At 32.8% G+C, this 63,689-nt stretch overlaps 1 protein-coding gene across 1 annotated transcript; it reads left to right on the top strand.

Annotated features, from left to right (window-relative positions):
- Positions 1 to 36,169: 36,169 nt before the first annotated feature.
- Positions 36,170 to 59,432, top strand: LOC132746618 (LDL receptor repeat-containing protein egg-1-like; the record flags this gene model as incomplete). Its single annotated transcript, XM_060735832.1, has 6 exons — positions 36,170 to 36,682; positions 42,850 to 42,954; positions 44,418 to 44,534; positions 45,558 to 45,731; positions 57,177 to 57,292; positions 59,323 to 59,432. Coding segments are annotated over exons 1-6 (767 nt in total), but the record flags the coding sequence as incomplete, so codon positions are not given.
- Positions 59,433 to 63,689: the final 4,257 nt, after the last annotated feature.

A 63,689-nucleotide genomic window follows, 5' to 3' on the forward strand; every position in this document is an offset into this window, starting at 1 on the left:
AACATTGTTACGGTTGAATGCACACAAACTTCATCACTGTAGTACAAACTAGCAAAGCTCTTTTTGGCTCAGTTGTCTTGAGTGTGTAAGCGAGAGGTTTGAAAAACTAGTATTTTTCTAATGCAGATGCAACTTTTTTCTGCGATTATAAAATTATCGTAAGAATATGTATACGTTTTGTTCAGATACCTTATTTGTCAATTTAAAACAATTCAGATATATGTCAACAAGTTTATTACACATAATATTTATCAATTTAGATTGATTTAATTGCTGCTACAACAATAGAAGGAGTTGGTGTTTACGTTTCCAAAAAACATCACATGTGGACCACTTTCAATTTATATTTCGGCAACAATAAGGATACCTTACAGTTGTACAAGGATATGGTATACTCGTTTGTTTAAACATATAAAAAACTCATAAACATTGATTTTAAAGAAACATCACTCACTTATTATGCTTACTCTCGTAAAAAGAAAAAAATAATGTTTTTAAAAGAAAACTTTTGTCATTTGTCCTAAGGAAGAAATTTACACATTGAAGACGGAATTTAAAATCTACGAAAAATACCAAAATTAGGTCAGAATATGCATAAATATCATGTACTGCGTCAGCCATGCAGTAACAATATGGTGATCAGTCATTAACTGTATATAACTTGAATTGTGAATAGTTTTACTTTTCTTAAAATCTTAATACATTTTTCTCAAGATTGATTTTCTTGAAATATTTTAGAGGCATGCATCTTTAATACATATAGTTTTAACTCATTGTTTATGTTTAAGTCTTCCAGATAGCAATAATGGAAGTGTTTATTTATATATTTATTAAATGTTTTTCGATAATTCAAATTTTGTTTCAAATGCTGTATGACGCCAAAAAGTGTATTTCACCTAAAAAATCAAAAGTATTTCTAAACTGTGAAATTATTTAATAAAGGAACATAGAAACACGATAGTTTTTTCCTTGTCAGAAATGTAACCGTTACTATACGAGTAATGTCTTGTTAACTAGTATATTAAAAATTAACAACATCACAAAGTATCGGCAGAATTATGGAGAATATAATGTTATGTCAAGTGTTTCACGTTTGCATTGTTAGAAAGTAACAGTAAGGTAATTTAAATTGCGATTGTGTACATTGTTCTTTTGTTTGTTTGGATATGTCCGCGCTTTAACGATAATTTTTTAACTATTTCCCGCGATAAACTGTTCCAGTAGAGTATCAAGGGTAAGTGATCAACACGGTTTAAACTCACCATACTACAGATAATAATTGTAATGTTATTGCATTTACAAATGTATTTTAAGAACGGTAAATGCGGTGTTAATTTGTTTGTGTTAAACAAGGGAACTCCTGTCTCTTAAAGTAATAAATGTCAAAACACTTCTCTATGAATTAAAGTGTACCAAAGCTCCTTACGTTATTTCAGTTTGTATATTAAAACACACATACACCCATTAAATTTAGATTTAGCCATACTTTTATAGCTTAAGAAATTCTTATTGCAGTTTAGATGATTTATCTTAATACTTGTATATTGCTTTTAAACTTAACGAATCAGACATTTTGCATTATTAAAACCAAACCAATTGTCAAAAAGGATGTTGATATATCAATCGAGCTCTGGGAATGAAACAAAAAAATGTGTTATCACGTGTAATTGTGATTCATTATTTCAGGAATTTAAAATATTTCCACATGCAAACTGGTGGAATAAAGACAAAGTGTTTATTCTTCCGAGACCAATCAACGGGAGATACGCAAAATTCAAACATTCACTTGAAAAGCCAAGACGCAAATTTAAATCTCTTCAGTTCAAACTGTTCGGCTGTAAACTGACACGTAAGTTCACAACAAAGGCAGTTGCATCTATGTTTGTTTCATAATAACAATTGATTGATTGTAATGAAATATCGAAAAAAGAAATAATGTGCGTGTACCAATCTGAAACATATTTATTTACCTTTTACATTTCCGAGTTTAATCGTGACGATATATAAAACGTTCACTTTCCTTAATTAAGTCATACATTATATCTCTCATTTAACAGGTATAACTGACATCCACAGCAACAAATTTTCTGATATGCTGCCTCTTACACGAGGATTTCGTTCTGGAGTTTCAACTTCCTTGAAAACAAATCTTACGAGATGTCTCGAACTTTGCAGTATTCATAACAATTGTAGTGTTGCCAGTTTTAGTTCGTATAACAAACTAAATGGACCGGACAACAAACAACACAGACCCCCCAGACAAATCGGAAATTGTTATCACTACATGTATAGTCCGATTGGATTATGGAAAAGAAAGAAAATAACCGATGATGTACATTGTTTTGCCAAACTACGAAACACTGGTATGTAAACATTTCTTAATATAGTCTTGTCCTGGTGAGCTATATAATTAAAAGGAACTACAGACTGATGTGACATACATAAATCAGCATGTAGTAAAAATGTTATAATAATCAGACCTATATTATAGCTGTAGTCGTATCAAAACCGTATATTGTATATACCATATGAAATTCTGGGTGAAAGAGTTCGCAAAGTATGTAGTCGCTGTCAAAATTTACTTTACCTTTGACTGCTTGATGAACAAGTTATATAAGAAAAATGCTAAAACTAATATCCTCCTTTAAATGTAATACATCGCGCCTGTACGCTGTTTTGCTAGAGTTGTCTTAAGCTTGTCTTTATTATGCAATGGAATTCTTGAGAAATCCTATCAATAAGGCATAATTTCATGAGGCCCCATATAAGCTTTAATTCGGGTATTTTCTTTTTTAATTTTAAACAGTACATATGATGTCGTTCCCGAGGGCTAAACACAAAGATGGATTGTTTTTTGGTCACGTTCAATACGTAGATACAGACTCCATTATTACGTCCTTAAGTTATCCCTTCAGGGCGGCAATTTTGGACAGTGATCTGCAATGGATTGTAAACTTCAAACCACATCAATTTGCTAAATTGGTTTTCACATTCGTCTTTTTATCAAAGGTATACATTTATTATATGAAATAAGGTGCTCTCTATGATGCAGAAAGCCCTTATCATTTAATTACAAGCATACAGTTTTTCATATATAAACAAGTTCTTTTTCGACTTTGTAAATAATGAGTAAATGCAGGTATTATTACCGTTAATTAGATACGAATGAATAAGTGTTGTTCAACCTAAGTGTTTGGAGTGGTCCGCCATTTTTGTTAATCCCATATTTGCGTTAATGTGTTGATTTTTATTTTAAACGTGATGGTTTATCAAAATGGATACTGAAAAGTAAGTTTTTTTTTGTTAATGATCGTTACTTCAGTTCTTTTCAAAGACAATAGTATTCATTTATTGACTTTCTGCATCATACTTCTACCGAAGGTGTAATTAGGACAGAATAATGTTCCGTCTTCCAGCAACAGGTCTGAACTGTGAGTCTCTCAGCAAAAATCTAAATTGTGTAAAGACACTTTTATTAAATGCTTTTCACAAGCGTGCTGAAATCAAATTATGGCTCAAATATAAAACTATTCCAAGATATACAAAATGTCGGCGCCAATTTATTTAAGAATTTTCTCAAACATGTAAGCCTAGGACATAGATTTGTTATTAATTTTAATGTGATTTCAATTCAACATATAAACACAAGAGCTATACAGCCCTTTCGAGCCGCATCTTTCCTCAAATAATCACTATAACTTAAACCTTAAACTTAATGTTAAAAGAAATACTTATACATGTACTATTCCGTTTAAAATGCAATGATTTCAATTTAAACATTCTTTTTTTGTAGTATGCAACTGAAAAGCTTTAAACAAATTAATTTTAGTCATTTTATTTTGTTTAACCTCTGGAAATAACTCCTTTTTAACGTTCAATGAATTGACGTATAAGGCAAAAACTAGAAATAAATTTAAAGTTATTAAGATTGGCTGAGATAAATTTCCCTAGTCTGATTCAGATTACTGTAGTAATTAATCTTAATAAATGTCTGATTATTCTAGTTCTTCAAACGATTCTAAGTATGATACTTTTCTGGTTCACTTACATTGGACAAATCAGAATGGAATTTATTTGTTGCTTGGAAAAAAGAAATTATTTTATTTCCCATTCATGCCTCTGATCGTTAGGCTATGCTTTAATCATTAACGAAATTAATGTTTATTGTTCTTCGTACGGCCTTTGTTTTAAAGGGTTTGTATGTAACTGCGTTATAGGAGATTGATGTAGGTCATCTCCATGTCAATATGGTGATACAGAAATTTTATCTAGTCATGTAAGTCATGTAAACCAAATAACAATAAATGTTAGGAAAGGAAAATTGCAGATCAGATACTGAAGATGAATTTGGTTAATATGTTATCAATTTCTAAGAAATAAATATCAGCAGAAATCCCCTCATATAAATGATGTTAAGGACATTGCAAGATTATCACTGCAAATCTTTGCATCAATCTTTGGATTCAAGACAAGGCTATTCATGTATAAGATTACCCAGATTATTCAAGCCCTTGTCGCATTACTCAATTGACTTAATGAAAGCTATGAGCAACTAAAAAGAAATGTGAAAATTAATGAAAGTATCGTGGATATATCTCTTTAAAGAAATAAAAATCATTGTGTTACTCCTTTTGATTATGTTGTGGTGGACATTCAGTTTAAGGTAACATTTGTAATGTCACAAAAATATAATGTCTATTGTATAAGTTCCATTTATGAGAAGGTGTGTCAATCTTGTCTTCTGTTCCACTGATGAAAGAAGGATTTTTCTAGAATTGAGTATGCCAAAAATGTCACGCTGTGCATGATTTCTATTGATAGAACTTGTTGATTTAGCTCTTCCTCAAATTGATTATTTTGTTAAGTTAGTAAAATCAAAATATCCAGGTTGTCTGGTCTGTTATTTAAAACGAATTTACATTATAGACAAATCAATATTTGTTCTAGCAAATATAGTGTGTATCATTTTGTTTGAAAATCACTTATTATTTGATACTGTTTGGGGCGTAGGTCAGCCTCATATTATGCCAAAGAGTTACAATGCAATAGCTTTTACTATGTTTAACATTGGTGTGGTGTTTGTATACTAATTGTCTCGATGCTTTAGCAGGGCCTGAAACAATCCTGATTGCTCATTTTGCATGTTATTAGGTAGAGTCTTAAAGGATTGTTGTTTTTTATTACGTTGATAACAATAATTGTCCGGCTTCAAAAGTAGTTTTGTTTCGTGTAATTTTCAACACGAAATCTAGGATAATGAGGTAACGTCCGGCAGTTTATAATTAAAAACAAATAATTGATATATAGTTATTTAAAACGGAGGCAGCACTAAGAAATGTATTTTTTCTTACTTTTTAATTCATTTTTATTCGACCTTTTGTGTGCGCCAAAGCAGGATTTTCATTATTTTATTAGCAGACTTATTAATTTGCTCAAACTTTTCTATAAATATCTTCCCTATTCCTATGATAAACTTCCATTAAATATATATCATTTGATGGCTTGAATTTAAGCAAGATTTTAATGGAGTTTCTATCTTGTTATATAGAAATTGGTCAAAACCTGATGCTTTTTTTAAACGTGTTTCTTACAAATTGTTGTGTTTTAAAGATGAACATTTTCATTTAAATTTCCCTAAACATAATTGAAATGTTTTTAATATCTATCCTTATGCATTATGTTTACTTTAAGACTTTGGTCTACTAATTCAAAGGTAAGGAAATAATTGTTAGTAGTGATTATTTTTTTGTTTTAGTTTTTGATTTCAGGCAAGACAGGATTTTAAATTTTGCGCGACAGTTGGGAGAAATATATTTTTTCCTGCTACTTCTCATTGTGAGCCATTCATGTTTCTAGTAAGGAAAATCGAATTTCTGGTTGGTTGTCTCGTAGGTATCAACGCAATAAATACACATGCATTCATTTGAGGTGTGACAAGAATATGTGGTTTAGTTTAATGTTTTTTTAGTCGTTTTCAGTTTTGCAATTCTGCAACTTAAGACTCTAAAGTTACATTTAAAACTGTAATATATTTCAACATGTCCTGGAAATCACCGTGGTCATAGTTTTCGCAGAAGCGGCGGGTCTATCGCAGCGGCGGTGGAGTACAAGTCGCAGAATTTGTGGATCAAATATGACCGTTGTTGACGGTAAGTTTATGACTGAATTTTACTTTGTGTTTTCACGTTTTACAGAAAAAACAAAACTAATGAGACTGGAACCCACATATGCACTCTTCCAGGTTTTCACACGCACACAGTACAATTCGTTGTTATTTATGCATGCCCTTCTATACAGTGTGACGATATGACGTGATTTTGCCTAGAAGTGGTGATTTCACGTACAAACGTGTATAAAAACGACCCACGAGCATTACATCGTTTGTATGACACTCGCACAGAACAATCATATTTTGGAACTTGAAACTTTGAAAATTGATATTGCCTTTTAATCTCATTTGACCATGAAGTGGTCAAGGTGAGATGTAGTGATTGTTCTATGTACGGTGTGCGTCGTCTTGCGTCGTGAGTTGTGCTTCGTGCGTTGTCAACAATTGGGGTTTTAACACTCTAGCAGTGACAGTTTTAATTGGATCATAATCAACCTTTGTCAGAATGTTATTTCAATGAAATACAAGAAAACTTCGAATATGGGTCATCTTTGGTAAAAAACTACTCCCAATTTTACACTTTTAATATCCAAACTTGATGTAGAAGTCATCAAAATAAACTTTCAGACCAATTTCCAGAATATTTTGATCAAAACAGTTTTAATTGGTCTGAAAATTTGTGTTGATGATTACTAGGTCACGTTTAAATATGGATCACCTTGGGTCAAAATCTAGGTCATACTGCCCAAACATGGAAAAAGCTTATCAATATTCTAATAGTTACATTTTTGACTCAATTCTCATTAGACTTGGTCAGGATACTTATCTTGTTATTTACTTGAATGAGGTCGAACATGGGTCATCTCTTATGTAAAACTAGGTCAAAGGAGCTAAAAATAGAAAAAAATATTGTGAACTCTCTAGTGGCTACTGTTGGTATCCAAATATCATGGAAATTGGTCTACAAGTTTCTTTAAATCATTTCTAGGTCAAGTTTGAATATGGGTCGCCTGAGATCAAAACTATGCCACACTGCCCAAATATAGATAAACCTTGTTAACACTGTAGAGGTTATATTTTTTTACTTCTAGGACCCACGGCGGTGGATTTGATTGCAACGTAATGCGGTGGCCCCAATAACATAAATGTCTTCTGTGAGGGTTTAACTTAACATAACGCTGTATTTAATTGAGTACAACCCTTTTCTTTCGTTGGCATCAAAGAAAGTGTTTATTTCGTGTTTGAAATAATATGATTATTAGATGTTCGAGTTCTGCTTCCATTTTCCTTCCTTTGGCCAGTATTTTAATAGAACACTAGAAATTCACGTTCAACCTTGGATTAAAAAGACCTTAAGTTCCAGCTTCAACAACAAATATATAAAAGAGATACTCATAAATATTCACAGAACATGCGTCTTGAATATGAAGAAATGAAGAAGAATCTCAATTTTGAAAGATATTGTATTATGGTATCATACTAAAACACCAATTTATAAATGTATCATAGTTCGTGGACCTTACTGTTGTTTACTTTTTCTGACGTTTTATATTGCAAAAAACAAGGAACGTGTTTTAATATAATGTTTTTATTTTTGCCTATGATATAGAAGAGTTTTTGTAGCTAGAATTGCAATGATAGTGTGATATATATATATACATGTATAAACAATCTAACATAAACATAATGTGAGAATTAAGTAAACAATAGTCTTATAAGTTTTCAGGTTTTACTGAAAGTGTGCCGTACATCGTCGTTGTGGGTTCAATACTGATTTAATGAACACGTGTGATAAATATTACTAGTATATACAACCGACGACTTCAGTTTATTAAGAAATAGAAAATATACGATCATAATATTCTATTTATCACATTTCCAAAATTAGTAAAGTTTACAGTCAAAATTAAAATTTTTATACTATAACGGTAAAATTTTAGGAAGTATTCAGGAGTCAAAGTTAAAAATGTTCAAATTATCTGAAAAAAGGTGATCCCTCTGAAGCATTAAAACAGCAAAATAACATGTCAATAGCAGACTCGATTTGATTGAGTCTGTACATGAGGGATAATAAAAAGGTTCCATAAGAACATTTCATAAGAGAAAATCATTAACCGATCTCGTTTTCAAGTTTATCTGCTCCTGAATATGACTGTTTTTGTTGTTGTTTGTTGTTTTATTTGCCAATTTCGAGGGAAGATACGAAAAGTAGATAAAATATGTTATTCTTATCTTCATTAGCTAACTTCCTCTTTAATAATTGTAGTTAGGAAAAGGCAGATCTTTTTCTTTAAATTGTTATATTCACCAGAGAAAGATCGTTTCAAAAATGGTATATTGTTTCAAAATAGTATATTTTTAAAGAATGTAAAGTAACTCTTATGAAATTGAAAAAAAAAGTAACAGAAAAGGGATTTTTCAGACGTTTGCTTACGATACCTGCCTCTGAGATAACCCCAATTTATAATAAGTAAAAAAATCAAATGCACGTGCAGAAAAATAGCACGGTGACCCCTAAGTTTTCCGCTTGAAATGTTTCTGTTATCATATTCTAACACCATGCTAAGTTTAAAGAATATATGTTAAACATCTTTTATTCAGCAAATATGTGTATATCATTTTTATATGCCCGAAAGGGAATATTATGTTATACCCCCTGGCGTCCGTCTGTCTGTCCGTCCGTCCGTACGTACGTCCGTCCGTTAGCAATTTGGTTTCCGGAGCATAACTTAAGTTCCATTTGGCCCACAATGTTCAAACTTCATAGGATGATTGTCCATATTGGGCACAAGACCCCTATTGATTTTGGGGTCACTAGGTCAAAGGTCAAGGTCACAATTACCTTTAAACCAAAAACAGTTTCCAGAGCATAATGTAAGTTCCATTTGGCCCACAATATTCAAACTTCATAGGATGATTGTCCATATTGGGTAGAAGATCCCTATTGATTTCTGGGTCACAAGGTCAAAGGTCAAAGTCACTTTTACCTTAATACTGAAAACAGTTTCTAGAGCATAATTAAAGTTCCAATTGGCCCACAATATTCAAACTGATTGTCCATATAAGGTAAACGATCTCTATTGATTTTGGGGTCAAAAGGTCAAAGGTTAAGGTCATTATTAATACATTAATTATTAATCAACCTACAGCTGTAAAATTTTATAGGATGAACAGCGAATTCCTATGTCTTACAAATACTTTATCCTTACTAAAAAAAACACTTTCGGGCATATAATGCTCCGCCTAGCGGTGCTCTTGTTCACGTTTGTTACGTCGATTTTCATTGCATATTTGTACAGTAATATGATATTAATTATAAAGGTTTTTGACAGGTTAATTAGTCGTTTGTTGCAGAGCCGCTAAGATAGTTTTATATTGCAAACTTTTATATTGCAAACAACCGTTTATATACGGCCACACTACCCGAAATTCATTATAACAAAAAAACGGTTAAACGGATGTTTGAAAATATAACCAGAGCCACTAGTCGAGGGTTATTTTGAAAACAACCGTTTATACGGTCATATGACCTGTCAGGAATATTTATAACGAATTTAAAATACAGCAAACCTCCTTTTTGAGAAAATGGTGAGATTTCTTAGAAAATTGACAGCAGTCGTGTATATAAAACTTTATAAACGTCACGATTATTAAATAAAAAGTGACGCTACAAACGTGCAGTGTTATACAAATCTATATAAATGTTACGATTATCTAATGAAAGGCGACGTTACAATAGCACTGCAGTATTATTATGTATATATATAATTATATCATTTAAAACATAAAAATAAACATGCTGCTCTGATGTTAAAGAAATAAAAGGATTGTACTCTGTTCAAAACTGCATAATATTTGAAGTTAAAGCATCACAATAGACATAAATGTTTTCGGACCCACCGCAATGCGTTGCAATCGAATCCACCGCTTTCTGACTTGTAATCAATGTTTGTCAATTCTTTTATGAAAAGGCAATACATATTTCAAAAAGTTCCAAAATATGGTTGTTTTGTGCAAGTTTGATACAAACGATGTGATACTGGTGTATTTAATAGTAGTTTTGTACACATATATATAACCAAAATTTAGCAAAAATATCAAACTGTAAAGAAGTGTTTGCATAAAAAAACAACGAATTGCACTGAGCTCGAGTAATAAGTTGGAAGAGCATATATGTCGGCTCCAGTCTCACTAGTTTTATTTTTCATTTTCAGTAAAACGAAAAAAACCGACAACAGCAAACGGCCATATTTTATCCACCAATTCTGCGACGAAAGCTCAACCGCTGAATTCTATTATTTTAGTTATTTACCCGCATGTCTATAGACTATTCAATTTTTCTTTTCCGTTCATGTAAACCTGTATCAAGTATTTGCAACTATTTAAGTCGCTTTAGAACTTAACATCAGTTACTGGAATTGATTTAAATGAATTAAATACTTTTTCATAGTCAATCATCGTTGAATTTTCAAAATGAAATGTTAGGGTTTAACACCTCATACCTTCCAGGATTTATTTGGCCTTAAAATCACAGGAAACGATTTTTGTGATGTTTGTGCTTATATGTTATTTCTACAAGTACTCAAATCCTACTACACTTTAAGATTAATGTGCACAATAGTAGCCTAACTGTTTCTGGATTTGAAATACCAAACTTATAGCATCCCCGAAGGAATAATAATTTTAGGCTTAGTGTAAGAATTTCTCAAGGTTAAGTGGATCTTATATCGGCATTTATCATGTACTAATGATGTTACTGATCCTAGTTTAGAGGATGACATTATTGCAGCTGATTATGATTTAATTTTTAATGATCGCCAGCAATCTTCTGCTAGCATAATTTTGTCTGCTATTGGTCCTTGTCTTTAAGATATTGGTACAACTGTCAACAGGTTTGGATGTTTCTAAATTCAAAATTTTACTATTTCATGTTTTAATGTTGAATTCTGCTTAAGCCGGTGCTAGGGGGCGTGGACGGTAACTTGCACTTTCCAGTACCGTCCATGAACAGGCTCAATCAAACCGAGCCTGCAACATTTTCAATTTTGCCGTGTTGGGCTTTCTTTAGGGATTCTGTATTTATCTATTTTAAAAGAAATTTAAACAATACCTTGGTATCATTATGAAATTCTAGAGTTATTTCTGTCAATAGAAAAAGTATTTTCTTAGATTTTGCCTTTCCCATCATGAGTATTAATCCATACAAGGTAGAGGTTTACATCTTAATCTTGAAGATATCAGGCGCTTTTAAAGTATTTTACCATGAATACTGTTGCACACCTAAAGTGATAAGTGTTTGATAAGAGATGCATTTTGCCTAGAAATTATAGTCTTTAAAGAAGTAAAATTCATTTAAATTGAAATCGTTTAACTACATGCAAGCTAAATATTTATTATAAGTATTGTCAATTTGAATTTCGATGATGTAAGTTTGTCTTTGGTTGGACCACTTGGTTTCTCTGGAAAGCTTGATCTTGAATACCGTTTTATTTTGTTTCGGAGTTTATAAGGAAGCCTCTAAGTGGGGTAATTGTGCTTTTGTAGTTTTTAAAACGTTGAATGAAGTTATTCATTATCCCACATGTACAGACTCAATCGAACCGAGTCTGCAATTCTTATATAATTTTGTTGTGATTAATGCTTCCAAAGGATAACTTTGTTTCCAGATTATTTTACCTTTATAACTCTCTTTCATTAGTCGGTTTTAGTTAATTGTTTACGTAGGCCCCCTACAACTTTCTATGTTTGCTTATATTTTTGGCGGTAAATAAGTTTGTCTTTTTCTTTCACTAAATATTTAAGTCCATTCTATAATTCATTCACACAATTAAATTCATTCATTGAAACTTAATTTTACGCATATATTGATGAAAAAAGTTTAGTTTATGTGTTCATCAGTAGTCATGATACTCAAGCCGAGGAGTTTTTGACAATTTATTTTAACGAAAAATCTAGGGTCTAAAAATGCCTGAAATATGAAAGCGGTTTTTCAATTCTTATGTTATTTTGTTGTGATTAATGCTTCCGAGGGATCACTTTGTTTCCAGAATTATGTACTTCACAACAGCAGGTGTCAAGTGCCGTGTGGCAGCCGTAAAACGTTGCCCCGTACTTCACTTCAGTGTTGTTATATTTTCTGGTCCTTCAGGATCATTGATGCCAACACTATAAAGTGTTGAGAATTGAGTACCGCTCAAGCCGGTGCTAGGGGGCGTGAGGGATGTTGCACACATTCATTATTCCTCATGTACAGACTCAATCAAACCGAGTCTGCAATTCTTATGTTATTTTGTTGTGATTAATGCTTCCGAGGGATCACTTTGTTTCCAGAATTATTTACTTCTTACTGTTAAATTAGGAATTAGGAAGAGCAAGAATCTGCTGTACGAACGGAAGAGCATGTGTTTAAATGAATCTGATACTTGCCTACTCTAATTTACCTTAATAATATTTCTGATTAGTTTTATCCAAAATTCGTTCGTGTGTTTTTTTTTTCAAATGAAAACTTAGAATTTATCTAATTCTTTTCTTTCTTTTTTCAAATTTGTTAAGCCTATTTCTAATAAAACTTTTATTCTTTATCATCGTTTACCATGATTACCTTTTAAATTAAAAATAAGTACTCGGCGTTGCTCCTCTTTCTCAGGAAACGTTTTCAATATCATCCTCAATTATTTTACGTAATTATAGTTTAATATACATGTACTAACTTTGTTTTAGAATTTATTTTTATAATATTGTATATTCGAGCAGTGTGAACTCGTTGTTAAAACATCGCAAGTGGACAACAACGAATTTATAATTGATGAGAATTTCAACGAGGAAGTATTTGTAATAGAAACAAACACAAGCTTGTTGTTTTTAACAACTACTCCAACAAGGGTATGGCCACCATCAATTAAATTCCGGGCAATCATAACTGCTGAAGGTATACATTATAATTATTGTATATAACATTAAATATTTCAATTCGATTGTGATTGAAATTCAACATAACACCCTTACAGTTTTTATCTTAAAACTTGAAAGGTTCATTCTTCAGGTTTTATTATTCAAAATACATTTACCAATGAGCAAGTTATTTGGAAATTTACTCAAACCAACCAGATTTTAAGCAAAATGCGATGAAAAATGGACTATAATGTAGTTTTTTTCTTACACATTACTAGTATATAGTCTCTAAGGCAAGGTTAATCATTAAAGTTTAATTTTGCACCTCAAAAATCGAATTAAAAGATAAAAAATACTAATTTTCTAGTGTGTTTTTCCAGCATAAGATAAAGTTTTCCAACATAATCCGTAACGTTTTCCTGGAACTCCGTGACAGTTTTTAGAACTCCATCCTTTGTGTTACAGTTCCTACCCCATGGTACAAGGCATGCCATATAGAAAGCATGCATAAGGAATAAGTTTCGCGTTATGTCTATGGGCACACACCTTGATTGACATTGATTATAAAATTAATATCAAATATAACAACTGACTAAATTGGCATAATTTGTGACAAAGTCAGTGAAAAGTATGGTAAATGACTTTAAAACAAAGTTTTAAATTGATTAAACAGCAAATGAATGGGTTACTTTTGAACACATTTTGAAAGTTATAGAGCAGTGAATAATGTTGAGGTAATATTACTGAAACACATGCAACAAGTGACATGTTTATTATCATTTTAGTAGTTTTTTCTGCAAATATATTATGAACTCCTTTGCATATAGTCAATAAAGCATATTTGAAGTTTACAATGAAATTCAAATCTAATGAAAATTAAGTTTTTCAACAAAAAAAATCACAAAGTACAAAAAGGTAAGAAAACCTTGAGAATATCAAATGCTAACACGTTTTTTTGTGTTTTGATCTTTATATTTAATTGTCATCTTTTTCCAAATTTAAGTATATATAACTTTTATATTTATTTGTCACCTTTTTCAAATTTAAGTATATATAACCTACTCTAAACTTATTGCGCTTAAGATACAATTCTTACTTATTTAAAGTTTGTTCTAATTCTATTATAAACAGTTCATTATGCGAGTGTAATAGTGTGTAATTGTTGTAATGTATTGTCATAAAGACTAAATGGCATAAATATGTCCTTCAAGAAACCGCAGCTTGTCTTTCAATCGATTCACTGAGTCATTCAAAAAGAACAAGAAGACGAAATGAAATTTGCACTGAGCCAACCATGATCCTTACATCTCTTTCGGCTTTAAATCTTTGTCAAGATTGCGTAGAAGAGTTCACAATTCAAGCCGGTGAACATCAAAGTATTGATATTACCTTCATATATTGGGACATAATTTGTCCATCTACTTCTTGTAAGTATATTCAAATCCTACCAACTTCAGATATAGTTTTATTCTATAAATAATATATGATGCTAATTTTATTGACTCCTTGTGTAATGTAATGTAATGGTACTGTTAACTAAAATGATGGCCACCTGGTAATCATACATGTCGGATATTTATTTAACATAGGAAATGAGCGAATAACTCTTGTTATACATTTTTGAAAGAAGATGTTAATGTCTTAGTTACGAGCCTTCTAGTTGATAGTGTAGATACAATGTAGCGGAGAGACTGTGATACCAACCTTTTATGTCCTGCTCGACCCATAGTGACTGTTTTATCAATATTTAGGAAATAATGTTGGACTACGCTTGTAACACGAATGAGACTTGTCAAGTTATTCAAAAGACACAAATGATACGAATAAATAATGCATGTTTAAGGTGTGGGTTCTATCGATTTATATTTCAACAAATATGTGTGTGTTGCTTCCTTTTTATACTTAAATCTTATTCATTTCCTTCTTTCAAGACGGTGAAAACGAGGTCACCCAATGAGTTTATGAAAAACTATTGCCTATTGCTATGTTCTAGTCTTATCTTCTTTCTCTTTTGTTAAAAGTTAGTTAAAGTAAATATTTTAACTTAGCCTATACAAGTGTCAAAGGTAAACCTTCTTCCCCTTGAAGCGTAGTGGCAAACTCGTCTGTCATATATTCAGGCACTACGACGCTCCATAGTTCGACTGGATGGTTTTGAAGGAGCACTTAGTGACAATTCGACAAATCGCTCAAGTCATTTGCATCCTGAAGTTTATAATATGAGAGTTATCTTTACTGGGCCAAACAGAATTAAGACACTGTACAAGTGAAGATATATCGATAGCTGAACATAATAGTTACGGTTTTACTGATTTTGTTATGATTAATATTTTTTGGAAGGCAAATTAAATCATTTCCTTGCTTTAACACCACTAGCGTAAGTTGCATACAAGAGTTCCACTATTTTAGTGTTTTCTCAAAAACCCGTGTAACAACAAACTGTATGAAGCTGTGTCTTTGTGAAAAGGGTATGGCTTTAACACGGAGTAAGATATCAGAAATACAGCATAACATTGAACCTTTACCAAATGTATCAGCGACTTCCATGCTGGCACAACATTGTGCAGGATATAAATTGACATTAAAACTTTGCCAAAACGCCTGCTGACAAGACATTAGGCTGGGCATAAATAGAACATTTAAGAAATAACCAAATGTTGTGCTGGCAGGGGTTTCGGTAAAATTTCAGTTTCCTCCTGTATGTCCAGCCGAAGTTCCTGTCTGCAGAATATTGCTAAAATTTTGATGTCCTCCTAATAGTTCTGCCGAATGTCATTTCTGCAGAATTTTCCGTCAAATTCCTATGTCCTGCTGAATTTCCTGCTAAATATTGTTCCAGCATTGAATTCGGTAGGATTTAATGTTCTACCTTCATATGTGTTTCAATCTCCATACCCCATTGAATTGTGTTTCCATCTTATGATCACCTTTTATTATATCTATGTATTCTGATCATTTTCAATTGTGTCTTCGTCTCTAGACTAATTTCAATTGAGTTTCCGCCAACAGACCACCTGGAATTAAGTTTCCGTTTCTAATCTACCTTCACTTGTATTTCCGTCTACTGACCACCTTTAATTGTATTGTTTCTCCGTCTCTAGGCCAACTTGTCCTTTAGCTCTCTGTCCCCTGACCACATTCTATTGTGTTTCCGTTTCCATACCTATTTGAATTGTGTCTTCGTGTCCAGACCACCTTCCGTTGTCTTCTCGTTTCCAGACCATTTTCATTTCTTTCCATCTTCAAACACCATGTTTAACGTTTCGACACCTGACCGCCCCGAATACTGTTTCCATTTCTATACCATCTGCAATTGTGTTTCCGTCTTTGGACCATCTTGAATTTTGTTTCCGTCTACATATCATCTTAAACTTTGCCTTCGACGCCTGACCACGTCCAAAACCGATTCAGTTTCTATCAAACTTTCAATTGTGTTCCCGTTACTAAACCCCTTTAACAGTTACTTGGTTTTCATACCACCTTCACTTGTAGCTTCTGACAACCTTTAATTATGCTTTGGTTTCTAGACCACATTAAGTTTTGGTAATTGTGCTTCCGTTTATTGACAAAGTTCATTTGTGCTTTCGTTTTCAGGCCACCTTCAGTTGTTCTTCCATTTCCAGACCACCTTAAATTGTTCCCCCGTCTCCAGACCAATTTCTATTTTGTTCTCTGTCCCCCGACCACCTTCAAATGTTTTCCTGTTTACATACCACCTTGGATTGTGTTTCTGTTTCGTTTCTGTTACCAGACGACCTTGAAGAGCGTGACTCCGTCTCCTGACCAAATACATTAATGTTACCGTTTTCATACCAACATCAATTTGGTTTCGGTCGCAGGACCCTTCAAATGTGTCTCTATTTCCAAATTGCCTTAAGTTGTGTCTCTGTCTACTGCAACGTTTAATTGTGCATTCGTTTTTATACCATCTTCAATTCCACTCCTGTTTCGAGACCACCATTAATTGTGTTTCCGACTCCAAACCAACTTCAGTTGTGTCTCCGTTCACTGACAATCTGCAATTGTTTTTTATGTTTACAGAACACCTTGAATTTCGGTTACTTTCTAGACCACTTTCAATTGAATTTCCATCTCCAGACGACATTAAACAATGAGTTTCAGTCTCCTGAACATTTCAATAAGTGTTCCGTTTCCAGACCACCTTCAATATTGTTTGTGTCTCAAGGCGAACTTGAATTGTGTCATTGTCTTTCTCCATATTACGTTCAATTGTGTCTTTATCTCTAGCCCACCTTGAATAGATACTCCGTCTCCTGACTAACTCAATGTATATTTCCGTTTCCAGATCACCTTCACAAGGGATTTTGTCTCCATACCATTTTTTTTCTTGTCTCCGTCTCTTGACCACCTTTCATTTCGTCTCCGTTTACTGACCATCTTCAGTTGTGATTACAACACTAGACCACCTTCAGTTGTGCTTCCGTTTCCAGACCAACTTCAATTATGTTTCCATCTCCAGACGACATTGAATTGTTTTTCTCTTCATCTCTAGAAAACTCTCCGTTTCCAGACAAACTTGAACCTTGTTTTCGGCTCCAGTCAACCTTCACTTGTTTTTTTCCTTTCTAGACCATCTTGAATTGTTTTTCTATATCCAGAATACCTTAAATTGTGTTTCTGTTTCTATACCACCTTGATTAGTGTCTCTGTTTCTAGACCACTTTCATGTGTGATTCCGGCTCCAAACCACCGTCTATTGTCTTTTTGTCTCCGGAACACCTTGACGTGTGTCTCCGTTTCCACACAACCTTCAATTGTGTTAACTGTCAATTGTTGTCTACTAAGCAACTTGAATTGTGTAAGCCTTTCTAGACAAATTACAAGTTTTATTCCGTATACAGGCCACCTCCAGACCGTATTCAATTGTTTTTTCGTCTCCAGACCACTATCAAATTTGTTTCCGGACAAACTTGAATTGTGTCTTCGTCTCAAGACCACCTTGAACTGTGTGTTCATTTTCAAGACCACCTTCATTAATTTTATATCTCCAGACCACCTTTAATTTATTTCCCGTCTCCAGACCACCTTGAATTGTCTTTCCGTCTCTAGACAACCTTCAAATGTGATTCCGTTTCAAGACCACCTTTGTGTCTCCGTTTCAATACTATCTTCAAATGTGTTTCAATTTCCATAATAATTTCAATTGTGTTTCCGTCCCTAGACAACCTTCAAGTGTGATTCCGTCTCCAAACCTCCTTCAAATGTGTCTCCGTTTCAAGACAACCTTCAAATGTGCTTCATTCTCCAGACTACCTCCAGTTATTTATCCGTCTCCTGACCACCTTCAATTGTGTTTCCGTCTCCAGACCATTTTCAATTGTCACTTCGTCTCCATACTACCTTCAATTGTGTCCCCGTTTCCAGACCGCCTTGAATTGTGTCCCCGTGTTCTGTACACCTTTAGATGTAAGTACTACTCCAGACCACCCTGAATTCTGTCTCCGTCTCCAGAACAACTTCAATTGTGTTTCCGTCCCAAGACCGCCTTCAAATGTGTTTCCGTCGTCATAATACCACTGTTAATTGTTTCTTTTTCTTTTGTCTGCAGACAATCATCAAATCTGTTTACGTCACTTGATCATCTTTATTTGTTTCTCCCTCTCCTCCAGACCGCATTGAGTTTTGCCTCTGACTCCCGACGACATTGAATAATGTATCCGTCTCCTGACCATCTCAATTAGTGTTTCCGTCTCAAGATAACATTATTTTTGTCTCGGTCTCAACCTTGAATTTCGTCTCCGTCTTTGGACCATCTTTAGTTATGATTATATTTCCAGACCACCTTGAATTGTTTCTCCGTCACCAGACCACCTTCAATTGTGTTTGCGTCTCCTTACCACCATTATTTGTGTTTCGGTCTCCAGACCACAATGCTTTCTGTTTCAAGGCAACCTTGAATTATGTTCTGTGTTCAGACCACCTTAAATTGTGTTTCAGTTTCCAGACCACCTTCAAATGTGTTTCCGTGTTTCCATCTATAGACCACTTTTAGTAATGCTTCCGTTCCTAGACCACCTTCAATTGTACTTCCGTCTCCAGACTACCTTCAATATTTTATCGTAGGCAGACAAATTTCAAGTGTGATTCCGTCTATAAACCAAGTTCAATTCTATTTATATTCCAAGACCATCTTAAAAAAGATTGTGTCTCCCACTTGTGGCAAACTTGAATTGTGTCGACTTCAGACAACTAAAATGATATGAAAACATGCAATGCTGAGAAGGACTGATTGTTACAAGAAATTGGGCCGCCCTTCGAGGCACCCCACTCTCTGCTCGGGTTCGCTAGCAAACTTTCTTTGTCGTCCTTTACGTGCAATTTTCCTTGGTTTAAGTGAGGCCACTGGCAGCTATCATCATGCAGACTTAATTGTGCCCAAATTATATGTAAACGCTAAGTGTAAAAAGTATGCGAACTTAAAATCTTACACTATGCAGTGGATCTTTATCTACAGTTAATTTTCCAAGGTGCAAAATCCAAGCTGATTAGTCATAATGACACAGATCATTCCTTTTATAGGATAAAGACATTTCTAATTAACTATACCTTAAAGTTTTAAACCGTCGACAAATAGTCGCTCTAGAGCCCAATGTGTCAGTTACGCTACATACAACTTAAATCATATCTACATTTCATAAAACATAACAAAATATTTTTGTTTTGCGTTTATGTATAGAAAAATTATTTCGAATACGTTAAATTTATTCATCATATTAAGTGGTGGACTTACACTGTTACTGACCCTTTGGTAAACACACGCCATTTGTACAAGTGAAAAATAGTCAAACAGGTCATTAAAGTTTTCAATTGAAATATAGAATTTAAATAGGTGAAGTATTACCTTTTTGTTATTTCCATAAAATTAAAGAATATATCTGTACATTTGTTGATAACCTTTACTATAAAAATGAGTCAAATCGGTGCAATTTGTGTTAGAAATGCTCTGTAGCAAATATGATTCACTGGGCCTTAATTTGTGCCCGAAACAAATTCAGGATATCATCGAATATTTTAATGAAAAGATTTAATCCTAAGATATAACAAAATAAAATAAAAGTCGTCAGCTATGTTGCATAATCCAGCTAGATATATACATTTCACCCACTTCATTCCTTATTTCTAGTTAATCAATTGTATTTAAGTACATTATATTACGTTTAAATATCACTAAAAGACGCCGTTGTTTGTCTGATGTTAAAATTGCACATCTGTAACACTCTTTTGGGTCAAAAATTCACCTCAAAGTGCATAACGCAATTTGGTTTCGGATTCAAAATTACGTTACGTACTCTGGGGTTGGACTCCAAAGTGCGGTTTACAATTCCATGTATATGTGTCTTGCCTTAAAATGACCAGCCTTTGCCCAGTAATGTAAATTCAGCCTAGTCTGTCGAAGAAATGCTTTTATATCTATTTCTCAAACACTTTTTATTTTTGCTGTCTTGTTATAGTTCCTGAAAAGTTACTAATTTGCACTAAATATGGTAATCGTTTGCCTCTCTTACCCTTCGCAATCAGCAAATTACATTTATTAATTAACATATTTATTTATAGATTTTAGCAATACCATCATCATATGTAGTAGTGTCAAGTAAATACAATATTTAAAACAAGATTTTAGCACTTGATCTATTTCATATCTTGTGTTAACATTTTTTTTCTTTTATTGTTAAATGTTCTTTGTTTATTTTTAACTATAGAGACAAACCGTACACGATGTTAGTTTTCCAAGGTCAAAGTTCATAAAATATTAAGTTTTCAGAATTTTCTTACTTTTCTAAGTGTTATTGTTTTCTAGAGTATTAACGACTGTTTACTCCTTTTATACACGGGAAACAGACTGAACACTATTATATGCTACAATAAATGAACCTCATGCTGAAAAAAGAAGATTTTTCAATAAAGCAAGCGCAAACTGTATTTTTCATTTGAATACTTGAACAATATTTTGCCATTTACAGCACTAGTCATTCGTTTTAAATATTGCGAAAATTTCTGAGTATTCTGTCTCGTGTTACAAAGCATTTTTATTACGTTTTGACAGATACACATGCACGTAAATCAGGACTCGTCATCAAGGATGTTGATGATAAGATAGAAACAGATTGTCTTCTACCAGAGAAATACAAATCAAAAGGATCTAAGATTCATATTCAGATTCTGAATATACATAATAAAAGAATGATAACAAAAGGTCCAGTTAAAGGATATAGGTTACATTATAAAATGACGAATCATTCTCTTCAAAGATATACTACACATACTACTAAGGCTCGTAGGTCTTTATTAGGTATGCTAGTTAAATAAAATATACTGGAATAAAGAGGTTATTGTTGAATATATACAAAAACATGGTCAATTATCACCTTTTAACCGTGCAATTCTTACACTTTTTAAATGACAGATAGATATGTACAAGCAATTATCTAATTTGAAGGAACTACATTATTTTCTTAGTTCAAAGCAGAGTTTAAATCTAACAAAAGATAAAAAAATGATTAAACCTTTCATTTAGAACTACCTCAATTATCGTTCCAATAGTGAAATTTTCATTTCACTTTATAAAATCGTTCAACAGTGCCATTTGTATAATAGTGAAGAAACAAACTATTGTTAGATATCACATAACAGTTCTAAAAACAATAAATTATGTTTAATGGAACATGTTTTTTTGTATCTCAAATTTAAGCTTGTTCATCGTTTTTCCGAAAATGCTACGAGACATTCTTTAGAATAAATACACTATTATCCTGGGATGATGCAAATACTAAATGCCGTAAGCGCAATGGTCATCTTGTGAGTATTGCATCAAAAAAAGAAATGAATTACGTCCAATACTTACTTCGAAGTTTGTTGTATATGCACAAAGAAGACGCTAGTGAACGAAAAATTCATGGAGCACACATTGGTAACTTCTTAACTTAAACGTGCAGTTATGCGCATAATTATCTATTTGTTTTCCTTTTAAACTCTCTGTGTGTGCACGCGCGTGTGCGTGTGCGCGTGTTCGTTCATGTGTGTGATATCTTTTTAAAAATGTTTTTTTAATATCTATAATTTAATACAAATTTTGCAATGCTCTTTCCTTTTTCAAAAATGTTCTGTCAGCACTGGTAGACTGTGATATATAAATTGGTGTTTTAGTTTTCATATTATATAACACATTTACCTTTGTGGAGTTACCAACATAATGTGAAAATGTTGAACGTACAGTGAAATAACATCAGCATGTTAAATAGAATCAGCGACTTTCGTTATCCTCAATGTCCATACTGTAACCTTATGTGGATGGGTACACGTGCTACAACATAAATAAACAAGCTTTACAAATTATGTTGATTTTTAAATAATATTGTAGTGTTAAATAGTTTGAAATATTTAAAGGTCCTACACTTCTTATTGTAGGCGAATTACGTAAATTTTAAAAATGCTTATAGACTCGAAAACTCAATAAAATCTTTACCCCGCGCCTTACTAGTAAAGCCTGTCATCTAACTTAATTTTCGCAATCAAGTCAGCAATATACTTTCACAATAGAACAAAAACTACGTTTATGGTTTTTAAATAAGATACATCATATTTTTCCATCTGTATAATACAGTTTTGCCTTTTTAAGGTTTAAGACGTGTAAAGGACAGACAAATGAGAATGAATTTCATATGGATGAATAAAAATGACGTAATCTTCAGTGATTGGTAATATTTTTTCATAGTTTTATGTATCAAATACTTAAAACATCAATAAAATTTAATTGCAGGCAGTTATTGCGACTTCATTTATTTGCTTGTTATGTAATACTGGTTGCCTATATACAAATATATCAAAATATGAATTACGTTATTGGTCCTATGTTTAAATTGTTAAAATTACCATCTCCTTACCATGAAATATCATACTAATAAAAATAAGTTTGTCTGTTATAGATAAAGCAGGTGAAACAAATTAAACTAGGCCTACTAATGTAGAGTATAAATAATTTGTTATTGATTGTTTAATTATATTTTCTATTCAATTGTGTGAAATATCACATTTTGTAATAACTTTCACTGCACATATTATTTAGATAAAGCCATAAAGATGATGAAAGAACGTGTTCTTAAAAAGTTTTAATAATATTTTATGACAGAAAGGTACCTATATGAAGTATTTGAAATCTTACTGCAAACTATTTTCGTACGATAAAACATTTTACGAATGCAACTTTTGATTACCATGCCCATTATTTATATCAGTATTATATCATATTTTCCATTATTTGATTAACAAAATTATATGTTTAACTGTTATAAAGCATTATCATGACAGGAAAAGAAGGCAACCTTCAACTGGGGATTGTACTCGTACCTCATTCGAGTATTTTAACACCGAAGAGAATTGGGAAACAGAAGATTGTTATAATAATTTGGTCGAATTTTACATCTGTGAAAACACCTTTTTAGTGAACACAACTAAACGTATGTGTCATATTTTTCTTTTAACTTAATTTATCGTTCATAGGGATTCCAAAAATAATTTTATTATTTACAAATCAAAAGAATATAATGTCTCTATCGTTTTAATTCTTGCAAACAAGTTGTCCGTCTTGCAAGACTGTTATAGCAACATTATTGATTATTCTTGCATTATGATATCGGATTGCTGTTTCCGTTAGTTTTTCCCTTGCTGGAATGTGGGCGCAAAAAGAGTCGCGTGCAATAAAATGACGTGCTTAGGATGACACAATTTCGCCGTAATGAATGAAGTTGCAAGTTCATATCTGTTTTAAGAAAATAGTTATGGTAGTAATGGCATAGTTTTCCTTAAGTTGTTTTAATACGGTAAATAATTTAGAATATGATTATATAAAGTAGAATGTGCAAGAAAAAGATCTGACATATGTTTGCGGTTCGTATCGGAATAATTCGTCCTTCCAAAATCCGCCCACGGGCGGGTCCCTCGATACGAATATTCCGATCTAAACCGAAACATTTGTCCTGCTATAAAACTTAACAATACTACATTTCAACTATGCCAAAATTAGGATATAAAAATATCTATTACTTCTAAATATAACATCTCTCCTGAACGTTTGACAAATAATTGTTTTCTTAATATAATATCAATAAGAGAATTTGATATGATTTCCAGGAGATAACAAGGAGCAAGATGTGTGTAAAATGTTTGTTAAGAAAGACCCTTTGACATCGCCATACTCCGGTAAAACTTGTCAGAATTGGTTGTATCTACCTGACAATGCCAAACGTGATTTTGACAACAACTTTTCATCCTTCAGGGACACTTTAGAAAATTCAACTGTGTGTAAGGATCCATCTGCACAAGGTGTTTTATGGTGCTATGTTAGTAACTATGACAAACCAGTGCGGGAACCATGCTTTTTGCATCGTACGTAATATACATGTACATTTTATGTCTTCCAAAATTTTCTCCCAAAATTTTTGGAAGAGATATTGTTTTGCTTTCGCCGTCTGTCTGTCCGGGCGAACATCAAGTGGTCTATGAGCTTCATTCCGTCCATAATTTTAGTTAAAAAAGGAGGAAATCCCATAAACTAACTGGTTTATGTGCTTAATTTTACTGGTTTATGTGGAAAAAATGCCACATATAGATCAAAGAAAAAGCACATGAACACCAAATGATGGCACGTCCGTCCGTCCGTCACATCTAACAGGACAGTAATAACGTGGCTAGAGGGACAAAAGGTAACTGTTCCCTTTCTCTTTGATGTCATTCAATCCGTAATGCTTTTAATAATGCCTTCTGGGTGTCTTGCTTGGGTGTTTCCGGGGGCGGCGTCCTGTGAACGTTGCCTTTGCCTTGTTGATCTTTATTCTTGGTATTTTAACGTGGCTATTTTCTTGTGTGTTGCTATATAAAGAACAATAGAGGGAACAAAAGAGTAGACACATTATAAAACTCCCGTTAGAACGTTCCTCTGTCTGTCCGTCCGGCCGCATTAGGTGTGTCCGGCTTTCACAGGTCACACTACTGTTTGGATTACACTTGACAGGAGTGATCAGTACCATCTCTAATCGTGCCGCTTTGCTGCACAAAATGGCAACCAGAGCTACAAATAGAAACACTTTTGACCAGCTTTCACAGGTCAAACCTATTTTGGGATTTCAACTAAACTCTGCAGGAGTGATAAGTACCATCCCTAGTTGTGAACGCTACCTGCACGTTCCGCTTCGCTTCAAAAATGGCTGCCAGAGCTTAAAATAAAAGATCTTGTCCGGCTTTCAAAGGTCAAACAACTGGTGGAATTTGTACCAAACTTTATAGGAGTGATCAGTACCATCTCTTGTTGTGAACATGACCGGCACGTTTCGCTTCGCTGCACAAAATGGCAACAAGAGATCACAATATAAAAATCTTGACCCATATTTCACAGGTCAAACTTCTGGTGGGATTTCAACCAAACTCAACAGGAGTGATCAAGTACCATATTTAGTTTTGCACATCGCCGGCATTTTCCGCTTTGCTGCACATAAATGGCCACCAGAGCTAAAAATAGAAAAATCTGGTCCAGCCAACATAGGTCAAACTACTGATAAGATTTATACCAAACTTTGCAGGAGTGATCAGTACCATCTCTAGTTGTAAACGCCACCTGCATTTTTGGCTTCGCTGCACAACATGGCCACCAGAGCTAAAAATAAAAAAAAATGTGGGGCTTTCACAGGTCAAACGTCGGATGGGATTTCAACCAAACTTTGCAGGAGTGATCAGTACCCTCTCTTGATGTGCACAAAATAGCCACCAGCCCTAAAAATAAAAAAATAATATTGGCCGGCGTTCACAGGTCAAAATACCAGTGGGGTTTCAACCAACTTTTACAGGAGTGGTCAGTACCATCCTTAATTTTGCACGTCATCGGCACCTTCTACTTCGCTGCACAAAATAGTCGCCAGCCCTAAAAATAGAAAAATCTTGCCCAGCCTTCACAGGTCAAGCTTCTGGTGGGGTTTCAACCAACCCTTTTACAGTTGGACACTACGCTTTCCTCTTTTGATTGCATCTGACGGACCAAGTGGGAGACTCTATGATGGATAGTTCGTAAAGCCCTTTGGGATTATTGTCTTAATGTTCGTCTTCTGCCTTGCTTTGTCAGGCCCTTGTAGGTGATTTTCTTGTTGCTCTGTCTTCCTTTAGGACATTGAGTACTTTTGTTATGGTCATTGGGTTTACTTTTATATGTTTCTACATGATCATTTTAGTGTTTTACTTGTTTAACCTTTTGTAACCATGACAACTGTTAGAATTTCACTTGGCGGGGATTCATTTTATTTACACTGTCTTGTTTATAGGAACATGATGGGGCTAAGAGCGAGGTTTGGTGCACCATTAACCGGTTTAAACTCCCCAGCAGTCATTATTATGCTGCTGACCGTTCCAATATATGATAAACAAGATCGACAAGGAAAGGCGGCATTCAATGAACGCAGCCCCCACCCGACCCAGCAACAAGCGCCAGCGGCAAAGAGCCCAGGAGGACCCCAAAGAAAAACAGGACAGGGCACAAGGCAGAGTACGGGCAGGCAAACCACTACATCAGAATACATAATTAGTAACTTATAAGGAAATAAAACAAAACAAATAAATGATATAATATAAGGCCCATAATATCAAAAGGCACAGAGGAAGGGGACATGAGACACGGGGAAGGGGGGTGGGAATAAAATAAATAAAAACTAGGGACAAAGGGAAGATACTTACCGTAGACGAGAAACAACAAGAGACACGAGCAAAAGTGTCACCAAAACAGTATAAAACAACATAGACATACGAACACATCTACGGATGTTTCTAAATTCAAAATTTTACTATTTCACGTTTAAATGTTGAATTCTGCTTAAGCCGGTGCTAGGGGGCGTGGACGGTAACTTGCACTTTCCAGTACCGTCCATGAACAGGCTCAATCAAACCGAGCCTGCAACATTTTCAATTTTGCCGTGTTGGGCTTTCTTTAGGGATTCTGTATTTGTCTATATTATACAAGTATTCGTTGTTAATATGCCAATTAAAACACACGTGTATAGTTTGAGAATATTTTGTATAAAATGCAGAATGGAAAGAAAAGCCTCCACTTTCAGGAAACATTTGTGTAGCATTGTCTTCACATTAAATTTCACCAGTGTTGTGCGATAATTATGGTCTTATCCCCTTATCAGAAAGAAGAAACGCATTCAGCAGAGCAAAAGTGTGAAAAGTACAGACGAAGAAAAAGTTCCTTACAAATTTCTGATATGGAAATCTTAATATTTGAACCCGTGAAACATAAACAAAACGAAAAGTGATTGAGACTTGTTTGAGATTAGCCTGTGTTTATTCAAGAAAATACATAACAGAGAATAATGAATGAGTGTAGGTTCTATATTGAATTTATTGAATGAGTTAAAAATAATGTTATCCGAAAAACTTCAATGAATTTAGTAATTGCATGGTTAAGCTTAAGCCGGTGCTAGGGGCCGTGGACGGTAACTTGCAATTTCCATGTCCGTCCATGAATGTATTTGTCTATATTATACATCTGAGGAACACAGAGGGGCGCCGCCTTGGAACGGTCAGCAGCATAATAATGACTACTGGGGAGTTTAAACCGGTTAATGGTGCACCAAACCTCGCTCTTAGCCCCACCAAGGCGGCGCCCCACTATGTTCCTCAGATGTATGTCTATGTTGTTTCATTCTGTTTTGGTGACACTTTTGATTGTGTCCCTTGTTGTTTTCTCGTCTACGGTAAGTATCTTCCCCATTGCCTCTAGTTTTTATTTCTTTGATTACCCCCCCCCCCTTCCCCCGGTCTCCTGTCCTCTTCCCCTTTGTGGGCCTATTATTATTTTCTTTGAATTCCTAATCAGTTACAAATTACTTATCATTTAATGATTAACGTGTCGTTGCCCTGTCCTTTTTATGTTTGGGGTCCACCTGGGCTCCTTGCCATTGGTTCTTGTTGCTGGATCATATGGGGGTTGCGTTCATTGAACGCCGCCTTTCCTTGTTGATCTTGTTTTTCATATTTTTTACAGGAGTGGTCTGTACCTTCCCTTGTTGTGCACCTCGCCAGTACATCCCACTTCGTATCCCACACAGCAGACATTTTCATACAAATTTTATCGTAAGATAAATCCTACGATAAATCTCCTTTTCACAGCAAAACGTTATGCAAAATCTATCGTAAGTTAACAATTAGTGTTTCCCGTTCTTAATAGTAGAATACAAGGGGGAGAATCAGGCCGTTCGTTACCCAAACAAACAAGATGGCGGATGCAGCCAAAAAGTAAGTTTTTCCCTTTCCATTTTCTTTCTCGTTATGCCTGGCACGTAACAACATATAACAACCTTCTCCACAATTTTCTTGGCACACAGGATTTTATATCATGATGTTTTGTCCCATACTTCATCTGAAATGCGCGTCACCAAATTCGAAGCGAGAGAATTTTCCACCGGTTTGATCGTGGTAACGTACGGCTTTTACTCTCATATTCACTGTTTCTTTTACATATATGTATATTAACCGAAACCACTGACTTTAAAAAGTTGTAATATGTTGTCAAGTAAGCAATCATGCCCATTCTGGCTAGATTTACTGCTGTAAATATTAATATCGGGGCATTTTCCGGAAATGATAACGTATGGCGCACAAAAAATCAATGATAACGTGCGGCGCATTTTAGTACTTGGTGGATTTCCATTTGTCAAATTAGCTGATAATGAATTATTTTTATGTAGAAAATGATAGATATCTGAAAAAATGTTGGTCAGGTCAGAAATATTTAATTGATAAATGCTGCACCATCGGATCTTTCTAGCTGGTGGCATAATAGATATTCGTTGTTAATATGCCAATTAAAACACACGTGTATAGTTTGAGAATATTTTGTATAAAATGCAGAATGGAAAGAAAAGCCTCCACTTTCAGGAAACATTTGTGTAGTATTGTATTCACATTAAATTTCACCAGTGTTGTGCGATAATTATGGTCTTATCCCCTTATCAGAAAGAAGAAACGCATTCAGCAGAGCAAAAGTGTGAAAAGTACAGACGAAGAAAAAGTTCCTTACAAATTTCTGATATGGAAATCTTAATATTTGAACCCGTGAAACATAAACAAAACGAAAAGTGATTGAGACTTGTTTGAGATTAGCCTGTGTTTATTCAAGAAAATACATAACAGAGAATAATGAATGAGTGTAGGTTCTATATTGAATTTATTGAATGAGTTAAAAATAATGTTATCCGAAAAACTTCAATGAATTTAGTAATTGCATGGTTAAGCTTAAGCCGGTGCTAGGGGCCGTGGACGGTAACTTGCAATTTCCATGTCCGTCCATGAACAGGCTCGGTTTGAACAGGCTCAATCAAACCGAGCCTGCAACATTTTCAATTTTGCCGTGCTGGGCTTTCTTTAGGGATTCTGTATTTATCTATTTTTTGGAACTTTTCCTTTCTTCTTACCAAATAATATAGATAAATACAGAATCCCTAAAGAAAGCCCAACACGGCAAAATTGAAAATGTTGCAGGCTCTGTTTGATTGAGCCTGTTCATGGACGGTACTGTAAAGTGCAAACTACCGTCCACGCCCCCTAGCACCGGCTTAAGCAGAATTCAACATTTAAACATGAAATAGTAAAATTTTGAATTTAGAAACATCCGCAGATGTGTTCATACGGCGGTTATCATGGAACCTTCAATGTGACACAGTAGTGCCATTCCATGAAAAGCGGCGTATGGTCCCCAAGTAATTAAAAACTTGTGCCCTAAACGAGAAAACAATGGGCGGAACTAAATAAAATGGAATTTTGAAAGGGGATCAGAGGTTATGAAGCCTGCGTATCACAGATAAGACGTCAAAAGACAAATTTAAAAAGCAGGCAACATATCCTAAGGGTGACCCTTTTTACGCAGTATACTTCAATGAGCATTTAAAAACTGTATTGATATATGGCAATTCAGATTTTTCAATGATTCATATAGGAAAAAAACTCGACTGCTATATAGTGTTCGAGTTTTTTTTCGGCACCTTGTATATATCAATACAGTTTTATTCACAGAGACTCCAAAGGGGCAGTGGTAACAAACATTCCCAGTAGCAAAAACGTGGATTCAATACATTGTCAATAAACTAAATAAATACCATGAAAAATATAAACAAAGATAATTAATGAAATGAAATTTACTCTCATTTAATCAAAAGGTACATCTGCTTAATGAATTGAATCACTGAAAAAGCCCTTTAATCTTCAATCAATATTGATAACAGTTTACAATCCGCCTCTAACATTGGATGTCTTTTGTATATATTTTTTGCGGCCGCAAAAACAACTTGAAAAAACTGCCTTTTCATAAATAACTATAATGTAGCCAACGACTGCTATATAGTGTTCGAGTTTTTTTTCGCACCTTGTATATATCAATACAGCTTTATTCACAGAGGCTCCAAAGGGGCAGTGGTAACAAACATTCCCAGTAGCAAAAACGTGGATTAAATACATTGTCAATAAACTAAATAAATACCATGAAAAATATAAACAAAGATAATTAATGAAATGAAATTTACTCTCATTTAATCAAAAGGTACATCTGCTTAATGAATTGAATCACTGAAAAAGCCCTTTAATCTTCAATCAATATTGATAACAGTTTACAATCCGCCTCTAACATTGGATGTCTTTTGTATATATTTTTTGCGGCCGCAAAAACAACTTGAAAAAACTGCCTTATCATAAATAACTATAATGTAGCCAACGATTTATTTATTTTTCATTAATTTTTTTATTTCTAGTACAAAAATGAAAACATTATGCCATTCCTATGAGTGAGTTATAGAATATGAAACTCGTTAGTTACGAGGATATAACACTAGCTGGGCGACATCTCGGGATGTTCTGCTAAAAAATGGCGAGGCCGTAATCCTTTGATGTCGCCCTTGCCAGTGTAATATCCTCGTTACTAACGAAATTCATGTACTATTATAACTATTACCAAATAAGAATTTTTTCTGCTTATTTGACGGGCGGTTAATATTGAAACGCTACCATTTAGCGTGACTTTGTACCACTATGACCTCACGTGACATAGCCTTACAGTTTATTTTTTTATTATAGTGGACAGTAGACATTTTATTTTATTCCAATAGGCTTTAAAGTCGATGAGGACATAAAAGATGCACAATAACGAAATGGTCATATAAACATAATATCAAAAATCATGAAAAAGTTTGGAGAAGATCAATTTTGATTGATAAAGTAAATACCAGCCGAAATTTTCTTAAGTAGTTACATAATGGACAATTTCATATCAAAATTGATCTTTACAGCACCAACTTATAGGTCTTTTGTATATACATACACACATATACATGTACATACATACAAAAAACATACATTACATGAACGTAATTACCATATGTTTATACACGTATCCTAAAAATGAAGGTCCCTTCACATCAAATGGGGATTTCATAATTGTAAATGAAAGGAACGTCATAATTTGATCAAAACAATTACATGCAAGAATTTGCCTATCATATTCTGGCGTTTTTTTCCACAAACGCCCCAACAAAAACAATAATTTCTTTAAAAAAAGTATTGCAGTTATCAGCAATAAAAGAGTGGCATTGGAATTTGCTTATTAATTATTGTGTTAAATATAAAGTTTCAAATCGGATTTGGATTTCGGTGTTTTTATCCATGCCGGAAAACCCGTCTGAAACTTTTAATGCCAGACCGCCCATGCGCTTAGATAATGTCATAATCTTTATAAAGGAACGGTTTTAAAAATTATTACGCTACTCTTAGAAGTATATGTTAGTGTTGATCCGTGTTGTTCTACAGAAATTAGAAACTTCGACGGGAGCGATAACGACCGGAGAATATTTCTTATTTCTGAATGTGCACGGTTTAAAACTTACTTTATTTCGTCACTATACCTGTCCATTTACACAAACGCGGTTCTATGAAGCACTATGAAAAATAGAAGGCTGCTATGAATGGACTTTGTTATATCATCGACTTTTGTTCTTCTATGAAAATTTGCACAAAGAATATTTATGAAATACAGCGCTTTCATTGAATGACAAATAAAGCTGGACACTTATATTATTCATTTCAGTTTCTTAATTTGGTTCTTCACACCCTGTTATGTCTTGTAAACATAGTGAATATGAGAGAAAAAGCCGTACGCTACCACGATCAAACCGGTGGAAAATTCTCTCACTTCGAATCTGGTGACGCGCATTCTAAATGCACCCAACATGCACGAAACATCGTGAAATCTTATGTGCCAGGAAAATTGTGGAGAAGGTTGTTATATGTACTTTTACATTAGAACATCACGAATTTTAGAGAAAAAAGTAAAAAAACCTACTCTTTTGGCTGCATCCGCCATCTTGTTTGTTTGGGTAACGAACGGCGTGATTCTCCCCCGTGCATCAGGTATCTTTTATTTAAATAGAATGGACAGATATAATTATATTAATATAGCAAACAGTATGTTATAAATAACACACCTTAAGTTAAAATTATTTTTCAACATAACATTTCTGACGTCATGACTTGATGACGTCATGGTGGAGAGGGTTATGAATAGTTTATATGTGAACTCTAAAGAATTATTCTAATGTTTTGTACAATTTGGTGGGTTCAATTTCATTGCCAGCATGTACTATTAGCATCTTTACATTTATTGATACCTTAGCAATAACGTAACAGACTTTGTTTCTGAATCACTAAGATCATTGCAATTATTTTCAATCAAGATAGAAAATATATCAGTTTGAATAATTTGTTTCTTCATACTGTAACTTGATTGTGTTCAATACATATTCCAAGCTAATCATTACTTGATTATAAACCGGAAACAAATACAGAGCATGCACATTAATATCAAATGACCAAGGGATGTTTTTATTGTAAGATTTATCGTAAGTGAATTATTAACCTTAAGATAAAATTTAACTAGCGCGGGGCTTTGTGAAAATGATTTAAGATTTAACTTACGATCATCGTAAGTCATAAACTTAAGATAAATTGAAGATTTTTTGTGTGAAAATGTCTGCTGTCTGGCTATCTCAGGTCAAAATATGATAAACAAGATCAACAAGGAAAGGCGGCGTTCAATGAACGCAACCCCCATAAACTGCTAGCGGGATTTCCAACAAAATTACAGGATACATAGTTTTGAGAGACATATGTTTTTGTTGCAAAAACCCTTCTAGTTTTTTTTTAATATAAGTCTGACAAAAGAAATTATAATACAATAAAATTTATTATACCTTGACGAGACTCTTTTTTTTTTATTTTGAACTAGATATTGTATGTTTTGTACCCATGACGCAATACCATTTTACTTTTTTTCTTATGTAACGAATTGTAAAATAACAAGAATAAAGATCAACAAGGCAAAGGCAACGTTCACAGGACGCCGCCCCCGGACACATCCATGTAGGACACACAGAAGGCACCAAACAAAAACCTAGAGTGGACACAAGGGCGAAAGGAGTGGGACATGTAATGTGAAATAATATAAAACAAAAACGGGCCCATAAGGGAATTAAAGGGAAAAGGGCTGTACGGGTGCAAAGGAGGGGGATGGTAAAAATGGAAGAGAGGGGGGTGGAGGGGGGGGGGGGGGAGAGAGAGAAAATACCTTCTGTCAACGACAATCCAACAAGACAGACATCACAAAGCATGTAAACATCCAAAAATAAGTAACACTACAGACAAGAAAAACACGTGAAGGAACACAAAGTGGTACCGCCTTGGAACGGTCAGTGGTAGTTAAACCACTGGGGAGTTTAAACCGGTTTTAGGCGCGCCAAACCTCACTCTTAGCCCCAATATGTTCCTGAATGACACGAACATGTATATAAAATTAATCCCCGCCAAGTGAAATTCTAACAATGGTCATGGTTACATTAGACGAAATAAATAAAACACATACAAAATTATGTAAATATGTAGAAAAAAATTCAGCCTAATGACCATTACCAAAGTACTCTATGCCTTAAAGGAAGGCAGAGCAACAAGAAAATCACCTACAAAGGCCCGACGAAGCAAGGCAGAAGACGAACATTAAGACAATTCAGTCCCAAAGGGCTTTAAGAACTGTCCATCATAGAGTCTCCCACTTGGTCCGTCAGATGTAATCAAAAGAGGAAAGTGTAGCGTCCAACTGTAAAAGGGTTGAACACCAAGCATGCGGTATGCCTTAAAATAATTGGGTCATAACCTCTTTTAATAAACCGTTTGATAATTTTAATGAAGACGGCAGAAAATATTCTATGACCCATGATCCTACGAAGTTTGTAAACCACATCTCCATAGAAGTCAGGTTTGCTTATACCTTGTCGTAAAAGAGTTTTTAAATTACAATTAAATTGTAAAACTAAAATCTGAATTACGATGGTCAAACTTAGTAAAATATTTACGCAATTTATAATAGCGATAACCTTGTTTATGAAGTTTGTTAGTAATAAATAAATTGCGTTCATTAAAATCACCAACACGACTGCACGCCCTAGCAAATCTAATTAATTGAGAAATATACACCCCATATGATGTAGCATGAGGTACATCTCCATCTAAATGTGGGTAGTTAACAATATTACAATCAAATCGTCTCTTTTATCGTAGATTTTAGTTACTATAGTATTGTTAATGATTGAAATGTTTAAATCTAAAAAAGATGTAATAACGTATGAAGAGTTAGTTTTATTCAATTTAAGTTCACTGGGATATATTTAAGAAGCCAATGGATCGAAATAAGGATTATTCATGTTAAAAATATCATCTAGGTAGCGGGAAGTGTTGTTAAATGTAATTGTCAGGTAATATTAATAAGCGTTAACGAAATGTTAATTGAAATTGAAACACTTGTCAAGAAAATAAATGTGTCAATTTAGACACTACAGAGTACGAGTTTTGCATTGATCTATTATCAAAAATGTCGAAAAACACTAACGGCCCTGTTTATTTTTTTCCAAAGCGACTGAAATACATGAAAATGTTTAGATATAATATATTTTTCATTTACCCTTCAGTCGAAGGTAGCCTATCTATGCCCGCAAAGAGGATATCAAATGCAAATGCAAAATGCTTCGATGGATCTTCAATACCTAAAATAAATTGGTGTGATTGGACCTTTAACTGCATAGACTTTACGGATGAATTGTCATGTCAGAACAGAGTAAAAGGTTTGCACATCGTTTTTTTCTAAAATATGATGTATAGTTTCTACGGTGTATATGAAAAGAGTACAATTTATTTTTGAACAGTAAGAAACTTCGCGCCGCGCCCCCACTTTTAATCTTGTTTTCGCTTCATGCATCCATATTTTATTGTTTTAATTTCGCTCCGTGCATCCTCTCGCGGCGAGGTTTTATTTATTTAAGTTTGCACTGCGCCTCAACTAATAAGCCATGTCCCCGCCATTTCAACTAGTAAATTCTCTAGTTGTATCTAGGCAGGGTAGCGGGGCGAAGTTTTATTTATCTAACTTCGCCCCGCATTCATGCTCATAAGTGTGCCTTTGCATGCGCCACGTCATTTTAACTTGTTAATTCCTGACTTTTTGCATGACGGGGTCGCGGGTCGAAAGAGACGAATGGTACAAATCAGCCACCATAATACCCACAACTTTTGTCGTACAACTTTTTACAAGGAGCAAGACTACAACAATATTTATGAACATGTTATAACAAAATCGATAATACACAAAAAACACGATAAATTCGTGCTTGTGTTTTACAGTGCACCAATTTCTTTTATTATCTTTTTTTGTGATAAACAACAACTAATAACATTTCTATGAAAAATTTAAAAGCAAAATAGTTATTTTAAAAATTAAAAAAAAAAGATAATTAGCACGTTTTGTAACCTGGGCATTAGCTTTTCCATTTACAACATATGCAATAAACATTATGATAACCATTGTTTATCTTCCTTTAAAGTTTTTTTTATAAGTTTTTCTATATTGATTGTTCACATAATATTATGTTAATCGAATTCTTATTAGAAAAGCTTTTAATTTCATTTGATAAACAAGCAGAGAAAAATGCATATGATTCATTGTACTTCAAAAGCTCAATTGAGCACAAAGTGCTCAGGGCATGTGAATGAAGTGTGTCCATTGTCCATGGTTAGTCACAATTTATTTAAATTTCATTTCCAACTTAACCAGTAGGTAAACAATCCGTAGGCGACCCTGTTCAGCATTTTTTGTAAATTGTTTTAAGCCAGATTCATAAGTAGAACAGAGAAACTAGAGCTAAAATGTTCATTCTTTAATAGCCCTCTTCTCTAAAAGGCAAATCAAATGCTTTCCTTACTAACCAATAACTTCCTAAGCTTCATGCGGCATTTCAACTTCAGTACCAACATTTCATTTTTAACAACAAGGATTCATTCATTCATTAAGAGCCAGTTAAGTCAGGTGAACGATATTTTGGCCATCATGAGTCAAATGCTTCAAATGGTGTTTAATTTAAGATCACGATCTCGCAATTATTGGCAATGCAATGATGCAATCTAATTTACCCAAACGACTCAAACCAGAGGCATACTTCACCTGTGAACATAGTAAAGAGTTGATATCTACATTAGCAAAATGTGATAACGTCATAGATTGTCTTGATGCTTCAGACGAAGTAACTTGTCCTAACGGTAATATTGGTATTTTTATTTTTAATTTACATGTTAAAATTAAATTTTCTGTTTACATTAATAATTTATAAGAACGGATTTAAAACGGACAACATAGGTGACTTCCAGTAAAGGTTATTTATTCTGCACGATGATAATTACTTATACATATATCTTTGTCAGTTTCATATGTACATGAATTTTTTGTTATTGGTTAATTCAAACACATGCACAATAACACATGCACACAGACACATGCGCGCGCATTGTCATTATACTAAATCAAGAGTCTAAGCAGTGACGTGGAATTTTTTTATTTACACTATCTCTGTTTTGTTTGAAATACGAACTAATTATGAAGTTTATTATGCAACTGATTTGGTAACTGAGGATAACACTTTATCATATTTTATAATTATCAAGTTAGTAACCTGAAAGAAAAAATAACCTCGCCTATTTCAATGGACCACAGACACTTGGGGTTTGGAGCTCAAAACGCTTTTAAAATCCAAATTAAATGCATATTTGTCAATCCCAGCACATGTACTGATTATATATATCAAAAAAACTTAATATAAGCCGTTTTGAAAAAAAAAAATTCATATTTCAACATCTATAATAATACACAAGATAAAATTGTTCGCCGGAAAAAATCCGCACCCCTACCGTCATAATCACAATGTATTTTATTCCTTTTCCAATATTTTCACATAATCCTTTGGTCCATTGACACAGAAGATACAATTCTTCACGATGATGATCAATTTTTAACTTCAACGGTAATATAAACAACGCAACAGCCGAAATAAATATCAATATTATCGCCGTTTTCCTTCAATGACATTATCTTTCGATAAATTCAAACGTGCCAGTCGACTATGACCGAAGCCATCCGATTATGTGGTTCCCAAACTTAAAAGCGCTGCGCATTTTGCACACGGCAAATGCATTTATTTGGATTTTTTAAAGCGTTTTGAGCTCCAAATCCCAAGTGTCTGTGTATCAGCCTTTGAAATACACAATTTTTATTTGACAAGTCTCGAATCAAAAAGTGATATTTATTATATTAATTTCGTTTTCAATATCAAACAATTGAGAAAGCGAAAATTAAGGCACAAACTTAATATTGTGACGTCATAGTTAAATTCGCAAATGACATCGTCGACTTCATTTTATAAACATTACAATCAGGCTAATATTTACTTTGTTACACCAGGTTGTTATATAATAGCTAGAGAAAAGTTCCGTTCAGAACATAAGCTGCACGTTTGTGTAGCTTTTGTTTGATTGCTATGTTGGCTGATTTACGCCATGTCGTGTTTTCTCTTCTTTGCCTCCAAAACGCGAAAATGCAAAATCCCGGATGGATGTCAAAGTTGACTTTGTCGTCTCTTCGTGTTTTCGCTTTTTCAGATTTTCAAGGCAAAAAGAGAAAATACGGTCAGAAGAAAGGCTAATATACGACATGTAAAACCTGTCGTCTATTTGCATTATGTCGTAGTTTCGCAGTTTCATATTGTTGTATTATGATTTTTTGCATTGTTATGTTTTCTCTTTCACTCGCATTGTTGCATTTTTACAATTTCGTAAATCCGCCTGTAGCAATCATGGTCATATATGATTAACATATTTTCCACAAGTACATTCTAATGATTCAATCACATTTTATGAAATGTAACAATGCGAAAAATGCATCAATGCGAAAATATATCCATGCGAAGAAGCAAATACACGACAGATGCAATGCGAATATATGACAGCTTTTGTGTGTCGTATTTTCGCCCTTGTTCTGTCGTATTTTCACTTTTTTGCCTCGAAAATTCGAAAAAAAAAAAACAACACGAAAACACGAGAGTCCAACTTTGTTGTCTCTTTGTTTTGTTTGCATTTTCGCATTTCACCATAGATTGCCGATTTAACTTTGATTGAAACTAAAATATAATTTTAAGCTTTGAATTTGACATGTCAAGGAAAATAGTGCAGAAATATTAATATGATTTATAGACTAGGGATATATTTGGATCGATTTTTATAGGTAAGAAAAACTTGAGTCGAAAGAAAAAAGAAAAAATGGCTGCCATTTACAAAATCTTAGTTTCAGGGGCGGAGGAATTTGTATTCATTTTTTAAACAAAAAATACCCCTTTCTACAAAATGCTCTATCTAAAAAGAGATCATTTTGTACTTGGATTATTTATATGTGTTATATGATAAACGTGCCCGCACATCAAGCGAAGAGCGCTGCTATCAATGGAATGTCATACGAATTCATAAATTCATTTATTATCCCCCGCCGAAAATTTTTGGCGGAGGATAAAATAGTCTCCGTCCGTCCAACGTTCCGTCCTTCCGTCCGACATTTTTGTCCGGAGCATATCTCTAAAAGTATTTGAGTTATCAACTTGAAACTTCATAGGTGGATAGACCTCATTGAGGAGGAGTGCAGTGCACAAGAATGATAACTCTACCTTGCATGATTTTTGAGTTATTGCCCTTTGTTATTTTTCAAAATTGATTTTTGTCCAGAGCATAACTCCAAAAGCCTATGAGATATTAACATGAAACATCATAGGTGCATAGATCTCACTCCGGAGGTGTGCAGTGCACAAGAATGATAACTCTACCTTTCATAATTTTTGAGTTATTGCCCTTTGTTATTATTCATACCTAATTTTTCACTTGAGTGGAGCATAACTCAAAAAGTGTTTGAGATATCAACATGAAATGTCATAGGTGGATAGATCTTATTGAGGAGGAATGTTGTGCGCAAAAATGATAACTCTTCCCTTTACAATTTTTGAGTTATTGCCCTTTGTTTTTTTCATGCTATTTTGTCCAGAGCTTATCTCAAAAAGTAGCTGAGGTATCAACTTGAAACTTCAAAGGTGGATTGATCTCATTAAGGAGGAGTGCAGTGCTTAAGAATGATAACTCTACCTTCATTATTTTTGAGTTATTGCCCTTTGTTATTTTTCAAAATTAATTTTTGTCCAGAGCATAACTCAAAAAGCCTTTGAGATATCAAAATGAAACTTCATAGGTGCATAGATCTCACTCAGGAGGCGAGAACTGCACAAGAATGATAACTCTACCTTTTATAATTTTTGAGTTATTGCCCTTTGTTCTTTTTCATACTTAATTTTTCAATTCAATTATTTTCTCAAAAAGTATTTGAGGTATCAACTTGAAACTTCATAGGTGGATAGATTTTACTGAGGAGGGATGCAGCACACAAGAATGATAACCTACCCTGCATTATTTTTCAGTAATTGCCCTTTGTTATTTTCAGCCATCAGTATTCACATAGGTTTCAAATCTGTAATCACTATAGCCATCAGTTTTCATTACCAAAATACCTCCTAAAATGGAATTATTCCGCTCTACTACATATACATTCTTCCAATGAGCAAACACATTCGGCGGGGGATGGCCATGTTGACATGGCTCTTGTTATGTTACTTTTTTTAAAAGCGAATAACATGCTAGCTCTCTTTTGAAGAGACTTGCCGAGACCTTTAGGACTGTCTAAATCAGACAAGTCTGATTAAATTGATATCAAAAGACAGCAGCATGTTTTACTATTTATTATGTAATACATGAATAATGTCAAAAGTAAAAACTAATCTACTTTTAAATAACGAATTTTGTAAAAAGGTGCATTTTTGTTCAAAGAAATAATTCTTGACAACAACGTCCTCCGCCCCTGGAACTTTTTTGTAATTGGTGGTCTTTTTTTCTTTCGACTCGAGATTATGTCCTTTGATAATAGATGCAGTATAATGCAACATACATAAATAAAATAAGATTTTTACATTTCAACGTCGATCCAAACATATCCCTACTACACTATTCACATAATTTTTACTTTCCGGAATCGCCAGTGATCCGAAACTACCATACGAACTGTACCGCACTTTTTTCCATTAAATACCATATTCTAAAGTTCACCATATTTTCAGTTTAAATCAAAGAAAATTTAAATCAGCAAAAAACACAAGATAAACAAACATATTTCTTTTTTTGTGAACGTAACTCTTCGCTTACTTATTCAACGTGACATTATGCTCATATTTTCATAGTCAAGCTGAGTTTTCTTATATATATATTTCAAAAGATTGACTGTCAAAATGGTGTTTGACCAACGGTTGATATTGGAAAATACTTAGGATAAAATTATATGTTTGCCTATAATTCAATAAGACTTCCCCACTTTTTTATAAACTAAACGTTATAGGTATGGATCTGTGCGTTATAGATTCTATACTGTATTGTTTATGCGAACTTAATTATTAAATTAAAAGGAATTATGGCATATGATACTTTATTTTGATCTTTACCTTTTTCAATTACTATATATACCCTTGGATGGGCATGATGTCACTTTAATTAATGATAATCTGACGAAATAAAGTAAACATAAACTTACAAGTTCTCCATGTTTGTAATGTTTATAATATGACGTCATTTGCGAAATAATTATGACGTCACTTTATTAAGTTGGTGTTTAACTAGTCGCTATCTTATTTAAATTCGTAATTGAAAACGAAATGAAAATAATAAAATTACATGATTAGAGACTTGTAAGGGTATGAGATAAAATCGTAGAAACTCAAAGGCTGATTAAAACGAAAATATAAGCAAGTGAAAAAAAATCATTTGAAATGGTTTTGACATTTTTTGATAGCAGGCTACTAACACGATATCAAAAATAATTAACAGGCAATAGTTATCGGACAATTATAAGTATAGACTAGGTTAAAGTTTATTAGTACGTATTTGCAAAAATTAAATTGGTCAGGCGCGGCATAGCCGCGCGACCTATTTATTTTAGTAAATGAGTAATAATAAATTGTAATCGGCTTAGTGTTTAAATTATTTTTGTACACTCTCAACATGTCTCCGCCCTCTTTCATCACGCGATATTGATCGGCATACAAAAACCATACCTGTCAATATCTTTTACCGACTTATGTAAATTAGAATCTCACTTACCTGACACTTAATTCGTGAAGGTCAATGATTATGTTTAATTGTTAATAAGGACATACGAATTCGAATTCATGACGAAGGATTATGTTTACTGCTTTAACAAGTAAAATCTACGGATGAGTAATTTGTGAGAACAAAGATAGAGGTAGTGTCCAGCATTACCTTGTTTTCAATGTTGCTCTTTTACTTTACATATTCATTGAAATATAAGCATTTAACACCTTTTTTATTCTAATTCAAAATCTCATAGCAGTTTTTTCGGGTCTTTTCGGTACCAGTACATGCAGTAAGTTTTGTTAATTCTATCAAAAGATTGAACTTCCCAACATTGTCCATGTCATCTAGAAATATATTGTTCAAAGTATTGTTTTACCTGAAATGGGGTCTTAGTTATTGCACATGGGCATTCAAGCTAGTACACCCCAGGTGTTATTTTTTTAATGTCACAAGTTCTCTACGGAAACTTAAAAGTGCACATATTTTCATTGTCAAGTTGAGCTGAATTGACTTTATATCTCAAGAGATTGACTGTCAAAATTAGATGGTGTTTGACCAACAGTTGATATTGGAAAATGTTTCGGAAAAAATTATAAATTCACCTAAAATTTAAAAAGACTGCCCCAATTTTTTTTATAAACTAAGCGTTATATATAAATTTTAATGGATCTTTAATGCAAAACTTCAAAACATATAAATCGCTGTACTATTTTAACTGTTGTATTGTATAGAAAACAAAATGCTAGGAAACCAGTAATATTTTCAATTAAAACGTTCAGATTGAAACCTCGGAGTAAAAAAAAAATGTCCATCAATTTAGTATATATTTTTTGTTTCTGGAGAGAAAAGGTAATTTAATACATATGTTTGTTTTCACGGCTACTTTCTCTTTAATCCTATGTATTTATATGAAAAAAATGTCCACAATATTATAAGACGAGCGTCTAAACTAACAGCTGTTCTCTAGTGCATCGCAAGAATGTAAACAAAACACCAATATCCCTAAAGCTCCGCCTCCAAGGTACACATGCGGAATAGCGTTGGTTAATTAATCAGTCCATTCGATTAGCCTGGTAAGTACCACTGGTTCTTTAAAGCTCATTTACTAAAATAAATTCTTTCAAAATTTGAAATATACTGTCATCTCTTTGGACAAAAAGTAAGTTTTAACACTAATAGCAGTTAATGATAATATTTATTAGGATGTGATGACAACGAATTCTCTTGTGGTGGCGGACATTGTATAAAATTTAGTCTAGTGTGCGATTTTATATCCGACTGTGCGGACGGTACAGATGAAACATGTGGTAAGTAGTAAAATAAGAAGTATGGAAATTTATAACTCATTAGATTGCTAGATTTCTTTCCTTGGTGTCATGTCTTTAAGACTATATTTTACTGCAGCTTGCCAATAACGACAAATGGCTGTTTTATATAAGAAATTTGTATGGACAGAATGCATATCGTTAAGGTAATTGTTATAAATGGTTAAATACATTTTCTATATAAGCATCATAAAAACTTTCATAAAAAAAACTAAACAAAAGGGCCGATAAGGGTTATCTTGGTGATACATTGAAAACTTATATATCCTACGGCAATATGTCATCAATAATACTTAAAGCATAAAATCGGCCATTTTTCCCTCTTTTGCCCATGTTATAACAGGACCAAAACAATGTGTTAACATAGTCACGCGCTCTTGTTATAGCCCGGTTTTACTATGTGCAATACATAAAGGGCCCAGTAAACAACAACAAAAAAAAAAAATAAAAAAATGACGATTTGGCCTGTTTGTCAAAGTGTTATATTGAAATTATTGATTCGAGGGCCTCAATCGCATAACGACGAGTAGCATTCAAGTTACTGTGACGGATATACTGCACATAGACATCGCCGATAAATCTTAGTTGTCGCCCTTTCTAAGAAACGGACAGTTGTCAATATAAAGAAATAAATGTCATTCAGTTTAACCCTCAGATTAAATTACAAAACAAGATAACACAAAATGAATAAGAAAAAATGTTGTTTTATTGATGTTTATGTTGATAAATGCTTTTTATGTTTCTTTAAGAGAATAATGTTTAGTGCCTGATATTCTTTTGCCCGAAAAGAAAAACGATTATGATGTCAACCGTCAATCTAAAATAATTCAGGGAATTTCTGAGGGTCATGTTTTGTCTTGGACAGAGTAATTAAATGTGTTTTTTTCTTGACTTAATAAATCTCCAATGTTAAGCTTTTTTATATCAAACAAAATTCGAATTTCGAGCGGTTCCGAGCATTTGAATTTCTTAAGTTGGCCCCGGAAAAAAAAACGCATACGTAAAACATGTAAAATTGGATAAATACCGTACAAGTTCAAGGATTTAATTTATGTGTTTTGTATTAAATATACATCATGAATCTTTTTTTAAATATTTTATGCTATAAAAGCATCAACGCACGTTTATTTCGTGTTATACAGGGTTCGGGCACCAACGTCCCTCGGGACTCTGCAGACGTTATAACACGAAAAAACGTGCGTTAACCCTATATTACATTAAACAACGGTTAAATTACTAAATAACAGCCTTCTTTTTATTACCAAACATATTCAAATTATAATCAAAACGTTTACTTTACGAGGATGACATTGGGAAATAGTGTTTCTTATAAAAAAACTTTCTTGTGTAACTAACTTACATGTCAAATTCAAATTTAATTAAATTAATTTGTTTCTTGCATGTTTAACTTTTACTGCATATTGATTGTTTACAAACATTTGCAGATTTCCAAAAGTGTGATGAAAATGAATTTCGTTGTGACAATAAACAGTGCATTCCATCAGAAAAACGATGTAATTCTAAACCTGACTGTTTGGATAAAAGCGACGAAGAAAACTGTGGTAAGTATATAATATTACATTACGAAACAAATCAACTTGAGGATCGGTTAATTTGTCTTACTAAATAAAAAATGTATGATCTATGTATCGGAAGCTGCGTCCATTACTCAAAATAAAGGTGGTCTTCTATAAAGAACTGCCATATATTTATATGCTACTCTATTTTCATAGTGTGTCCACTTATAGTGTGCTTTGTATGACAAAACAGGTTTATTTCATGTACATAAAATACCATGTAGTAATTACCAATATTTTCAAATATCAAATTTGGGCATAGTATATCTTTAAGAAAATTCATTTTATAATGTGTATCACTTACAAATCAAGTTGAATGATTAAGAACGACTTACCTAACTTGACCTTAATTAAACTGATTTACAAATATCATCAGTGTTTTTAAAATATTGCGTGAAGAAGTATCGCATTCAACATCATGTATAGGAATGGTAAAATATTAAGAAAAACATTATTTTAATAAATAAGTCCTGCAAATCACAAGTATGTTAATCATTATATACATGTATGTACTGGTTTCTTATCAAAAAGGTAAGAATTGTTTAAAATATAGGATCCGTATACGTCATAAAAGGACAAAAACGATAGGTTGTTCGTCCTACCAGATCTGTATAGATCGAATGGCGACTTTCAAGCTTCAATTGTTAAAGAAGAGCTCAAATCCATTAATTTAGGCACTGGAGTAGAACCACCTATATTCGGTCATCGAAAATCGGTTATTCGGATGAAAATGTTCAATACATGAAAGAATCCGAAATGCCTGTATGGATGTTTCGAACCAACAGCGTTCAGGTACAAAAATCGATGTCGCAAATCTAAATTTTGAAGAAGCCAGAATCCTCATCTTACACTTACATTTTGTTTCAAAGTCAAATATTTATAACTCTTCATTTACAATGTACTTATTATATATGAAATGAAAAAAATATTATGGACTACGATTATTACAAAAAAGTTGAATATTACTGTAATCAAGTTTCATAAACACATCTTTTCTTTCAATTGAAGAGTCCTGCACAAATTCATTTCTGTGTGCTGATGAGTTCAAATGTATTCCTCTTCGTTTGACATGTGATCGGTACCCTGACTGTACAGACAGCAGTGATGAATTAACTTGCCATTTGAAAATTCCAACATCTGATGACATGAGGGATGATTATGTTTCTCTTGCAGGTAGGGAAGGTGAGAAAAATTCTTATATCAAGTCATTGTGTACTCAAAATCATTATTTTTTCTTCTTTTTGTTTTTGAGGAAGTGCTCATAACATTGATGACAAAAACATGAGTAAAACAATCTGGAAACAAAGTGATCCCTCGGAAGCATTAATCACAACAAATTTACAAGAGCAGTGCAGACTTGGTTTGATTGAGTCTGTACACGAGGGTTAATGAATACGTGCAACATACTTCACGCCCCTAGCACCGGTCGAGCTGTAGCAATCCTCAAAATTAAGGGGCATCAAAAGACCCCAAAGGGAAGACAAAAAAAATCAACACTGAAAATTCACACAGCACTGCACCTGCGTTTTTAAAAAACGGAAAAAAAGTGATCATATTATCTTTTTAAATGGAATTTGAGAACTTAACTCCCTTTTTTCCATTTTCTACTTAAATGTCAATGCTTTTAATGCCTTTAATCTTTATCTTAAAGATGAATCTTATGATCAACCTTATTTTTTTAAAAAGAAATGCATATTTAAATGGAACTTTCCCTGTCAAGAATATATTGCAAATTTAACTTTAGATGAACACGATTATTGACCAATATTTGGATCTATCAGTAGTTTATAAACATTTGAAAGACTTCTCAAAGAAGAAAAGAAGATTCAATAAAAGAACGCTGCCGACTCAGCAAAATTAAAAGTAGCATAAAAAATTCTTGTTTTATCAACAATGATTCTAATGCTTATCATCATTCACGCTAGTGTTTTGTACACTTATTCTTTATGCTGAAATTCACTTTTAGTTTCTTTCGAAATGCTGGTACCTTACTGACACGGACATGTTTTATGGCCATGTTTTGACTATACCTATAAAATATATAAACGAGCAAATTAAAGCCAAATATCATTGCGTGTTTATTAGTATCTTATTTGCTCGCATTGTATGGCTTATCAATTGATATTGGAAATTTTTTGTACATTGCTCTTACGTCTAATATTTTACAATCTGCAAAGCATTTTTATTAAGTTGCGAAGCAATCGTTACATAAATGATTTCGAATAAGCCGCATGATTTTCAACGGAATGACACAATTTTCTTTTTTGTATTTTTAAATCCTACATAAAAGTACAAGTAAATAAAGATATTCATATTCACCGGCTTAACACTTCGTGACCAATTTTAATTTCTTACATTGTTGATATTTTGTTTTTTAATGGAAATACATTTATTTCTTATCTCTATATACAAATACGGACTCAACAATTGTCTAATTTCATGGCAATGGGTTATTAACCGGAACAAAATAACATGGAACCAGGCTACAATTAATATGTGTCTCCATCTTAAGAGTACCGGTATCTGTTTTGCATTGAACAAAGCGCATCAGTGTAAGTGTTATTGCACTGCATTGTCATAAAACGTCATATATTTTCTTTCTACACATTTATTTACCTTTGGCAACAATAAAACATTCGTTCTGGAGAAATTAATTTTATATTATCTTAAAACTTTCTTTAATTGCGGCTTTTCACATTTTATTGCGAAGGCATAAAAGGCATCAAACCCGTTACCAAATCCAATCAAAATAAAAGCTCACATATGACCTCGCTTTACTTCATCAATAGATAAATCCTGTATATTAATTGATATAGAAACAATGTTTACATTATTATAAAAATGATTATAAAGCAAACGTATTTTCTTTTTCACTGCATACAACATTAGAAACGACTTTTTACTACAACAACACGTAAAAACGCTGAGAGATTTTGCAAACCGCATTTAAAATACAACACGCAAACTTTTAAATTCTAAAAATCAACAGCATTGACTTAAGCCGTCCTGTCGCAGTATTAAACGAGTACTAGTGTGGTCGTAATGAAATATCATTGTCGCTGCGTTTACCCTCTAACTTAACATCAATTGATCTAAGCCGACATTCGACAAAGAAGCACTTTATTTGGTCCTTCTAAAGGAAAATAATACACAGATGCAGTGTAACACCATTCATTTGCAGCCATTTTGGGCTTGCGTAAAACTCTCTTCGAGTTAAGGGATGCGACTGGCTTCTTGCCAGTTGTCTTTTTTCTTAACAGGCCAGTTCTTTATATTTTCATTTAGGTCAATTTAAATGATAGTATTATTGTTGTCATCAATAAATATCTATATTTCAAAGATTTCATGTTCATCTAATATATTTTAATGTTTTGTCGTGTTCACATAGGGATAAATGACACATTTTAATTGTTTTAAGCTCCCCGAAGGGAGAGCATATAGTCGCCGCCTTGTCCGTCTTTCCGTCCGTCCGTCTGTTCATTTGTCCGAAGCATAACTTGAAAAACCTTGAAGGTAATTTATTTTAATTTAACACAGTGGCGGAGTGCAGTGTCAAAGAACCATAACTCTATTTTTCCCCGCTTTTGAATTATCTCCCCTTTTATGTCCGGGACATAACTCTTAAACTATACGAGATATCAACATAAACCTTTGTAGGTAGATAAATCTCAATGAGTAGAAGTGTAGGTCAAAATAACCGTAACTCTGCCATATTTAATTTTGAGGTAATTGCCCTTTGTTCATTTTTACACTTTGAACTTTGTCAAGAATATTACTCTAACAATTAGAGATATCAACATGAAACTTTGTAGGTAGATAGATATCATTAGATGAAATTGCATTTCAAAATAACCCATAACTCTTTTCAGTCCTGTTTTTAATTAGCTCCCCTTTAAGAAAAATCTTGTTTGAGACAAAACTCTATAATTATAAGAGATTTTAACATGAACCTTTGTAGGTAGATATATCTCAATTGGTAGATGCGCAGTGCACAAAGAAACGTAACTCCGCCTTGCCTTATTTTGGAGGTTTTGTCATTTGTTCATTTTTAAAAGTTTAAACTTTTTCAGGAACATAACTTGGAAACCATAACATATATCAATAAGAGACTTCGTAGGTTGTTAGATCTCATTTTTTTTTAAATTCCAGTGCAAAGAAAAGTTTATCTGCCTTGTCTTATTCTTGAATTTTTGCACTTTTAACTTTGTCCAGAGACATAACTCTGAAACTAAAAGAAGTCAAAAACCTAATTGGGGAGCATCTTCCTGTTCGAATCGGGCTTTTGTGATCAAAGTTATTTCAACTCACACAGTCAATAAAACTGTCAATAAATATAAACATTTTATTGTTTGTGTTAAAAAATCCACTTTTCTGAATAACCTTTGTGTCTTTTAATAGACAAGGATTCACATTCATTGTAAGTATCCTAAATTTGATCCTTATTTAATTTATGTTTTTGCAGGAAAAACTTATCACACAAAGACCCTCATGAATATTAAAACAAGTCAATACAATTGAGATAAGTTATTAGTTAAAACCTAGAACTGTCCATAGGGCATAACAATAAGTTGTCCTTTTTAGCCATTTAAAACAAAATTTCCGCAAGAAGGAACAAAAAGAGGGACCTTGAGTTTTATTCTAGAACAAAGGCATCTCGATGTCGTGTAATAATGTAACAAAGCACATGAATGACACGGTTGGTTACCGGACATCATTATCAATGGACTTCTTTGAACATTGACATTAGAAACATTAGTGTGAATTGGAACTTTAATCCATTCACCAGAACTTCTCGTCAAATTTTTGTCAATTCAGAATTTTGCCAATATTTCCGCGTTGCTAACTTGACCACTGATACAGAATACATTTTTACAGTATAGAACACGAATGCACAGTCATATCTTACACAAGTCTCGAGAGCTACGGGGAAGCTTTTGGATGAATTCAATCAAATTATCACCGTTGATTTAACTTAACACTGCTGGGTTTATGCGAGGTTTTTGTTTGAAGCCAAAACAGCTATTTTTATTTTTTACCTTTAAGATTGAATGGCCCATACTACAAATAGTCAACTGGAAGTGATAGTCGATTTCCCTCTCTTACCCAACAACATTTTTTTTTATTTTTGAACATATTTAGCCTTGAAAGTTATAATCATTCGTGCATCAGGAAACTAGAAACTAGAGTATCCCACAGACTGTACATAATGCTAATCTCTGTTTGCCTGGCAGTGATGAATATGCGCATTCCTACCTTAAATGGAAAAAATGTGCATTAACAATTAAACGAAGTTCAATAATTATTGCTGAAAATGCTAAATGTTTCATTCACTGACATTTATAATGAAGGGCACTTGATTTGTTTGTCTGTCATCTAAAATGACGTTTTTATAAGCCTTTCCGTATTGGAGTAAATGACCTTTTATTTCTGTGAAAATATTTATAAAGAGATTTCATCTTCAAACTTATCCAATACAAGTGTGTGTGTTTGTGTTGGTGCGCGTGTGTGTGTGCGTGCGTGTGTTCTCGCGCGCGTACGTGTGGGGAATGACGTTCCAGTATGCTAACAACAACACCACAGCGGCGGTTGTTTTATTTAATTTTAAACGTTATTTTGATGTTAGTTTTGGGTCATCCCATTCATTACCAAAGCGGCGAGCTATTTATAACAACTTTTACTACAAGAATTGTTTTAATTTCCTAAAATACTGTCACAGACAGTATAAAATAATTACTAAGTTCTTGTCACGATCAAATAATTACATGCCCTAATGATTATTAAAATGTCAAGATGGCAGTTTCTGATACAACTGATTCTATTTCTATCAAAACTCGCCGGTTTACTGTAATCACATGAGGCACATTTTGTTTCAGAAACGAACATTTCTTCCTACTAAAGAAGGTGTAAACATGAATTTTATACCATGTAAATGATGGTTTTAAAACATAATCGATGTTCAGCAAGTACAGAATGTGAAATGATTTGTCAAAATGTAAACAAATAAGTATTTTTACTTCCATAAGTTAAACTTACGTATTGCTCAGGTTATATGCCAATGTGTAATGTTTTTTGATATTAACATTATTAACAGGACACCAGAAATTAAAACCTTTTGAGAAATGAAAACGAAATCATTTCTAAGCATGATGGGCCTCTGATAGATGTTTCCACCAAAAAGGTGGTTTCTTTAGTCTTTAAGAATCATTGATTGAGATGGGAACAGATTCGCACTGCGTCTCTTATTTTCAACTATTTTCAACTTAGTGTGTTTTTGTTGTTGTCAATACTCGAAGTGCATGTGATTTTTCCAGAATTTATTTTTCATCCTTCATATCATACAAAAACACTACTAAAGATGTGTATTTGTATATGAAATGAAAAACACACACACATATACTTTGTCTGTCTAAATTCATTGTATCCTACGGATCTACTTGATCCAGTTGACTTTCGGAAATAGATATATAGTTCTCTAGTCCCAATCAGCGAAAAAGACAATAAAAATGTCATCGTTGATTTGTGAAACATGATAACAGAGAACAAACTCTATATATGCGAATGTTGAGCCTGTTTCAATGTGTAGTGCAGTTTGTGACTGTATATAAAGCTGTTCTGAAACCATAATTTTTGTGATGGTGGGTGAGCAGTGGCTATGCTTTCATGACTGTTCTGCTAGGTTTTGTGCCGTAATTGGACTGTCATATCGATGTGGTGGTTTGTGTGTATATCTTCTCTTTTTTCTATAACAATTTATCTGCACACTTGTATCTTTATCTGATCCCACTTAAGGGAAAGTATAACTGTATTGAATTTAATTATCTCCCTTTATATATATATACAATTTAGTATTTTTTTGTTCAACGGACCATAAGGGTTTTTTTCTTTTTTATAAAGATGTCTTATATCATAGCTGAACAGTTTCACAAAATCCACAAAATGCTTGAGGTACTGAACATGCTAGGCGTGTTAACTTACCTTCGAGGCGGGTTAGCTTTCCTGCTATTAAACATTTACAATATATATACAATTGACAATTAAATTTAAACTTTTATATTTGTATCTAAACTAAAATGTGTTCATAGGACAGAGATTCCACCACATTCCACTGTTTTACGTATAATATCACAGATGAACAGACAAAGGTAATTGTACATGACTCTCTCTACCCTTAACCATTTCGCTGCCAGAGGGTAATTGTTTTATTGATCACCTATTGGCCAGAGGGTTTTCAAAGTAATTGCTATATTATTAATTAATATAAAATTTATTATTTGTTTTAGTATTACAATAATTATATATGTTTCAAATCTGTTAGTATAATAATAAGTATTGTCGATGGTACAATTTTCTTTATATTTATTATTATTATTATTATTAATTTATTATTATTATAACTATTATTATTATAGAAACGACTAAAGACGTCCATATGACAAATACGCCGAAAATAACATAAACCGTCCCTATGGCAGTGAAAGGGTTAATGGCCCGGCCATAGAAACGTCTTTCAATTGTTCCATTTTTTCATCTTGATTTTTTTTCTATATTAAGCTACAAGAATTTCAAATTTCAATTATATCCTAAAGTATGCTCTAAAGTAAATAAAAAAACAAAACAAGCGAAGTCCTAGATGCACAACTACACATTCTGACCAATATTTCTGTTAAATTTTCATGACTCTTGGTTAAATATTTTTCGAGTTTCGCAAGACAAAAGTGTTAAAAAAAACTATGTCAAGGTAAATAACTCTTCAGGTACTGAATTAAACTAAAACAAACATGGACATTGTTGAATGTATATGAGGCTTTTTGGAATAGTATTTAATGTTACATTACTTTTCCAATCATTCATTGAATATATTAAGGCATAAAATTGCTAAAATGCATGGCAAAACATGTATAAAAACTATTCTGAAATATTTAGAAAATGGGACCCATTTTGTAAAGAAACGAGCCCAAACAAATTGTGCGAATATTTACGAAAGTCGCCATTGTAAGGACGTACATCTGTGAATTGTCTCAATTGTTTCAAATCGGTCTTGTATGTATACAGTAGCAGCAGTAAGAAACGTGAAGTTGCAGTATCACAGCAGTAGCAGTAGCAATATTAATAAACGTGAAATTTGCAGTGGCAGTATCACAGCAGGAGCAGTAGCAAATTATAAAACGTGAATTTGGCAGTAGCAGTAGCGGAGCAGTAGCAGAATCAATATCACAGCAGTGAAAGTAGCACATCATGAGTAGTAGTTGCGCAGCAATAGCAGTAGCACATTTATAAAAGGTGAAACTGGCAGTAACAGTAGCACAGTATTGGCTGTAGCAAAATAAAATGATAAAACATGAAATTGTCTCAGCAAAAAAACCCGTAAAATCGGCAGCAGCAGTAGATCAGCAGTAGATTTAGCGCAGCAGTAGCACAGCAGTTACAGAAGCAAAATCATTTAACGTGAAATTGGCAGTAGCATTTTTATAGAAGAAGCAGTAGTAAATTTAAAAAACGTGTTGTTTGCAGTAGCAGCAGCAGTAGCAAGATATAAGACCGTGAAATTTGTAGTACCAAAAAAAAATAAATATAACTTAAATTATGGCAGCAGCAGTAGCACCGCAGTAGCAGAAGCACAGCAGCAGCAGCAGTAGATTAGCAGTAGATTTAGCGCAGCTGTAGCACAGCAGTTGCTAAAGCACAGCAGTTACAATAGCAAAAGTAATAACCGTGAAATTGGCAGTATCAGTAGCACAGCAGTAGTAGTAGCACAGCATTAGCCGTAGCACAGCAGTAGCCGTAGCAAAATTATAAACCGTGATATTTGCAGGAACAGGAGAGCAACAGTGGTGGCAGTAGCTAATTTTAAAAAAAGTGACGTTGGCAGTAGCAGTAGCAGAGACGTAGCAGTAGCACAACCGTAGCGTAGTGTGAAATTGGCAGTAGCAGTAGCACATCAGAAGCAGTAACAACATTTTAAAGATGGTACTTACAGTAGCACAGCAGTAGCAATAGCAAATAATAAAACGTAAAATTGGCAGTAGCAGTAGGTAGTAGCAAAGCAGTATCAGTAGCAAATTTATAAAACGTGAAATTTGCAGTAGCCGAAGGCACAAGCACAGCAGTAGCAGTAACAAATTAAATAAAACAAATGTGGTTGGCAGTAGCAGTAGCAATATTATAAAACATGAAATTGACAGTAGCAAAAAAAACCGTGAAATTGGCAGCTGCAATAGTACAGCAGTAGCAGTTGCAGAACAGTAGCAGTAGAACAGCAGTAGATTTAGTGCAACAGTAGCTAAAATTATTAAACGAAAACATTGACAGTAGCAGTAGCACAGCAGAAGCAGTAGCAAAATAGTTACAGTAGTACAGCAGTAGCAGTAGAAGTAGCAGTTTTAGTGGCAGTATCACTTCAGTGGCACAGAAATAGCTGAACAGTGACATGAATAATATTAAACATAATATATATATTTTTTCATCAATCAATTATCTTACATGTCTTACGACTTCCACAATTTGACAATTCTCAGTGTACTTGTCGATATTCAACATTAATTTCTAAATAAAAAACAACACATATTTTAGAATCACAAACTGGTTTGAGTAAAGCAATCATTCTAGATTATACAGACATACATTGGTATTTTTAGAGAAAAAATCAACCATGTTATATATTAATATTGTTCCATCATATATGTAATTGTATCTTTATAGTTTTAATTTCAATATCGAAGATCGGTTGCATTCGCAATGCTGGCTGAATACTTCTTAATAATCCAGATAATCGATTTCATGAACGAATATAACGTTGTAATTTATTTTTACAAAAATTGACAAGATTTATTTTTTTTTTATAAAAACCAGAGACATATATACAAAATATATTTTTAGCTATAAAATGATTAAACGAGTCAAAGTCAGTTTTGAATCCGGAATTAGGTATGTAACTTAGATATATTTTTCTATATTTTCTTATGGTTTTGGTTGGTAGTATAAATTGTTTTTTTTGTTCCAGCAAATCAGAAATAACTGGCCTTTGGTCAATGCACATGTAAATGGAATTAAAATGGGCAAACCCCGAAAAACAATTTCAAATATGCAATAATAAACATGATGAGTTTTTGTAATTATTTTCAGAAGTACATTTAGTACAGCATTTGTATGTTGATATTTACATTGATGCGAATATATGTGCCACGATATATGGTGTATTCCAAACAACTTGTTTCTTACAATTGAGTAGAATAAATAGGATGGCGCAATGAAAAATGATATTCTTATGCTAAAATATTAGTTATATTACTCAGGAATCGGGGTAAATTTGCGAGACATATTCGGGAAATACCAGAAAATACAGCGTATGCATAATATAAAACAACAATGCCTGAAGTAATGCACGAAAGGGTACCCGAGGTATCCTGTCGTCTGTACCCTGCTTACTGCCTACGGCACATTACCTTACTGTCCACTGCAGTCTGCTTTATGATTACTTTTTTCTTTCTGTTTCCAAGTATATAACCTATAAAAACTTAATAGCCATTGAAATAGTAGCAGTCGCTGTGCTTTTATATATAGATCACAAATTCACTGTGTCCAAGAAACCATCCTCGTTCTGTTTTCCTGAATCTCTACAGTGAAGTTACTCTAACTTCCGGCTGAGAATTATATGCAATAAAACATAAGGCAGCTCACACTAAGCAGGACCGAGTGCGCATAATACAGAATGTCATGTATGTAATCCTTAGTTAATGTATGATTCTCCTTTTTTTCAAATAATTCCATTCGTTGCAAAATTCCTTTTTTTGCATACGAGAGTAAACAATCTTTAAAACTGTTTTTGCGATAACAACGGCCCTTTTTTGTTTTTGAAATATAAAACGAAATGAAACAATTTGGTTTTCGTATGTAAAACCGTAGTGGAGTGACTGTTCATCATAGTATTAAATTAGGGTCAGCTTGCTTTTAAACTGACGTCCGAAGGGCGATTGTAACACGATATATTGACGCTAAATCGCAATGCAAAACGAAAACTGTGCTTTCAGTATTGCGTTTACGCCTATTCACCCTGAGGTATATACAACGGGTTTTCAAAATCTCAGTCAATAGGGCGAAATATTGCGCTATAATTTTGCGGCCTTTTCCCTCTACACCGCGTTAGTAAAATCGCGAAAATGCGTTTCTGTACTTCTGCTACACTGTTACAGTTACTGCTATTTCTGTTCTACTGCTACTTATGTGCTACTGTTATTGTTGTGCTACTGTTACTGCTGTGCTACTGCTATTGCTGTGTTATTGCTTCTGCTACTGCTAGGCTACTGCTACTGCTGTGCTACTGCTGTGCTACTGCTGTGCTACTGCTACAGCTGCTGCTACTGCCAATTTCACGTTTTATACTTTTGCTACAGCTACTGTTGTGCAACTGCTACTACCAACTTCACGTTTAATTATTTTTCTACTGCAACTGCTAACTGCTACAGCTATCCCTCGGTCGTTTGGTCTTGCAGTCGAAATATTGAGTTGAGTCTGAAACGTCTTGTGGACGAAATGACTCGAAATCTTATAAAATTACTTCAAACAATAATTTTTCTCGGGAACAATTTGAATAAAAAAACATTTATTACTTATCTTTATCAAATCAATAACATATAATTATTTATTTAAAACATGCTATCTTAATGATGCTGATTTATCAACAGGCCAAGTTCGTAAAGTAAACCGGAAGTTGTCAGATTTTATCGCTCCCGCCATATAATTATAGATTTTACTCTGCAACAACATGGTACAAAAATGTATTCATTAAAAATGTACTATTCTAAATATTTCTAGTATATCCTGCAAAAATATTTCATGATAGGGCAAGGCAGAGTAAGTTTGAAAATCTTCACATTATGCATCACTAGGCCACGACTGTCAATCATATTATTCGAATTAGTCGAATGCATATTATTTTCAAATAATAAATCTACTTATCTACTCTTCCTTTTGTATAATGTAATAGTACATTATACAATACATATATAAAGTGGTGTTGAAACGTTGGAAATTTCGGGTTTACTTCGTTTTAACATACTTTTGGCATGCCAGTTATATTTTTATTTTCCGACTGCCGCTCTGACTTAATATTATATCACGTGGTAGTCAGAATGCAAAGATCATGAAAATTACCAATGATCAGCAATGCAGCCATGTCCCATTTTGATATAGATTAGAAAACTGATTCATAAAATTCATTATTCTTTTAAACGTAATAAATAGCAACAGCCTTTTCAGCTGTAATTGAAGTGTCTTATTTTATTTTTTCTATATCCCTTTTTTAGGTAAATATTTTTCCTAGCCTCTAGAGAAAATAAGTATAACAAGTTGATTTAAAAAAGATCACGAGTTAATGTAAGCAATATTTTATCTAAGTGAAGTTTAACAACTGATTGCATTAAACATTTTATGTTCATAAGGTCATTTATATAGAAATGGGCACAGCATGCTTTATACATAGAAGATTGGCTTACAGAGCTGAAAGCAACACACTACACATGGATTGGTTAAACAATTGGGGAATTTAGTTAAATATATCTGTTAATTTTAGCTATGGCGAATAATGTACTCATGTAGAAAATTATATTCAAGAAATAAATTTTCTGTCAGGTTTCAGTTTGGATTTACAATCAATAGAATATGAATCTGGAAGAATAACTGTTTTCGGATACGGAAGTATGGTTTACAAAGAATGTTTGAGGAAGGGCTATTCATGTATAAGAAGAGTAAGTTTTTTTATTTCTTATTTTAAAATTTAAGAACATTTGCATATATTATTTGTACAGTAAGCACTTTTAACATATCCAATATGATATTATTTAAGAATTGCAATTTAGATAAAAGGTAAACATAGCGTTAATAAACTATTATGTCATAATTCTACTCACAATAAGTATCTTTTAACATGTCTAAAAATATTAAAAGTTTGTTGTAAGGCGTTTGATAAAATGAGAATTATATTTCTAATGGACCAGGTATAGTTTCATATTGTAAAGTTCGTGTAGAAATATTCCTTAAGTGTTTATGGCATCGGCACGTTGGTAACTCATCATATAAGATGTGTATATACTAAAGCCAATAATTGTAATGATCAAATGAATTTTTGCTACGTATTTTCGAAACTATAACCTAGTACAATATTTGTGAGATTAAAAATATGTTTACAGATTTCTAGCGGCTTAAACGTTTCAATAATTATTTTCGATAAAGCATTTAGTGATTTACAATGAATAAAGAAATGTTCTGTTCTATCAGTATAATTGCATATACGCATTTCGGATTGTTTTTTTTTCAATTTCCATTTATATAAGTTATCCCCTGTCGGTATTATATTATGAATGTGTTTATAACAGAACTGTTTGTATCTATTGTCAATGCTTGATTTTATATTTAGGTATATTTTATCCACGGAGTGTTATATTCAAATAAAAGTTCCTATAAGCAATGAATGTATGTTATTCTGGTTTATTGATTCTTAGTATGTTTTTATACATTTCTTTGTTCGATTATATTATGAGTAAAGAAGATAAGTTAGTCGTAACCCTAATGTTGATTTGTCAGATTTTAAGATGAATTTCCAGAGTTGCGTTGTAGCTTTTCGTAGCTAATAAATTTTGAAAGCCAATTTGATTTATTTCTGAGTTTTGAAAGAAAAAGATGTTCACTGATCTACCCATTTGCATTATATCATTTACATAAATTATGTCAGAGTTTATACAATTATGAAAATATAAAGAGTTTTTATTCCATAAAAACTGTTCATTACCCCAAATTATTTCTTTGCGAATATTAAAGCCGTGTTTGGGCTGCTTCTTATTAATATTTTTAAATAAAATCGATTTTTAATAAGCGTTTTATAGAAATCAGGTAAATAATAGTCTTTGGGTAAACTTGAGACAGATTTTAAGTTCATTTAAAAAACAAGAGAAGTCTTGCCGAATTTGTTTACGGTAAGTTTAGGTTGTCATGAACTATAAATCATCGTATTTTCCAAAGAACTTGATTCTCAAAACGATTGTTTTAAAATAAGATGATTGGATAATTTATATATCATTTCTATATTAACATACCAGTAATAAAATAAGCAATTATATGTTAATCTATAAAAAAAAGGGTTTGTTAACTTTAGTTCAGATATTATCTGTATTTACAGAACAAATCAGTTCAATGTATGCCTGAAAACATTTGTTATTTGATAATTGTACAGGTCTGACCCTCTTACTTGGAACTGTGCAAACTTGTACAGTCTTTTTTGCTTTCACTTATACCAAATGCCAAGTTTATAGAAAAAAAAAAGTAGACAACATGCCACAATAATATATAAATTAATTCACTAACCAATTTTGTATCCCTTCTTAAAGCTAAAAAAAATCTTTTACTAGATAACTCTTAATGAGTAATGTACATGTATCTATAAAGAAGTTGTATCAGCAGTGCATTATATGTTTTTTGTGGTATCTTTAATAAGCAATAATAAAAACGGTCTGTGGTACATCTTTGAAGAATGTCAGTTCATTGTTTTGTAAAATAACATATAGGCAATTGTTGAAATAATAAGATCATATTTAATTATTTATATTTTTCTCCGAAAGCTTTTTCTAAAATGTGATAAAAAGTAGGTTTATGCATTGCGTTCTCATTGTAATGCAATATTATTCCTGTCACATCTGAATTGGCGATTAAAATGAATTAAATAATATACATTACAAAAGTTATGAAATAAATACAATTTTTAAAGGTTTTATTCTTGTTTCAGATGAAATATGATTGTCAACTAAGATTCCATGAGGCGGCTGTTGTTGACAATTTAAATAATGAATTTGCTTATCCGTTTTGTTACTGCAGAGAAAGGGTACATACAGAAAGGTATGTGTTCAAATGACTATACCAAACATTTTGTTACATCAATGTTAGTTCAATTTGACATGGATATGGACATTAAGTTAGAATCTAGAATTATTGCACAAACTGAATGTTAAACTGCCATCAAATATATGAAAAATTGGAAAAAGTCCAGGCTCAGATGGTTTAAGTATAGAATTTTATAAAATATTTTGGATATATTTAAAAGATGATTTGATAAGTGCTCTAAACTTTTCTCTGGAAATTAATTGTCTCAGTCAACTACCAGCACAAGGTTTAATAACTCTAATTCCAAAACCAAATAAAGATTTATAAATATTGTCAAACTGACGACAAATAAGTTTGCTGATTGTAGATTATAAAAAACTTACAAAGGTTACCGCTAATAGAATTAAACGGGTATTAAATACATTAATTGATAACAGTCAAACAGGTTTCAAAGGGCGATATTTTGGTGAAAATATAAGGTTACTATATGATGTGATAAAGTATGCAGAAAAGAATGATAAACCGGGACTTCTATTCTTTGCTGATTTTAGAAAAGCATTCGATAGCATAAGCTACAAATACGTATTGAAAACATAAATCTTTTTAACTTTGGACCAAATGGATTAAACTTATTTACAAACGACCCACGAGTTGCATAGTTTACAATGGTTTTTTAGTCACCTACCGGTTTACCGGAGGGGACATTAGGTTTACCCTCCGTCCGTCTGTCCGTCCGTCCGTCTGTCTGTCCGTCCGTCTGTAAGTCCGTCAGTCCACAAAACTGGATCCCGCGATAACTTGAAAAGTACTGAAAATATTTTTATGAAACTTGATATATGGATAGATGGCAGTATGGAGATTATGCACGTCTTTTTCTTTTCTTCCTATGTTGAAAATTCTGGTTGCTATGGCAACAGATAGGCTGAAAATATGGCAAATTTTACACATAAACTGGATCCAGTGTTAACGCAAAAAGAACTGGAAATATTTTTATGAAACTTGATATATGGATAGATGGCAGTATGGAGATTATGCACGTCTTTTTCTTTCTTCCTATGTTGAAAATTCTGGTTGCAATGGCAACAAATAGACTGAAAATATGGCAATTTTTACAAATATACTGGATCCAGTGTTAACGCAAAAAGTAATAGAAATATTTTTATGAAACTTGCAATATGTGTAGATGGCAGTCTGGAGATTATACACGTCTTTTTCCTTTCTTCCTATGTTGAAAATTCTGGTTGCTATGGCAACACATAGACTGAAAATATGGCAAATTTTACACATAAACTGAATCCGGTGATAACTCAAAAAGTACTGGAAATATTTTTATGAAACTTGACATATGGGTAGATGGCAGTCTTGATATTATGCATGTCTTATCTGTTCTTCCTATTTTGAAAAAATATTGGTTGCCTTGGCAACAAATAGGCTTAAAACATGGCAAATATAACAATATTTGTGATTAGTCAAAAAGAGCTGAAACTTTTTATGAAATTGCATCTTTAATTCCAGAGTTATCTCCTCTTTAAGAATTTTGCTTTTTAAAATGTTATATTTTGGTAACAGGGATGTTTCAAATATTAACTTTAGAGTAGAGCTGAAACTTTTTATGAAATTGCATCTTTAATTCCAGAGTTATCTCCTCTTTAAGAATTTTGCTTTTTAAAATGTTATATTTTGGTAACAGGGATGTTTCAAATATTAACTTTAGAGTGTCCTTCAGTCCGTCTGTCTGTCTGTTCATATAAACTTTTTCCTGTGATCACTTTTAAAGAACATTTCCAACAAATTTACTTAAAATAGAGAAAAATTTACACATTAGTGAATGGCCAATGGCCCTTCAGAATGCTGATGGGGTTCTATCCGGTAGGGGACTTATGGATTGCTCGCAATACTATGATAATTGCTTGTTTGTCTGAGTCATTCCCTATAAAAAGAAAAGTACGACAAGGATGTCCATTATCTCCTTATATGTTTATCCTAGCAATTAAAGTACTGTCAATAGCTATAAGACAAAATATTCAATGTAGAAGTTAAAATTAGCATGTTTGCAGACGATGTAACCAGAGCTGCATTACTGGTACGGGTACTGCAGTATATACTGCAGCGATTTCGAAAGTACTGGTACTGATACTGAATTACTCTTACGAAATTTTGCTACTACTGGTACTGCATTACTGTCTTAAAAAGTGGTACTGATACTGCATTACTAGGCAGTACTTTTGGTTTTGATAAAAAAAGCATCAATTTTTCTCAAAAAATAAAGCTGTAAATTACATTATTTTATTTTTGTGAAAAAGTAAGTTATCAAATCTATATATAATTTGCTGTAATATTCCTTCAAATGTTAACATAGTATTCATCATAATAAAAGCACCAAAGACTTTAAGTAAAAATTAAATTGAGATAAACAGACTCAATAACTATTTACCCTAAAATATCCTTATTAAAATCTTTAATTACTTTGTATTTACTAGTAAAAGAGCAAAATAATCAATAATTCATTGCTTCTATTCTAAATAATCCTATTTCAAGTGATATTGTTAGCACCATAAAAAATTGTTATTTACTTTGGTATAAATTGAATAGAGGTGTGACGGTGTGAAAGGCAACAAAAGACTGTTGTGTTTTAAATGAAAGATGATTGCATTGTATTACAGTTGACTGGTTACTAAACAATGAGATATGATATGAATATATGTTGTAAATATTGTTTGTAAAAAATATGTTAAAACTATAAAGTTGTAAAAATGTTATGTTATGTTAACTTTAAAGTAAATTATGGTTTTATTTCTTTGCTGAATAATATTTGCAATTATTTGTTTCCATAAATTTCCATTCAAAATGTGATTAAATAACCAAACTAAATTACGAGAATAAATTAAAACAATTAAAGCAGACATTTATAGGTTTAACAACAATTGGCAATTTATCAATCTTAAAATCCTTAATTATTCCAAAACTAACCTTAATAATATCCGAGTACACCAGAAGAAATCATGAAATCAATTACACAGAACTGTTTTGAATTGATATGGCACTCAACAAGAGACAAAGTTAAAAAGAGATGCAATTATACAAGACTTTAAATATGGAGGATTTAATATGATAGATGTGCCATTTTTTTTGAACTCGATTAAATCAAGCTGGATCAAAAGAATATTTGATGTTAATATCAAAGGATTGTGGAAAGAGATAATAAAGAAAAATTGACAATAACTATGTGGAATCATCTTATTTAAAAGTCATTTAAACACAAATAATATACAGAAATTTAAAATCGAAAATACTTTCTTAAAATAATTACTACTGTCTTGGAGTAAAGTAAATTTCAATAAAAATCCACAAAATCTATTAGATGCAATGATATGGCAGAAATCACACATAAAAAATAATGATTCTTTAATTCCTTTTCCAAACTGGAAATGTCGGAATATTAATAAAATAAAGGAAACAAAACAATTTAAAACCTTTGACAAGCTGAAACTTACTTTTGACATTCCTGATACAGAAATATTTAACTTTTATAAATTAATTTCATCAATACCCAAAGAATGGAAACGTAAACTACAACAAATTAATAACACTTCAACACCTAAAGAAATAAGCACTTTTGATGTCATAGAAAAAACAAACACGTCCAATACCAGTAAAAAGTTAACACAGATTCAAAAGCAAATAAGACTGTGTAAAAATAAATCTAAAAAAAATCGCAAATGAAATGGGAAGAACGATTTCCGCAAAAAGAATTTCAATGGAAAAATATTTAAAAAAACGTTCTTGTTTATTGCAAAGATAATATTTTACAAAACTTTCAATATAATATTTTTACACAGGAATGTTGCAACAAACAAATTTCTGCTTCAATGTAAATTAACCGAATCTAGTCTGTGTGATTTTTGCTGTATGTATGTTGAAAGTATAGAGCACCTATTTTGGGACTGCCAAACTGTACAAATATTCTTGAATAATTTATATACATTTGTAAATGGCTTAATGAAATAGCAATAAATGTTACGTATGACAATTTTACATCTGTCTTTCATGCTAAAGATAAGAAAACATCGTACATTTTTCTCTTTTCAAAATATTACTTTTATAACAGTAAAATAAAGAAACAAACTCCAGATATAAGTATCTTCAAGAATTTTTTTTCAAACAGATTAAAAATTTAAAGATTTATTGCGTTACAAAATGATACATTAGAAGAATTTGAAAATTGCTGGATTAATTTAATTGAATTGTTTGATATCTAAATAGTACATGCAG

Source organism: Ruditapes philippinarum, unplaced genomic scaffold (genome assembly GCF_026571515.1).
Source record: "Ruditapes philippinarum isolate M1 unplaced genomic scaffold, ASM2657151v2 ctg1967_1_1_1_1, whole genome shotgun sequence".
Taxonomy (NCBI): domain Eukaryota; kingdom Metazoa; phylum Mollusca; class Bivalvia; order Venerida; family Veneridae; genus Ruditapes; species Ruditapes philippinarum.